The 72,089-nt window shown below is 38.3% G+C and overlaps 1 long non-coding RNA gene across 1 annotated transcript; it reads right to left on the bottom strand.

Moving 5' to 3' along the window:
- Nucleotides 1–22,725: 22,725 nt before the first annotated feature.
- LOC138849792 (uncharacterized) lies at nucleotides 22,726–53,894 on the bottom strand. The gene is made up of 3 exons (XR_011388965.1): nucleotides 53,761–53,894; nucleotides 36,048–36,141; nucleotides 22,726–23,549 (listed from the first exon to the last, which is right to left on the bottom strand). It is a non-coding gene; the product is annotated as an uncharacterized lncRNA (long non-coding RNA).
- Nucleotides 53,895–72,089: the final 18,195 nt, after the last annotated feature.

Below are 72,089 nucleotides of genomic sequence, written 5' to 3'. Positions count from 1 at the left end.
CTATTGTGTGAATTTTCCATTTTCAACATATTTAGGAAAAAATTATATAACTGCTGTGTGTTCAAAGTTCTGTGATTATGCTTTTTTTTTTTTGTAAAACACCAAACTTCTGAAACTGCTATTTTTTAAAATAAAGCCACACAAATCTATTATGGTCACAGCAGATAAGACCATTTAAAAATGTATTCCTGACATGTTGTACAAATATCAGTTTAGCTTCCCAAATCCTACTTATGGTCATTATAGCCTTGGTGGTTTAATTAATAACAATCTTGTGAGATAGGACCTATTATAATCACCACTTTACAGAAGAGAAATCACAGACAGAGAGGTTAAATAAATTACTCAAGATCGGATAAGGAATAAGGTAACGTGTTGAGGCAAAATTGGAATCCAGGCACTCTACTATTAGTCTGAGAACATGATCTGATTATTACATTACCATGAAATTCAAGAAACTTAAAAATGTATTACTTAAAATAAAGTGCAAAATTGTTAAACTCTTTGAAATGTGAAGATTTCCTCTATTTTTGCATTTACTGGCTTATACCAAGCTCTCCTGATAATACAGACATTGCCCGAATAAAACGCTGGAGACCAAGTTCAGCCAAGACTTCTGTCCTTCTTCCCCCATCGTGAATTTGATCTATGCCTCAGTTTCTCCATCTGTAAACTGGGAATGATAATCACTGAACTTTGGTATGGCTATTGCGAGGAGTTCATGAAACAGTATATGCAAATCATTTGTCAGCGTGGCTTGCATGTTATTAAATAGTTATTAAATGTTTATAACTACACTCAAGCTTTAGAAAATAGTGGATCAACTTTGGATTCAAGTGACAATGTTTACTGATTTACCCATTAATGTACCTTTATTGTAATTAGCATAAAAAAGATGAGTAAAATTTAAAATTAAGAAAATAGAATTGCCACCTGTTAAAAAATCAGTTTAAATTCCAGCATTCACCAGATTAATGCCTCCAACTTAATTTTAGTAAATATGTTGCTAATCATAATTAGGATTGGTGATTAGTGTAAAGGATGGCAAGTTAATCAGAATACTAACATGTTGGCAGTGATGACTGTAGCAGTGACCAAAGAAGGGCAACACTGTTTGATTAGTTCAGCTCCTACATATTGCATAAAGGCATTATAAAAGCAAATGCAATTATAGTAGGTGCATTTATAAGTCAAAATGCTCAGTGAATAATGAATATAAATGTTATGCATAAATGTATCTTACATATAAAAATTATATCTATGAAGGGAATGCTTAAACTTGTAGGTATTAAATAAAATTTTCATATAAATATTCCTCCAATGAAATTCAGGTCATTTAGTAGAATTTGATTAGTTCTGATAGAGATGTTGCTCATTTTTAAACAGCCAATTCAGGAAAAAATCATCCAGAAATTCTGAATCTCATTTATTTTTCTTTTCAGCAGCCATCTTGTTCTTTAATCATCATAGAAATTCTTTGGAGACTATTAATCTGATTCATCATTTTCCTTCTTGCTATCCAATTGTGGAGCTATTTCCAATTTCTCTCTATTATGTATAGACTTTTTTTTATCTAGCAATGATCCAGTCTTTCCTTAAACACTCCCCTTGGTTTCATTAATAACAATTTGGGATCTTTTCTAGACTTATGTTCATTTTTCATTCTTCTCTTTGGTATCATACCCAACTTTGTTTCTGTAATAATTAAGGACAGTACTTTCAGAAATACAATAGTGTGATGAAGATTGCCACATGACTAAATTAAACGTAATTAATTAAAGTTTAAAAGAACAAAACTTAAAGATAACACTTTGTTACAACTGCTGCTTTCATGGTCTGTTCACCTTGTGATCATCATCTTGAATTCCATGTAGAGCAGACACAAACAAGATACAACTCTGTACATAACAAGGCTTAAAAGAGTACTACAACCTGAGAGTTTTTAAAAGACAGTAAAAGATTAGTTAGAACTCACATTATGTAATAGGTATTATTTATACTTTGTAATGCGGTTAACACAAGTAACAGTTATATCCAACAAACATACCTGTTTCACCAGTGTTTCTTCACTAAATAATAGTGAAAACCTTGAGCTGAAGAGATAGTGGATCACAAGAAGTTGTTCAGCATGACCTCCTTGGATATGCCACTTGTAATCAAAATCAGCTTCCTAATTTATAAGGTGTGAATAAAAGCAACCTCCTCAAAGAAATACAGTGAGCTACTGCCCAGATAGTTCAGGAATAACATTTAGTATATGATCTGGCATTGTGATGATTCCAAAAGGATTTGGCTCCCCAAACTCATGCAGAAGCTTAAACTTCAAAGCCTTATGTTAGCAGTTAATTGGCTCATATCAATACATTATTAGTAAATATCTGATATAACTATGGTACCTAAAAGGTGGGCATAATTTGGGGGAGTTTTTAGGTCCTTGAAGCAAACCCTCAGCAGGTAGTTTTGAAAGAGTGTTCATTATATAAGCAAAGAGTGCATGTGATTACAATTCACCAGATACCTGAACCAATGGGGCCACCCAGTATAATTATAAACCTGCAACCTGTAAGCTGAAATAAATCTCTGTATGTCCTAAGAAAGTATTTCTTAGGAGTTATAAAGCATATATACTCATTAGTAAATACATTCTAAATGCTGCCTTTTTTTTTTTTTAATTTTTGACAGGCAAAGTGGACAGTGAGAGAGAGAGAGAGACAGAGAGAAAGGTCTTCCTTTTGCCGTTGGTTCACCCTCCAATGGCCACCGCGGCCAGCGCGCTGCAGCCAGTACATGGCGCTGATCCGAAGCTAGGAGCCAGGTGCTTCTCCTGGTCTCCCATGCGGGTGCAGGGCCCAAGCACTTGGGCCATCCTCCATTGTGTTCTCGGGCCATAGCAGAGGACTGGCCTGGAAGAGGGGCAACCGGGACAGAATCCGGTGCCCCGACCGGGACTAGAACCCAGTCTGCCAGCGCCGCAAGGTGGAGGATTAGCCTATTGAGCCATGGCGCCGGCCCAAATGCTGCCATTTGTAATATTGTCTATGCAGATATAATCTGAATTTGTCATATTCCATACTTGCTTATTACCTTCTGATCTCACACTGAAATATTCATTTTATTTGGATATCTGTTCCTCTTATTAATTTCACTGGATCTCCAATCTCTATTTGCACTTGTTGAAAGTTCACATTTTCTAATAATTATTAACTGTTGTCTAAGAGCTTTTCTTTCCTCTGAAAAACACCCTCCAATCTCTTTTATTTAGCAACAATCTTCGGAGTCCATTGTGTGAGGTCCTAGAAGTCCGTCCATGTCTCTGTCCACCTCCATCACAGTTCAGGAATCCTGCTCTAGAGTCTTTGGCTCTTGCTCTCAGTCATTTCTTCAGTTTGTTGATAGAATGTGGGATGTGGTTCCTACTGTCTGTTCTTTATTTTTTATTTTCATTGTTAAGGCCATGTTTCCTTATTGAATGACAATTTTTACAAAAAAAGGTTTTCAAAAACATATCCATAATGTTTCTTGTGAATTTTTACTGGAACTCTTTATTATCTGGCTATAGTCAATCACATGGCTCTACCATTTTTTATAAAACTAGAGGCATTAAGAGAACTATAAAATTCCACTGTCAATACTTATCAATACCAAGTTTTTCTAGTAGATTGACTATTATAATATAATCATGTTATTTTGCAAAACCTTATCCTGTATTCATCTTGATAGAACAAAAAGTATCCTGTGGTTTAACATTTTAGCAAAGATTCTACTATCAAGTTCAAAGCATTTTATATTAAATATATACAAAGTATTTATTCACAATTATGTAACATCAACATTTAGAGATAAGGACAACAGACTTAACCAATCACAGCATGAAGTTAAAATTTGACTATCTTATGGGGTTGGAGAGAAGAATGCCTAAGTAATTAAAATAAAAGTAGAAAGAATAATGATTTTGTAACATAGTTGGTAAACATATTATTTAAGAATAAAATACAGAAAAGATAATGTTTTAGCTAATATTGAATTAATTACTTAAATTTCAGAATGATTTGGTTTTTAAAAATTGATGCATTTATTTGAAAAGCAGAGTGCCAGAGTAACAGATAGAGAGACAGACAGAGAGATCTTTCCCAATGACCATAACAGCCAAGACTGCACCAGGAATAATCCATGAGCTTGAAAATCCATGTATGTTTCCTAAATAGGTGGCAACAACTCAAGTACTTAGATTTGTCTTGGTTTTTTTTTTGTGTGTGTGTGTACTTTTAAGATTTATTTATTTATTTGAAAGGCAGAGAGAGACAGAGAGACAGAAGGAGAAATCCTCCATCCACTGGCCCACTCCCCAAAATGGTCACAAACGCCAGAGCTGTGTGGTCCAAAGCCAGGAGCCAGGGCCCTCACCCTCGTCTCCCATGTGGATGCAGGGGCCCAAGCACTTGAGCCATCTTCAGCTGCTTTCCCAGGAGCATCATCAGGAAGCTGGAATAGAAATGGAGCAGCAGAGAATCAAAGGAATACCAACGTGGGATGACAGTGCCTTCACCTTCCCATTTTTTTTTAAGATTTAGTACTTAAAGTTTTCACCCTCTGCCTTCACATGCACTTTAACAGGAAGCTGGATCAGAAGCAGAGGAGCCAGGACTTGAACCCTGCTCTGATATATGATACAGGTTCCCACTCGGTAGCTCGGTAGCTTAATCACCTGCACCACAATACCAACCACTCAGAATGATTCAAGGATGCAAATTTTCCAGTTCCTGTTAGGAAAAATACATGCATTACAAATTTTGGACAACCACTGTATTAAGTGAGAAACAATGTTTAAAATTATCTGTTCACATAATTTAAGTGAACCGTCAGTTTTAAACATTTTATTTTATTTTTATAATGATTCAAAAGTTGAAAATTGATCTTTCATAGTCATGGAAATTTTTGGAAGTTATACAATAAAATGTTCCATCAAATTATTCTTGGTGAATATGTCTTACCTGTTGTGGTAGTTATTGCTAAGTGGATAGTAAGAGAATATTGAGGCCGGCACCGCGGCTCTATAGGTTAATCCTCCGCCTTGCGGCGCCGGCACACCGGGTTCTAGTCCCGGTCGGGGTGCCGGATTCTGTCCTAGTTGCCCCTCTTCCAGCCCAGCTCTCTGCTGTGGCCCGGGAGTGCAGTGGAGGATGGCCCAAGTGCTTGGGCCGTGCACCCTCATGGGAGACCAGGAGAAGCACCTGGCTCCTGGCTTCAGATCAGTGTGATGCGCCGGCCGCAGTGCGCTGGCTGCGGCAGCCATTGGAGGATGAACCAATGACAAAAGGAAGACCTTTCTCTCTGTCTCTCTCTCTCTCACTGTCCACTCTGCCTGTCAAAAAATAAATAAATAAATAAATAATAAAAAAGAGAATATTGAAGGGATTGAATCTTTATGCAATATTATGTAAAACATTTTTGAGAATAAAACAGTTATTCAAAAATATTATATGAACTGCCCTAGTAAATATGATGTGCATTGACCAAAGTGCTGCCTAATAAACATCAATTTTTGTTCTCTGTGATCACTCTTTGTTGTGCTGAAATGGATGAGTAAATCCTAGCTCCAGGAGATAGGTAGAGATTACTTTACTAAGAAAGTCTCTGATATTAAGTTTTTGTTTCCATTTACTTCTTTCTTATTGAGCTAGAATGAAGAATGTTCAGCTCCATGACCTCCTGGGCTCTGTGACACTTCTGTCTTTTTCAAAAATTAATTAGTGAATCAAAGGCTGAATCAGCCTTCTTCCAAGTAATTTTCGTGCTCTTCAGAAAGTTAACTCCTTTACTTTCATTGTCAATGTCCTTTGCCTTGTCAGCAGCATTTAAAACATTATCTATTATTTCTGCACCACTGGTACAATGTCAATGGGAGGGGATCAGATCCTTTTTGAGAAGCTGAGTCTGATGGCGGGGTTAATCAGGGTGTCAGGATCAGGGTGTAAGACAATCAAGAGGGGAGACAACTAGGAATCTGGGTTGAGTTATTAGCTCCTGCTGGTAACGAGAAAATGAAGAACTGCCTGTAGTAGCTGCAGCAAGCAGTGAACAGAATCAAGATGCAGGATATCGGAACCTGTCCACAAAACAGGATACAAAAATGTCTCCACCAGAAACAGAGTGTCCAGTAAATTTGTTAGGACTAGGAAAAAAAATGGAAGCCTCTATCAAGATCAAGATTCTGGTCAAGCCCCTTAGTTCAGGTTCACAGAATAGACTGAGTTAGGGTCAGGTTATCTGTTGGGAAAGGGAAGTCCGGAAGTCTTTGAAATCCAGCCTGTCTTACTGGGGATTATGCTACATGTGTGCTCCTCTGACAGAATCATCCACCTTGCCCAGTTCCCTTTTCCTGCTAAATAACACATGCCTGTTTTGTGCTACACAAGGCTGCATTTCCTTCTAATTCAACACTGTTGCTATTATGCGATCTTTCTATCAACCTCACATTTTAAAATGCTTTTTCTTCTATTGCAAGATACTTCAAAGCTTTGTCATTTGTCATTGACATCATTGATCCAAGATATTGTAGAAATTTACTAACAAGCGACAATAGTTTATATAATCAACTTTGAAAAGAATTTTTAAGGGGCTGGAGCTGTAGCATAGCGGTTAAAGGGGTTACCTGTGGCCCCAGCATCCCATATGGGTGGGTGCCTGTTCAACTGCTGGTTGCTTCACTTCCTATCCAGCCTCCTGCTTATGGTCTGGAAAAGCAGCAGAGGATGGCCCAAGTGGTTGGGCCCCTGCACTCACATTGGAGATCCAGAAGAAGCTCCTCTTCTGGCTTCAGACCATCCCATCTCTAGCCATAGCACCCATCTGGGGAGTGAACTAGTGGATGGAAGATCTCTCTCTGTGTATCTCCCTCTCTCTCTCTCTCTCCCCCTCTCTCTCTTCCTCTCTCTATCTTTCTCTCTCTCTATCTCTGTAACTGCCTTTCAAATGAATAAATACATCTTAAAAAAGAATGCTTAATACAAATAATTAAAAATGAATAAATATTTAAAATATTGTCATATTTAACAAATACATTAGAAACTGTAAGAAATTATCTGAATTCATTAAAATAAAAAAATGGAAATTATGATTCCCTTAAGGGAGGCGGAGATATAGAAGTATGAACCTGGGATGTAAAACAACAGTCATTGGCTTTATAGCAATTTCAAGAAGAAAATCCCTGAGACAAATATGAGAAAATATCACTCTATTTTTAAATTTCCTTTGGCAGATAAGTGTGTTTTGTTGTTGTTGTTGTTGTTTTTCATTGCAACTTGCCTATGAGAGAGAGAGAGAGAGAGAAAGAGAGAGGATGGGGGAGCAAAAGAAATAGTAATGCCTTCCTCTTCTGATGTGTATTTTCTTAATCACTGTATTCTGTCTGATAATTTCATTTGAGTTTTCCATGTGTCCTAACTCTTGCCATCTGCCCCCAAACTGATGTTTGGCTTCATTCTGCCATACTTCTACATCTTTTTTTTTAAATAAGCTTTTTTAAGGATTTTATTTATTTATTTATTTGAGAGATAGAATTACATGCAGAGAGGGAGATACAGAGAGAAAGTTGTCCATCTGCTGTTTCACTCCCCAAATGGCTGCAAAGACCTAAGCCAAGCAATCTGAAGTTTGGAGCCAGGAGCTTCCTATGGGTCTCCTGCACAGGTACAGGGGCCCAAGCACTTGGATTTTCTTTTTTTTTTAAAGGGAAAGGGTTTATTGGGGGAAACCCAACAGACTGGAGGGGAAGGGGCAAAAAAAGGAAAAAGGGAGAAGGAGAGCATAAGAGAGAGATCAAGAGACGGAGAGAAATAGACAAGACATCAGGAGATGGAGAGAAAGAGAACCACGTGTTCAGGAACAGATTCTTTTAAAACTTTGCTGGGGGTGGGCAGGGAAGTAGGAACTAGGAACATAGAATCTCATTAGGATGGGGATGGAGCTGACACTGGTGGTTGGGCCATGTGTCCACCTGGTTTCCAGCAATGGTGGAATGGGCTAGAGCCTAGGACGGTGTCAGGACTGTGCCATTTTACTAACATTCCCCTCTTTTGATTTTTATAAAGCAGGAGTTATATGGGTTTACATTAGTCCCAAAAGTCCAGGAGGGTAGAAGGATGTTGATCTGTCTTTCCACTTCCCCCCTGGGCCATAAGCAGAGAGCTGGATCCAAAGAGGAGCAGCTGACATCCATATGGGATTCCGGTGCCGCAGGCAGAGCCTTAGCCTACTGTACCACAGAGCCAGCCCCTCTGCCACACTTCTTAAAGTTTGTCTCAACCTAGTCATGTAAATTATGTAAGGGTATGTCGCTCCCCCTCTTCGTGGAGGAGCGACACTAAACCCTGCCTAGGCTTCATATCCGAGTCACGGCACCATTATGTCGCTCCCCCTCTTCATGGAGGAACGACACAGGACCCTGCGCTGTTCTTTTGTCTGCTCGGCCCTCCTCGGGTTTGCTGCTGGTTCTTCCCAGGTTGGCTACCGACCCTTCCACCTCCGTGGAAGGGCGGTTCCCCCTAGCCACTTTCCCCACTTCCGCGGGGGAGCGGCACACCGCCGGCCGGCTCTCTCGGGGGCTGCACAGGTGTTCCTTCAGATAGATGTTCCCCTTAGATGTTCCTGGTGCATGTTGTCTCTCTCCTCCTTTATAGTCCTCTTCCACCAATCCCAACTCGGCTGCCCACACGCCGAGTACGCTGCTCTCCTCCAATCAGGAGCAGGTCCTGCAGCTTGTCAAGTTGGTGAGAGGCAGCTGTGTAGAAGCTGTTTGCTCCTCTCCCAGCGCCATATTGTGGGAGAGCAGATGCATAGAACAAGTCTTAATTCCAGTAACTTAGTCTAGTCGGGTTGCTCCCCACAAGGGTACTTCACAAAATTCGTGGAAAATGGAATTTAAAAGTATGCAAATTTTGGTGGAACAAAATTTAAAATCCACAAGTAGCTTTTCCGAACATTCATTTTCTGTGAATACTATGAATATCCCTTGTATGCATGGATTCCCAGGGTTTTTTTTTTTTTTTTTTTTACAAAAACATCTAATTCCATTTTAAGAGAAATTTTTGAAATAGCCTCCAAGATAGCAAGGGGACTAAGAACAAGAATACACACAACATCATGTTCTCAAGTACAGGAGCACAGAGAGAAGAGGAGGTAGGTGCAGGATTAGGCTGAAAGACAATGACCCTGGTCTTCCATACCAAACTATTTGAGAGACAGCATATAATGATATAATAAGAAGTCCATTGATTGCCTGGGAGTATGATTTTCTACTTGAGTAAGAGTGATATTGGAGAAGAGTTATGATTATTTGTTGCAAATGTACATGGGAGATTTGGAGAGAAATTACAGACAAATGGTTTACTAATTTCTACTTCGGTATGGAGAAATGGAAAGAGGCATAAGTGCATATAGATCAATAGATCAATGAAGATATAGATAAACTGATGCATTTCCATGTATATAAATTATATTTAAATGAACAAATAAATGACTCTCATTAAATTCATATGAAAGCATTCTCAACTAGATAAATCAAGTGAGAGCTGAACTGAGCAAGACAAATCAAATTTCAAAGTGTGTGAGTGTTATTAAATAAGGAAAATTTGAATCACTCTCTGCAATATCCCACACTATGTTAGAGACAGGAGACAGCTGAGGCCTGAGGTAGACAGTCAGGAGAACAAGGAACCCAAGATTAAGAGACTGAAACATGATGTGCCAAAGGAGAATCATGCCTGACAGCAAGCCTGGCCTGCAGAGGGATATGATGGAACAAGTGCCTCTCTCCTACTCCATAACAAGAGGAAATGGAAACAGAACAGGATGTGGTTAGAGCTGGACCCATCTAGCTCAAGATACTAACTCCCAGCAACAACAAGGTCATTGATGACTAACTGACAGGTTTGCAAAACCCTGTACTAACTCCCTCAGAGCCCAGAGGGTATACACCCCTAGATAATATACCCTCAGTAGTGTTCCTGCTCAGAAACTCCTTCCACTTTGGGGACTTTACTTTGCTTCAGTAAAACTTTGCTTCTTGATTTGCCCTTCTTTTCCGTGTTCCTCATTCTTTGTGGTCGTGAGGCACAAACTCTAATGTCTAGAACTACAGACTCCTGCACCTGCTTGGGGGCTCTTCTGGGACCGTTGGAAGACTGAGCAAAGAAGACTGCTTCTACTTCTCTTTTTCTTTCAAAGAGCTGTGCCTTCCCCCGTAGCCCTCTACCACTTAAAAACACCAGGCTTTTGTCAGCCAGTTAAAAACAGTTAGCACAGCTGATAGTCTTGAAGACTCAGAGGTTAGGGGGGCTGGCACTCTGGCGTAGTGGGTAAAGCTGCTGCCTGCAGCACCAGCATCCCATATGGTCACCATTTCAAGTCCCAGCTGCTCTACGTCCGATCCAGTTCTCTGCTCTGGCCTGGGAAAGCAGTAGAAGATGGCCCAAGTCCTTGGGTCCCCATCTGGGAGACCCAGAAGAAGCTCCTGGCTCCTGGCTTTGGATCTACGCAGCTCCAGCCATTGTGGCCAATTGGGGAGTGAACCAGCGGTTGGAAGACCTCTCTTTCTCTCTCTCTCTCTCTCTGCCTTTCCTCTCTCTGTGTAACTCTGAGTTTCAAATAAATAAATAAATCTTTAAAAAAAATAACAAGTTAGGCTGGTGCAGTGGCTCAATAGGCTAATCCTCTGCCTGCGGCACCGGCACACCAGGTTCTAGTCCCGGTCGGGGCATCGGATTCTGTCCCGGTTGCCCCTCTTCCAGGCCAGCTCTCTGCTGTGGCCCGGGTAGGCAGTGGAGGATGGCCCAAGTGCTTGGGCCCTGCACCCGCATGGGAGACCAGGAGAAGCACCTGGATCCTAGCTTCGGATCAGCGCGATGCGCCGGCCACAGTGCGCTGGCCACGGTGGCCATTGGAGGGTGAACCAATGACAAAAGGAAGACCTTTCTCTCTGTCTCTCTCTCTCTCTCTCACTGTCCACTCTGCCTGTCCAAAAAAAAAAAAAAAAAGTCAGAGGTTAGGCTTGCTGAGGGTGGGGGATGTAGATAAATCTCCCTTTACTTTCCTGGCACTGACAGCTTTGGTCTAGCTCTGCTTCAGTTTCTTTTCATGGGGATCAATCCAGTGCATGAAACTTGAACACAATCTGGGAGTAACTGAAAGTCGCTGGCTGGGGTAATTCCCCAGCATCAACCAACAGCTCTTATCCTGGAATCAGATTCCAACATCCTATCAGGGTGTTGGACAAAGATTTGCACTCTATTCTTTTGCTCATCTTTTCTCATCTACCCAAGAGGCTGATCTGACAGCCTTACTCTGATCATCACAACGCACTCTCCCAACACTTCTGGGTGTTCCCAGTGCCCAATTTCTTTCATGATAACTCTGTCATCCTACATCACTACCGGTGGAAAGCCCCTCCTTTATAGATTGATCTGAACTACCAGAATGGGACAAAATCTGAGATGGAAAGAAAAATCCTGCAATTGTTATATAAGGACCTATCTCTGCAGGCAACTGCTCTTTGTACTTCAATTAGCCTAAATCCTGGAGCGATCTCTTCAATTCCAGGAGGAATTGCTCCCACGCTGATTTTCTCTTTTTAAGACTCAAAGGAGGCTAATTCTCTTCCCTTTCCATTCTCTAACATTGGTTGAAGGGGCACCTTTTATAAGCACTCCTACTGTGTAGACCCCACATCATCCCTATGGGGTCATGGATATTGATATCAATCCCAACAAAGTAGGTGGGCATACAGGCTAAAATTGATTAGGATTAGGTTTGTGAACTGGAAGACCACACCTTCGCCATGCCCCTGTGTGACCTCATCCTCCTACCTGGCCACACCTTGGTACCCACCAGCCAATCAGGTAAATTAACTATTCCCCTTTGGAAGTAGGTTAAAAGCGTGGGACACAGTGTGTCTGGCCCTTCTCTTCTTCCCTGGCCTCTTGCCAGGAGGGGTTTGCTGCAGCCCTGCTCCTCCAGGGTACGTAGCCTTCGGGTCATGTGCTCTAGGCTTCCTGGCCTAGATGCTCATCCACGTGGCTGGTTCCTGGTGCTTGGTATGAACCCCTATTCACCTCTCTCTCTTAAATAAAGCTCTCACTCTCCTATGCATCTTTCTCACTAAATAAAAGCCTAAAACGTACTATGCTGCCTCGTTTACCTGAGCTGGTATTTAGAATTCTCTAAATATTAGGCAAGAACCCTCTTGGGCTTATTAATACTGGGGATTTAGTAATACCCATGATGAAATCATATGGCACCCCAAATTCTGGTAGCACATGTGGCACCCTGGATAGTATTTCTAGGGAACTTTAAGGGGCCACATTTTGGTATAAATTTTAGGGGGTCATGTCCGATTTTACCACTATTGTCAACCTTAGTTTTTAGGAGCCTATTATAAACTATGACTAGGGAAGCTGTGATTCAGATACAGGAGTACCATATGTGGGAAAGACTTGGAGCTCAATAGTGTAAGGTCAGGACCCTAGAGAAGCAGGAGCAGAGATGGAGGTGCAGATATATAAATACTTCTGTTCTCCAATCTCTGCCAAGCCCAGAAGTGTATAAATTCTCATGGATACAGGCAAGGGGTAGCTGAGCCTGCATGCCTTCTTCTACCTACTGAACTCTCCCTTACTCTTAGCTCTTTGACATAATGCTCCTTCAACCAAGAGACTTGAGGGATGACTCAAGTGGCAGAGGTAGAAACTTATGCATGTCTATTTCTTGTCCTCTTATTTCAGATGGGCTGTAAGCCATCCCCAGCATACATTCCCTTGGAGTGTCTCCTCAGGCACTGGGTTTCCTTTGATTCCCAAACATTAAGGAAAAAAAAAAAAAAAAAGCCTGGTATTTTTCTGCACCATGGTATGGTCAGGATGCAACCTAGAGGAAAAAGAGACTTGGCCCCCAGACAGAAGTATTAACTATAACACCATCCTCCACCTAGCCCTCTTCTGTTGCAGGCAGGAAAATGGTCTGAGACCCTCATGTCCAAACACTTTTTACCCTGTGAGATGTCAAACCTTAGACAACTCTATAAGGTAGATCTGTTGCTTTTAACAACAGTTGCCCTCAAGACCCCAATTGCCCTTGTGTCTCAGTCTGCCACAGAACCTGCTGCAGGGTCAGTACAAATCCCATCACCTAGTGCTCCTCATCTCTCATACTCCTCTATATCCAGGACTAATTGTTAGTGTGCAGGACACCAGACCATCTACTTCTATTTTACTCCTTTAAGAAATTCCCAGAGGGCTCTGTGGCCCCACATGTGTCCAGGTCTCCTTTTTGTTGTAGGACTTCAGACAGATAAAAGGAGACTTGAGCAGATTTTCATATGTAACCAATAATTACATAGAGGCTTTCCAGTCTTTAACTCAAGTTTATACCATCTCTTCTGGAAAGATGCATTGTCACTCCAAAATCAGAACCTAACAGGGGGAGAAAAGCAGGCTGCTCCCCAGGCTATAGAATCTGTGGGGATGAACTCTGTATGGTTTGTGTAGCCTGATTAGGGAGACCAGGGGCCATATATCCTACAGGAAAGGAGGCTGTCACTAAGAAGGAGCCTTACCCTAAATGATCCTGCAGATGAATGGAAAGAAACTTCTCATTACTTGTGTCTTGGAGGAACTGAGGCGGATCAAGACCAATCCTGAAATTACTATCCAAGACAGACCTAGATCCTAAGAAGAATCCCTCAACTTTTCTAAAAAGACTGAGAAAGGCTTTGTTTAAACATACCTACAATCTCCTGATTCTGTGTAGGGACAGGCAATCTGAAAGGTTAAGTTCATTACTCAGGCTCAGAGATTAGGAGAAAGCTTAAAAGAAAAGAAAAAAAAAAACAGTCTATTGGTCCTGAGACCACATTAGAAAACCTCTTGAATGTCTTCACTTCAATTCGTTTTTGTTTTTACAATCAGGACCAGGGGAAGCCCAACAGTGAGACAAAAGGGATAAGAAAAAGGTCACAGCTCTGGTTCTGAAGGTCCCTCAGGGCTCTCAAAAGTGCTATAGTAGTCGCCAGATGGGATATTTCAAAACAAAATGTCCACATACCCATAACCATAGAGAAATCCCAAGACCCTGGAGATCAGCGGAGGGCTGACTGCCCCTGGATACTAAGGCCTCTGAGTCAGCTGCCCCCCCTCCTCAGGTGACCCAACAGGATGGAAAGGACCTGAGGCTTATCCTGAGGGCTCCTACCATGGGTTCATCAACACTCAGGAGCCCCAGGTGGTCCCAGCTGTCAAGGGAAACAGAATTGATTTCCTCCTGGGTACTCTCTGTTCTCTCAAACTTGGGCCTCTCCTATTTCCTTAGCATTACTGTAAAAGGTGTCTCAGGAAAGCCTCTCATAGGATATTTCATCCAGGCCCTAAATTGTAACTGTTATATCAAAATTAGAAATTACTATAAAGTAACTACGTGAGTTAAAATGCTATTAAAAGATTTTTTTTATTCATTCAGATGTATTATAGGACTGTTTCCAAACAGTAATTAAAGAAACAAGTAAGTAGAAAAAAAGTTGTGGAGAGAGCTATGAGAATGTATTCTTAATGAGAAAGGCTAAGAAAGAAAATTCACTGGGCTGGCATTGTACAGTGGATAAGATTCCCCCTGCAGTGCCAGCATCCCATATGGGTTCTGGTTGAGTCCTGGCTGCTCCACTGCTCCACTCCTGAACCAGCTCCCTGCTAATGTGCCTGGAAAAAAGCAGAAGATGGCCCAAGTACTTGGGCCCCTGCACCCACATGGGAGACCCAGCAGAAGCTCCTGAGTCCTGGCTTTGGATTTGTGCAGCTCCAGCCATTGTGGCCATTTGGGGAGTGAACCAGCCAGTGGAAGATTCTCTCTCTCTCTCTCTCTTTCTCTCTCTCTCTCTCTCTCTGTGTGTGTGTGTATGTGTGTTTGTGTGTGTTTCTCCCTCTCTCTATATATATATCTGCCTTTCAAATAAATACATGAATCTTTAGAAAAAAATAAAATTCATGAAATAATGAAAAAGTATGTTGTGGAAGGTTTGTGCCAATTAAATGCAATGATGAAAGTTAAAGGAAATTACTATAAAGTTAGCTCCCATATCTGAAAAGTCCAGAAAACAAGACTGTCTGATTCTCTACCTTTGTTCCATGATGCATTTAATTGTCATATATAATGGAAGCATATGCTGATGTCATGTGCTAACTTAGTCTTAATGTAGTCGATATTATCTGCCTATGTTAAAATGTTTGAGTGATCAATTTAAGTAGATGCAGATTACAAGTTGGCTTAAAGCACTCAGATAAAATAAATTCTTACTTTTGTTTTGACCAAGTGGTTTAAAGCCTTGACAATGGGATGATGCCCAATTTATGTTGTGAGTATATAAAGGTCTGAATTTTTAAGTTCCAGGGTCAGTCATAGTTAATAGGACATAATTTCAGTGTTGGCCCATCCCCCAAGGCTTTGCACATGTCTTTGAAGTCTCATTGACTTAAAGAAAAAAAAAAAAAGGCTTAATGGGCATTTTTGTCCTGCCCAAACCACCAGCTGCTTCCCTTGTTCAGGAAACCATTCCTCAGCCCCAAATGTAAATGCCATTAAAATGTATTCCCTATATGAGACAGTGGGACTAAACAGACCCAAGATATGTTTACTTTTTCTCATCAAGATAATTCTTGGATGGGAGGAAACTGGCCTTGGGAAATTAGCCCCAAGAGGCATGTCATTTTAAGGAATACCACCATCTGACACCAATATAAAAGGGCCGCTGGTGTTTTCATAGCCTGGGCTACATCAGCCAGGACTGCTCTCAACCCTGGGGAGCATTCATGTGACTCTGAACTTCTGATCTAGTCACAAGAATGGACTTTCTAAAGCACCGTAGATATCCTCACTGGGCTTTCTCCATCACAAGATTCTTCGGCCAGAGTGGTCATGGACAACCGCCTTGCCTTCAACTACCTGCTAGCAGAGCCGGGAGGGGTTGCCACTTACGATTAATCAACCCTGTTGTAGTTACATCAACAATTCAGGACAGATTGAGACCAACACCAGACAGATGTAAATAGGCCACCTGGCTATATAATCTCAATAAAAAAAAGGAAACAACATCTCCTGGTCCCTGTATTGCCTGAGTTTTCCTGGATGTTCAACCTCTAGGGCCAGTTGGTGTCATCTTCATACTTCTGCTGTTTGTTCCTCTCATAATCAATGGGCTCAACTGTTTGAGATCCTCTTAACATACATGCAATTCATTTGTAATTGATTCTTCACCCTGATCCACAAGAAAGCAGTTCCTCTACTAAGGATCTCTGGACACTCCAAGGGGTGTCACACTGCTGATTCCCCTTATCACCCCTCTCCAGCAGGACGCAACTAGAGCAGTTGTCACCCCTGTTCCCTAATGGCAGTTAGAATTACCTCTTCAGAGAAGGGATTAATGGAGACAGGAGACAGCTGAGGCCTGAGGTAGTCAGTCAAGGACACAGGGGGGCCAAGAGAGAACAGACTCAAAATTGTATACAAAAAGAAACTAGAGCCTGGCATGCCTTCTTGACACTCAGAGGGTTATGCCTGGAACAAAATAACCCTAGTACTCAACAACAAGATAGAGAACATGAAAAATAAGCAGGATGTGCTTTCAAGTAGACCCATCCGTCTCCAGACAGTGACTCCCCAGCATCCAAATTCATCAGTGACTAACTGACATATATGCAAAGCCCTGTACAAACAGCACAGAGGGTACACAGCCCTAGACAACCTCCCCCAACAGAGTTCCTACTTAGGAACCCCTCCCACTGTAGGAACTTTCCTTAGCTGGGATTAAATGTTCTCTACTTGCCCTTCTTTATCCATGGTCCTCATTCTTCATGGTCATAGGACTTAAATGCAAATGACCAGAACTATAGATTTCACCAACAACTCCAACACACGCACACACACACACACACACACACTGGTGTATTTTAAAGTCTAAATATGTTCTTTGGTGGTCTTGAGAGTCCCCAAAAGGCTCATATTTTATGTCTCAATCTTCTGAATTTTATGTTAATAAGGATGGAAATAAGATGAACTATGCTGGCTGAAGGTGGAGTTCTGAAAGTAATTAGACTGGACGAGGCTTTTAGGGTGGAGTCCCCATGATGAAATCCTTTGTCTAGGTAAAGAGAGATATGAAGGAAGAGTGCTCCCTGCCCTCTGCTTCCTTACTTCCCCTGTGACCCTTCCTTTGCGTCCTTTAAGCCTCCAACAGGCTCTATATAAATTGGGCTACCTGACCTTGGTGTGTGGACCTTCAAAAGTGTGAACCCAAATAAGTCTTCTTCCTTCCTAAGAAACTCAGATATTTTAGTTAAAGTGACAGAACACTGACAAATACTCCGTGGGTATATTCTTTTGTTTTCACCATGGAGAATCACTGCCCTTATGATTATTTACACCTGCAAGTTTCTAAATTTTATCTGATGGAATATTGCAAGAGAGAGTAGTCCAACATAACTTAGTACCTTAAAAAATTGGAAGGCAATGCACAATGAATTTCTAGTTAGAATGTGATAAGCATCATAAATACATGATTACTTGTACTCTGGGACTACTCAAGATGTAGACTGCATTCAGAAATGAGTTTTCTTTAAAGGGCACAAAATTTTATTGAAGCATTATGGTTTATGCATTTTTTTCATAAACCATAGTAACTTTCTAATGTTGTATACATATTTAAAGTGACAAAATTGTACTTGGGAAAAGACATTTCTTATGCACTTGCATTTGCTCATTGAAATATTGTAATTAAGATTGGAGATTGGGGCAGATACATTTTATAAAGCTATTTCAAATGAGTTTCACATAGAGTATCACATTCATAAGCAATTTTCAATCATTACATTTTAAAATATTTTACAGGATAAGTTGTGAGCACATGGGAATTCAATATTGATAATCTTTAGTAGTCTTATTTTCACTAATTTCAATCCATTGTGTGATTATCTCAAAATTGCACTCTAAAGGTTATATTTTTCTTTCTGGTTTCTCTTTACCAATGACTGGCAGATATTTTGAAAAACATAGGTGCTATTTCTCAAATGCTTATATGTCCTTCTACATAGTACAACCCCTGAATCTTAGCTGGGAATATGGCACCTGGGGAAAATTGTTAGCTTATCTAACCCTCATTGCAGGGAGGTGATTATGTTTTGGCCAATGGCTTGTATAAACAGGCAACGTATGCAACTTCCAGAAATCACTTCTTAAAAGAGTGATTACATCCAATTTTCCCTCCTTTCCTTCTTGCTAATTGCAATTAGACACATTGACTGGAGTTGAAATCCAAGTTTTCTTTTTTTAAAGACTTATTTATTTATTTATTTGGAAGGCAGAGGGACATACAGGGAGAGTGAAAAGAGGAGGTGGGGAGAGAGAGAGAGAGAGAATCTTTCATCAGCTGGTCCTGTCTGCAAATGGCTATAGCAGCCAGGACTGAGCCAGGCCAAAACCAAGAAAGGAACTCCATCCCAGTTTCCCACATGAGTGACAAAAGCCCAAGCACTTCAGCTGTTACACCCTGCCTTTCCAGGCACGTTAGCAGGAAGCTGGATTGAAAGCAGAGCAGTCAAGATTCAAACTGACACTTCAGTCCTCTGACACAGAATGCTGGTGTCACATGTCCTGGCTTAACCTGTTACAAGAAACACGAGCTCCTTGAATCCAAATTTTGAAAATGGGGAATAAAATGGTGAAAGGTGCTAGGATCTCTAATAATAATGTGCTTTTCAAACTAATTATGAAATGCCAATCAGGACCTTTACATGAGAAAAAAAGAAATTTTCATCTCAATTAAGCCAGTTCCTTCTACTTGAAATTTTACATAATCCTAAACAGGTCTTTTAAAGATACATTATGTATGATAGCTATCTCTATTATTTTGGTTTAGAAGATAGAATACAAAATAAAGGACTGGATACATATTTGATGTGTAGTCATTGGCTATCTTATAGCAAAATTTGAACATTTAAAAATGCTCAATAGAAAACTAAAGTATTGAATTTGACTTCTAGTCTACTTACTTACTTCTACTTAATTTAGGATACCATCATATTGTTTTTTAATTGCCATTTTTCTTCTAGTTAGGATGCTTTTTAAAAATTTTACTCAAGGAGAGAGCGCCATGGCTCACTTGGTTAAGCCTCCGCCTGCAGTGCCGGCATCCCATGTGGGCGCAGGGTTCTGGTCCCGGCTGCCCCTCTTCCGGTCCAGCTCTTCGCTGTGGCCCGGGAGGGCAGTGGAGGATGGCCCGAGTGCTTGGGCCCTGCACCCCATGGGAGACCAGGAAGAAGCACCTGGCTCCTGGCAGTGCTGGTTGTAGCGGTCTTTGGGGAGTGAACCAATGGAAGGAAGACCTTTCTCTCTCTCTCTCTCACTGTCTATAACTCTACCTGCCAAAAAAAAATTTTTTTTAGTCAAGAAAGGGACTAATAGTATCTCAGCATCTCCAATAATTTTTTCTTGATTTATTACCAAATCTATATATAGTGACTGAAACTTGAATTTTTCTTTAAACTTGAATGCTAAACATCTGAAATCAAATGTGTACATTTAAAATAGTTCAAGGTATTTCAAAAACTATTGAGGATTCTTTTAAATAATATTTATTATGCTCTTTCAAACAAACCTTTTTTTAAGATTTATTTATTTGTTTATTTGAAATATAGGGTGACAGAGAGCAGAAAGATACAGAAAGAGATATCTCCATTCACTAGGTCATTCCTCAGATGCCTGCAACAGCGTTGGCTGGGCCAAATCAAAGCCAGGAAGGAATCCAGAACTCTATCCAGGTCTACCATGATGGTGGCAGGGACCTAAGTACCTGCATTGTCATCCACTATCTTCCCATATCCAGAAGCAAGAAACTGAATAGAAGGCACAGTTGCCAGGACACAATCCAGCACTCTGATATGGGATGCAAGTGTCCCAGGGAGTAGCTTAATCAGTTGTGTCACAACACCCTTCCCAGTGCTTCTTAATTTAATAGTATAAAATGCAATGAACATTATTGGCTTATATCTGCAAATAAGACGATTGATGATGCTTATACAAATGAATCACAGGCCAGTAGGAGAGGATCGATAAGTATAAGTAGATGTAGATTTCAAGATTGTTGCAACAATCTTGAACATTGTCAAATGTTTGAGTGTGGTTTAGAAAAAAAAAAAAAAACACTGGCTTTTATAATACTGTTTGTGTAGATTATCATATGTATTTTATGACTATATAACTGAATGACATTTTTAAAACACAGATTAATTTTAATTGCACTTTAAAGATGACTTGAATTAAAAATATCAGTTAAACAATCAATTATTTGAAATTCAACGTGTTTCATAGCCTATGTGAAACAGGCCTTAAATAAAACACCATACTTTGATATTGCCAGTCATGAAGCCAAAATCAAAATATGAGGATTGCTGCTGCCAGCTAAGTTCTTAACACAAGATCCTCTTTTCTTCATTTAGTGTATTTTTTTCATGATAATTCTTCTAATTCTCATGAGAAAAATTGAGTTCAGTCATCCTCAGAAAAGTGAGTCATAGTATCCAAACACACAGGAGTGCCATTCTGTGCATGAATAAATGAGAACAGTTCTATTTCAAACATGCCAGATGCCGCACATTCTCTGGAATGGGTCAGGATCTCAGGTCTTTAGTGAGACTTCCCGCGGAGCTGAACATCTGTTCATAATATATTGTACACTTGCTAGTAAACCTAAGAATGCTGAGGTGATTAGAACATCTTGATTGTGTTTTCCAATATAATACAGACAAAAAAAAAATGTTGGAGCACTGAACAATCAACAAATCTACACTCAGCCACCATGCAAATATGCACCACCTGTGTCCCCACTACCGTCATTTATCAATTTCTACAAATTGTCATAAAAATATAATTGACATATACTTTAAGAAAATTCTGAGTCGCTGTCCCTGAAATGAATGAGTAGCTAACAATTGGGATGGATGAAAATAATTTCTACGTATGAGAAAGCAGATCTACCCTTTAAAGTATTTTAAATTCTCCTGTTTTTTAAAAAATGTATTGTTTGTCTGATACCCCTGAAATTGGAGAAATGAATAAGGAGTATAAGACAAAAGAAATGGGTTGCTTAGTGAAATTGAACTTCAGTGTAAACCTTCCTCTTCTTCCATTAGTTTATATCTGGTCATTTACCAAATCACTGATGACTTTTTCTTGACCAATAAACTTGTATCTCTAAATACTGCTAAAAAAATTGTATTTTCTTTGAATACTGAGAACAATCAAACAATTACAATAATGACATGAAAAGCAATCATGTAAATGTAGAAAATTTGCAAGATAAAAAGTAAGTTTTTTCTACAGACATAGTTCTCTTCTTAAACTCTTTAATTTACCAGTGATAAAGATTCAGAAGAACAGTAAGAATACAATTCTTCCCTTTGGCAGTCTCTATTTAAGCAAATTTGATTCAATTAATTGAATCTATATGTGGGGAAATTTAAAAACATGAGAATCCTCAAATGTATAGCATTCTTTCATTTTTAAAGAAAAAGATGGTTAAAATTATAGTTGGAGGAAAGGTAACAAGAACATTTTTACTAAAAATTCATGATCATTTTTAGGTTATTATTACTTCATTTTCTCCACTGTCTTTAAAAATGTGCTTCAAACATATATTTTGAATTTAATTCAGATAAAGTGCATGAGAGCTAAAATTAAATGCTGGTAGGAATCAAAATTAATACAACACGAAACTAAGAAACAAACTTGCCAAAAACTTGTTGAAATTTAGTGTCTTGGGCTTAGAGAACGCAGAGTTCTTTGACCTGGTTAGGTGAATACAGCTTTTATCATAGCTTTTTTATATATATTTATAATACCTTGCTTAAGGGACAGAAGTGATGTTGTTAGTGAAATCCTATCTTACATCTCAACATTCAACATAATTAATTATTCTATTCACCTATGAATGACATGAAAACAAACAAAAAGCTATCTTAGAAAAAATAATATTCTGGGACATCTTATTTAAACTTCTGATTCTCGTGAGGTAAATTTAAAAAACCATAGCATCTGTGCCAAATCACATGAATTGGTAAATTGTGTGTGTTTTGCATATAGTTCCTCGGCCAAATTTAGAGACGTCTTCAGTAATTAGCAGTAACCAAGAGGGAACTATCCAGAATGGATTCCTGAAACTGTGTTTTCAATAGGGTGTTTTGTAACAAGATTGGTGTCTTCTATAACCCAAGGTAGTGTTGACAAGATTCTATAAGATTCATTCTATTTATGTAATTTCAGTTTCTCAAAGCTGACATGACTTTTTACTAGCATTCTTATTTATTTCTAATATATCAATAGCTTTATTGAAAAATATCAACTCCAAAAACTTGCACGTTTTAAATATGTAGCAATAAGTGCTCATAGTTCTGAATTTTTAATTCACTTTCACCTTTTTAAAAGAAGTTTTCTTTGTTACACTTCCTTCTATAAGTGTTTGGCTTCATATCATATACAAATTAAAGCATGGTTCATTTATTCTCTGGGTGTTTATTTTAGATTTAACTGTGAAAAGAAGTAAGATTTAGGTCATTGTTAGTGCAGAGGTGATTGCAACTTAGCTTCTGTAAGCGAATCCATGTCTATTTCTTTCTGAATGATCCTGTAAGAGAACACAGATAATCCTGTTGACTTGCACCTATGTTGAATAGAGAAGACATGAAGGACGAAAAACTAGTCAGAAGGCTGGAAACAGAAACACCCTGACTTGAAAATAAGAGGTTACACAAGAAATCACTGGTATCAGACCTCATTATCCTTTTATTGGTGCTGTTAGGATGTGAGAAGTCATTTCCAGGCATTTCTAGATATCTTTTACAATGCATTTTTCAAAGCCTTTCATACTAAATTTGTGAAAAGACTGGTGATTGTGAGGTGTGAAGAAGATACTCTTAAGTAAATTGATGATGGATAAAATTTCCAGGCTCATGAAATATCAGTGCTATTTGGACAAAAATCCATTTTTATCAAAGACTTGGCTAAGACACTGGTGATTTCCTCATATTCAAGTTGATAAGAGGCTGGGGGGGGGTAAACTGATATTCACATAAACAGTCACATGGTTGCATAACAACAAATGAAATACGGGAGTTATGACAGTGGTCCCATAAGATTATTTTGTATAAATAATAACATCATGTAAATGCACTTCATTGTCTCAAAGCAAAATCCCATGACGACACACTTTTCGGAATATATCTCAGTAAGTAATGTGTCACTGTAAAAGCACACAAAAGGATATTTTACAGTAGGGCTGATGGAATGTATGTAACAACAGCTTTGTTAAAGATAGGCAGTGATTCCTTCTTAGATCTCCCATCCACTGAAACACTGGAGGAGAGGGGAAGTGCAGTTCCAGCTCCGCAAGGTGATCCAAAAGACTTCAGCTTCAGATGGGAGAACGCAGTAAAATATTTTTCTTGTTTCTTCTACCTCTTAAGCTAAACAAACATATGATATGTTTATTAAACCACAGAAAATTGAAAATTATTTTGAAAGAAAATATGAATAAAGGTCTTTGTATCTTTCTAGGCAGTTGTAATCTCAGTTGTCTAAAAGAAGATTATGTGCATGATGTATTTAAGTTCAGGAAAAAAAAGTAGTTTTTCAAATTCTCCTGAAATTAGAGCACTTCATCTATTGTAAGTACTCAATTCATTTTAATGTTGGAGAAAGAATGTGTCTGTTTTACTTTTGTAGGAACTGGTTCTAATTCAGACATTATTGTAGAAGAGGTATTGTGCTCCTTTTACAGAAATGGACAGAATAATTGGAATAATAATTTTAAATGCATATCAAATGTAGGGGTATGGTCATAATTTGGGGACAAGAGATCCTTTTCAGGTGTTTTTTAAAAGTTAATTTTTAATAACGTGAGTTTTATGTTGGCATAAGGTCAGTTGGAAATGGATTTATTATAAGTTATATTTTTCAAATAAAACTGGTGCTAACTTGGGTGTGAAAAATCAAAAGAAATATGACATGACAATTGTATTGATCTTTAAGAACATTCCTCCTACTGAGGTACTAAGTTTAAAGTTCTTAAATAACCCAATTAGGGACCTTTAAGGGAGAGAAACTGAAGAAAAAAAAAAAAAAAGAAACCTGACCAAATGATGACTAATTAGAATGACAGGAGTTCTTCTGACTCATGGGGGAGTCACAGTACCCAGGCAGTAAAAATAGTGTCTCATTAGTCTTTTAAACATTATTCCCAGGTTTCCGTGAAATTGATATTTAATCACTTTCCCAGTGTACAGCAGGCACTTATTACACAGGGAAGACATGGGGAGTGAAAAGTTTATAAAATTTCTGTCAATCTCTTCTCAATTTGAAGAATGATTCATTATAATGGGCCACCAGTGACAGGGGGAGGCTGACTAGGAGCCTGTAATTAATTTCACTTCCTGCGTTATTGATGGCATTCACTGGGTTCTGAGATTACAGGTATATCGTGGGGGATGCACCCTGTGGAACATGTTGTACAATTTTCCAAACTGCTTCTACATCATATCTACAGCTGTATCAGTCTCCGCTCTAGATGTTGTTTTTTGGAAATTTAGGGCTACTTTAAAATACTTAGAGATGTAGTTTGCTACTCAAAATTAAGTGTGTAGACAGAGTTAGTAACTAAAAGAGCAATGTGCATATCTGCATATCTAAAGTTAGGAGCAAGCCTGTAAAGAACAAAAACTGACCTTAGGATCACATTTAAATGATTTCCTTTTACATTTTTCAATTCATTTAACCTCTGATTTGTTCTCATGATGTATGACAATTCTTTTGGAAATGGTGAATGATTTTTTTTTAATTTTCTTTAATTTTTTTTTTTTATTTTTTGACAGGCAGAGTGGACAGTGAGAGAGAGAGACAGAGAGAAAGGTCTTCCTTTGCCTTTGGTTCACCCTCCAATGGCGGCCTCAGCTGATGCACTGCGGCCGGCACACCGCGCTGATCCGAAGGCAGGAGCCAGGTGCTTCTCCTGGTTTCCCACGTGGGTGCAGGGCCCAAGCACTTGGGTCATCCTCCACTGCCTTCCCGGGCCACAGCAGAGAGCTGGCCTGGAAGAGGGGCAACCGGGACAGAATCCGGTGCCCCGACCGGGACTAGAACCTGGTGTGCCGGCGCCGCAAGGCCGAGGATTAGCCTATTGAGCCACGGCGCCGGCTGTGAATGATATTTTAATTGCTGTGAAATGTTAAAAACAAAAATATGATTATAAGGAGTTGTACAAGCTGCTTAATTTTATCACTAGGCCCCAAAATTTAGCTTATATGCACTTAAAAAATGATGCTGTAACATGAAAGCACACTAACCATGTCTTCCTTCTCTTACTTTCCCATATTCACTGAAGGGGACAGAAATCCTTTCATTTCATTACTCATTTACTAGACAGGCTTTCTTTCATGTACCAGCATAACAAATCGTGTGGCTTGTCACCCGGTGAAATGGATGGACATATTCACCATCTTTATGGTGGCAAGTTTTTCTTCTGTTTCTTTGTTTCCCATTCTTTGTCCAGTCTAGGGAAAACAGGATGCTCTATTCGGTTAGTAGATTGCCAGGAAGCCCTGTGGCATTTCCCTCTACACTGTGCATAAGATCATCCTATGGAACACATAGTCTCTGGAAATAAGGACATTTAAAGTTTCATAAAACAACACAAGAAATATTTTTCTAGAACCTGTTGCAACTTCTTTAGTAAGTGTTAAGAAGAGCATTCAGAGTTAATCTTCATCTAAGGTTCCTAACAGAGCAGTATCAATAAATATTTTAAAGTCAATCAAGAATCTTTAAACTATTGTGATCACATGCTTCAGAATGCATGATTCTGTAAATCAGGAAACTGGTTCTGCTATATTCCCACCAAGCAAAATTGGGTAAATAATGACACTGCATTTTAATTTAATTTAATGAAGTGGAAAATAAAAATGAATTTTTGCCTTGTTTGAAAAGATTTTATAAAAGTCCTTGTGAAAACTGCAATACTACTTGACATCCTTCAGAAATACTTTAAGTTTATCTTTTATACAAATCAATATTTAAAAGAAAACCAAATTTTCAATGTATAACCATTCTAATATGTGTGGGAGAACTATGGGACTGGAAAATCTTCTTTATACTGTCATGCTGCCTTTACAAATCAGGTGCTGAAAGGTAGACCTAAATTTTACAATGTGCATTCCAATTTTCTATTAAGTGAGAAACCTCTAAAGACCACAAAGGGGCCAAATTATCTAAAATATTAAGGGCTTATTATATTTCTACTAAATTATCAATTTTGTAAAACAATTAAACAGGGAAAGCCAATTAGTGTAAAAGTGGTCTTCAGAGTATAATCATTAGTTAGAAGCTCGTTTGATAAGGTTAGGTCCAAATCTAATAAGTTAAACCCCCAGCAGAACTGTAATAGAGCCACAGTGGCAGTTTCTAACTGTACCAGTCTCTAAATAGAAACCACCAGAAATTAAGGAAATTAAAAAAGAAGTTATTTTTTGCCACAATCAACAAAATCTCTATAGGGCTACGGCAAGTAAGAATTAGGATAGTTTCTTAATTATAATCACCAGGAATTTATTTGTACTATGAATCAAAATTATTCTTAATTCTAGTTTCTTCCAATAGAGTATTAAAGACTACCAGTTAAAGAATTAGGATCTCACACACACACACAAACACATACACGAATAAAATAAAAGAAGCAGGCTTTTAGTTGCAGCAGTTAAGTTGCTGAATTGGAGTGCCTGGGTGTGGAATCAGGCCCTATTCTCCTAGTTCAGCTTCTTGCTAATGTGTACCCAGAAAGCAGCAGGTGCTGGCTCAGGTACTTGGCTTCCTGCCACCCACAAAGAGAACCTGGATGGATTTCCAGGCTCCTAGCTTAAGTCCTGGTTATTGCCAGAATTTGGGGAGCGAATCAGCAGATGAGAGTGCTTGTTTCTTTATTTCTCTTTCTCTCTCTCTCCACCTTTCAAATAAATAAAATAATTTTTAAATTTTTAAACTTCTTTTAAAATTAGGAACAGAACTGGAAAACTAAAAAATAAAGCAAATACTTTGTAACTTTGGGAAAGATAAAATACCATTACTTTAGCAAAGGAACACAAATCTGATATACATGGCCATCATTGTACTGTAACACTCTTAGCCAGTGTTAACTGTGCCTCATTTATGTTCAGTCAATGTTCTTTAAGAAAAAAATAAAAGGAGAAAGAGAATGCTTTCTGTGAATATATCTGTTTTTATAACTATGAGCTCACTTAAATGTTGGACCAAAATTTCTGCGTTACCAAATTGTTTTGCATAAAGAAATCAACAATTTTCAGAAAAACAGGATGCAGCATAATAGATAGTGACTTGTTGGCCTATTTGAAGAAGGTAAAAGTTATTCATTTTAGAATAGGTTTTCTATATTTTTTTCTTGGCTTCTTTGTTTCTGTCTTTCTTTGCTTCTTTCTTTTTTTCCATACAAATCTTAAAATAAGGTCACCATAATTTTTCTCTAATTTTTTGCCGCAGCTACAGATATTCCACTTAAATATTACATGAGTGGACATAAATAAATATGCTCTATGTTCACCATTTCCATTCATCTTTATAAACTCAATATTTTGCCTGGTGCCACAGCTCAATAGGCTAATCCTCCGCCTGTGGCGCCCGCACCCCAGGTTCTAGTCCTGGTCGGGGTGCCGGATTCTGTCCTGGTTGCTCCTCTTCCAGGCCAGCTCTCTGCTGTGGCCCCGGGAAGGCAGTGGAGGATGGCCCAAGTGCTTGGGTCCTTCAGCCGTATGAGAGACCAGGAGGAAGCTCCTGGCTCCTGGCTTCAGATCGGCGCAGCACGCCAGCCGTAGCAGCCATTTGGGGGGTGAACCAATGGAAAGGAAGACCTTTCTCTCTGTCTCTTTCTCTTTCACTGTCTAACTCTGCCTGTCAAACAAACAAAAAGACTCAATATTTTGGATTCTGAAAGAAATGAATGTCTGCTATGATCAGATCATCAACCCATTAATGTATCCACATTCAGAAAAGGACAAATAGATCACTAGGGAACATTTGGCTGATTGCAATGTCTCCTACACTGCACTGCAAAAATATGCCCTTCAAGTGGTTATATATGCCTCATAAACTGTTACTTGCTTCTTACTATTCTCTTTATTATTATATCACTTTATGATTCAATTTTAAATACTGATGTAATTTAATGCTCAATTTTGATAGATACATCTTGAAGTATCAGTCTTTGTTATTTTAAAATATTGAAGGGATATTTTATGTTTTTCAGCAAAATGTTCTGAGGCTACATCTTGTTAATATGGTCGCATACATATTCATTGTCAGACCCACTCAGGTAATTAAAAAATAAAATAAAATGAGCATCTGTTTGTACAAATTAATAATGTGTGTGATAATATGCAGGTTAAAGGTTAACACAGAAAAAATTGGACATGGTGCATGAACACGAAATGAATTATTGCATGGCTATGTAATTTTATTGCTACCACTTAGTTAATTATGCTGTATATCAAACTAATTATTAAAGAAGCAAACTCTTGCTTTAGTGTCCCATGCATATAACTATAAATTACTCTACACATCTAAAATTGTGACCTCCCCTAAATCTCACAACAAGGTATATTAACAAAATATGATGCGCCTCACTGTTTGAGAACTCACGAATACACTTTCAAAATACATTTCAAAGGAATGTAGTAGTTATTGCATAAAAAAAATTACCTCAGTTAAGAAAAAAATCGGTTCCCTAATAGTGTATATATAACAAATTACCTTAATATTTAGTGCTTTAAACTACATCCTTTAATTTGGTTCCTTGAAATTCTGCAATCTAGGCAGCAACAACTGGTGTGGGTCCCACACAGCACCAGCGGGGTGGCATTACCGAGGCTGAATGATTCACTGCTATGATACCCTCTTCACATTGCTGGGAAGCCAGGCAGGCTGCTATGTAAGGCCCTTGCTTATCTCTCAAGTGGTCTCTCCACCTCAGTAAGCTGTATTCCCCACAATCCCCTTAGCTTGGGGTGGGGGAAGTGGGAGGGGACTCTGGGTAGACAGACTCTTATTATGGTATCTGTTGGTCCCAAGTGCAAAATCACAACCTGTGAGACATTCTGAAGGCTGATGTCATAAAGGCATATGCATTTAATGATTCTGTGATCTCTTAAAGCAAGCAGTATGACAGCTGAGATTTCCTGAGCTACAACTGTACAGGTGCATGAATACTAGGTGCCCCTAAAGTATTAATTTAAATTATGTTAAATAAACAATTTTCTATCCTATTTTTTAAAAAATATAATCAAATACATTTCTAGTTAACATAAATGGTGTTTCAATTTAATCAAAATACATATATATAACTGAATTTTCACAAGTAGCTAATCTGAGATATCTTTCATTAAATCAACGAAAAGTCTAGGGAAGAATTCTATGTCTTTAATGCATATTACACTAGTACTTAAAACTGCTGTTTAGCTAAACTCATTACTGTGTAGATTCAGATAAATTGATAAAAGAAGAAAACAGGCCGGTGCCGTGGCTCACTAGGCTAATCCTCCGCCTGCGGCGCCGGTGCTCTGGGTTCTAGTCCTGGTTGGGGCGCCAATTCTGTCCCAGTTGCTCCTCTTCCAGTCCAGCTCTCTGCTGTGGCCGAGGAAGGCAGTGGAGGATGGCCCAAGTGCTTGGGCCCTGCACCCACATGGGAGACCAGGAGGAAGCACCTGGCTCCTGGTTTCGGATCAGTGCAGTGCGCCGGCGGTAGCAGCAATTTGGGGGGTGAACTAATGGAAAAGGAAGACCTTTCTCTCTGTCTCTCCCTCTCACTGTCTAACTCTGCCTGTCAATCCGTCCTTAATGTGCTGCACATTGTGATTTAATGCTATAACTAGTACTCAAACATTATTTTCCACTTTGTTTTTCTATGTGGGTGCAAACTGTTGGAATCTTTACTTAATATATGCTAAACTGATCTTCTGTATATAAAGAAAATTGAAAATGAATCTTGATGTGAATGGAAGGGGGGAGGGAGAGGGAAAGGGGAGGGTTGCGGGTGGGAGGGAAGTTATGGGGGGGGGAGCCATTGTAATCCATAAGCTGTACTTTGGAAATTTATGTTCATTAAATAAAAGTTAAAAAAAAGAAAGAAAAAAAAAACAGATGTAGTCACTGGAACCATGCTAATTGAAGAGATGTAGTATATACTCCTTGTCAGATTACAATTAGTGGCCATGTTTCTGACTTCCAGTACTGTAGTTTATAATACTTTATGATCCATCAACATAATGGTTATGTGGATATAAGTCCTTTAAAATGTAATGTTTTAGAATTTAACGTAGTAGAAGGTGATAAAATCTTAATAATGCAAATCTGAATAATTCAGTTAAAATCTAAAGGCACAATTTGCCAATATCTTACTTTTAGATTAATATTGAAAATTCAATTATTCAGCAAGTAGCTTGTGCTGTTTACACCAGGAGTGGCAACATAACCAGCAGTTTAGATCCCCATGTCCAAAATCCTAGATTCCTGACTCCTGCTCCTGGCACCGGCCATCAGCCTCTTCCTAATGCAGACTCAGAAGTAGGGGTCATGGCCCAAGCAGATGACTTCCTGTATTACATTTCCAGCTCCCATTTTAGCCCAGTCCATCTACGGCTATTTCAGAAATCTGCAGAAAGTTGTGGAATGAGCCAAATGACAGAAAATCTCTCCCTCTCTCTCTCTCTTGCTCTCTCTCTGTCTCTCTTGGGCCATCCTCCACTGCCCTCCCAGGCCACAGCAGACAGCTGGACTGGAAGAAAAGCAACCAGGACTGGAACCAGCGCCCATATGGGATGCCGGCGCCGCAGGCAGAGGGTTAGTCAAGAGAGCCACAGCACCAGCCCCATGTCTTGAGGTTTTAAGACTGAACCATGATTAATGACAAATGCTCTTCAGTATAAAAATCTGTAACAAACTGATATAACTAGTCTCAAATACATGAAAAAAAAATGAATATGACTAACTCAAACATCCTTTCATTGCCCCAGGGTGTGTATACAAAATGCAGTTAATAAATTGGACCCTGCCCTGTAAGAACTTGGGATATAGAAGAAATATTTTACATATATGCATAAAGCAATTCAATCTTATGATGCAGTTTGATATGAAATGTCAAGAGCATTGTAATAAGGAAGAGAATGCTAAAATATAAGCTGAAAGTATCAGTGGGAGTTGTCATAAAGAATTCAACATCAAAATACAGATAGCATAGAGCTACGTGGAAAGGCTTGAGAAGCAAGATGGACAAATGACAAAGGAGGAACAAAGTCTGTTTCAAGAGTTGTGGGTTATTCTTCATTGCTGGTGAGCAAAAACTCTCCTACTTCTTCTGAATAAGAACACTATTCATTTTAAGGGACCCTTTCCTTTGTTATAGGTAGTTTGAGTCAAGAACGCAGTCTTCCCTCTCACTATGAAAACTTAGAAGGTTCATTGGTAGCTATTTCATACAGTTCTTTGCAGTCTCTAACCCATTTAAAATGAGGGATAAGTAAGTGACTTGATAATTGAAACTGTCTTCTGGAAGTTGAATCTCCATGGAGTGATACTGGTTGAGATTCCTCCATTCCTGCATGCACAAGGGAAGCTTGATGAACCATTACTGTTATCAAGATTTGAAAAAGCCTCAGAAATCTGAATATAGACCTACTATATGACCCAGCCATCCCACTCCTGGGAAATTATCCAAACAAAATGAAATCAGCATATGAAAGTGTGATCTGTAACCCCTTGTTTATTGCAGCTCAATTCACAATAGTTAAGATATGCAATCAACCCAAATGTCCATCAAATGATGGCTGATAAAAAATTAGGTAAATATACACCATGAAATACTACTCATGGGTTAAAAAAAAAGTGAAATCCTGTCTTTCACAATAAAATGGATGTAACTGCAAACCCTTATACTTAGTAAAATAAGCCAGACTCAAAAAGACAGATAGCATATGTTTTCCCTGTTCTGTTATAGCTAATAGAGTACCTAAAATGTAATGTATCAGACTGAAATTGACATTTTGAGGTTCCATGATTGTGTACAGTCCTTGTCTCTACTGTTGAGGAACAATTTTTTTCTTCATACTATTTTTAAACCCTTTATTCAGTGTAGGATTATTCTTATGAGTATAAAGTTAACTGAGAATAGATCTTTTTAAAAATTAAGAGTGAAACTAAGAGAGGGAAGAGGAAGCAGGGTAGGAGTGTGGGTAGGAGGAAAGGTTTATTTCTGAATCTGTATATATGAAATACATGAAATTTGTATACCTTGAATAAAATTTTGAAAAAAAGACTTTCAAAAGCACCAAGCTTTATTTAGTGTTCAACTGGCTATCCAGTTTCAACATGGATCCTGTAAGTTCCTCTATATCCTTCCTATAAATGCTTTTAGCATTTAAAGTGAAATACTTGGAACATCAATATTTAATAACTTATTCGATGGACTTAAAATGTTCTACCAGTTTTCAAGATTTAGAAAACTAGACAACCTCCGCACCTGGCAGTTGCTGGTCCAAACAATGCATGTCTTTTTGAAGCAATTGAATTGAAGGTGTTAACAAGACAAAAACAATGAAACATGAAGTTGCAAAGAAAATTGAGAAAAGTGAGAGGTGAACTGAGAATTAATAGACAAAAGAAGAACCATACAATTAATATCAAACAGTAGTAAACACATATGTGTACCTTGCATGTTATTCATACTTTACTAAATTACAGAAAGCTGCAGCACACCATTAGTTACAAAACTTACACAGGGGGGCTGGCAATGTGGCATAGTGGGTAAACCACTGCCTGTGGTGCCAACATCCCACATGGGTGCCAGTTCAAGTCCTGGCTCCTGCACTCCCTATCCAACTCTCTGCTATGGCCTGGGAAAGCAGCAGAAGATGACCCAAATTCTTAGGACCCTGCACCCACGTGGGAGACCCAGAAGAAGCTCTGGCTCCTGGCTTCATATTGGCACAGCTCCAGCTGTTGCAGCCATCTGGGAGTGAACCAGCAGATGGAAGACCTCTCTCTCTCCCTCCGCCTCTACCACTGCCTCTCTGTAACTCTGTCTTTCAAATAAATTTATAAATATTAAAAAACTTACAGTAATAAGGATAAAAAGATGGGAAAAGGATATATCTGTCCATCTAGAGAGAAGGAGCAAAGCCATAATAAACAGCGGAAAGGATCATTGCCCACAGCAGAAATCCAAGTTCTTCCAGAATCAGCATTGGATTAGAAAGAATCATTGGCAAAAGTGGAGAAAAGCCAAGAAGACAAGAGGTAATTTATAGGAAGAGATACAGGATTTGAATTAATATAGAATGGATTTAGTGTGACATAGTTGCTATTCAAAATAAACACTTCTGAAGTTGGGGTCCAAAGTAGATAAGATGTATATTAGAGGAAAAGAAGTAGAATGAAAATAGATGCTGGAGAGGATGTGGGGAAAAAGGGACACTAACCCACTGTTCGTGGGAATGCAAACTGGGTAAGCCACTATGGAAGTCAGTCTGGAGATTCCTCAGAAACCTGAATATAACCCTACCATACAACCCAGCCATCCCACTCCTTGGAATTTACCCAAAGGAAATGAAATTGGCAAACAAAAAAGCAGTCTGCACATTAATGTTTATTGCAGCTCTATTCACAATAGCTAAGACCTGGAATCAACCCAAATGCCCATCAACAGTAGACTGGATAAAGAAATTATGGGATATGCACTCTATATAATACTATACAGCAGTCAAAAAAAATGAAATCCGGTCATTTGCAACAAGATGGAGGAATCTGGAAAACATTATGCTGAGTGAATTAAGCCAGTCCCAAAGAGACAAATATCATATATTCTCCCTGATCAGCAGTAACTAACTGAGCATCAAAGGGGAAACCTGTTGAAGTGAAATGGACACTATGAGAAACAGTGACTTGATCAGCTCTTGTCCTGACTGTTGATGTACAATGTAATACTTTATCCATTTCAGTATTTTTTCTTTGTTTTGTTCTAGTACTATTGGTTGAACTCTGTAATTAACACACAATTATTCTTAGGTGTTTAAATTTTAACTGAAAAGTAATCCCTGTTAAATGTAAGAGTGCTAATAAGAGAGGGAGGAGATGTATAATTTGGGACATGCTCAATCAGACTTGCTCCAAATGGTGGAGTTAGAATCATGCCAGGGGATCCCAATACAATCCCATCAAGGTGGCATGTGCCAATGCCATCTCACTAGTCCAAGTGATCAATTTCAGTTCACAATTGATCACACTGATAGGTCTAAGAGTCAAAGGGATCACACAAACAAGACTAGTGTCTGCTAATACTAACTGATAGAATCAAAAAGGGAGAGAATGATCCATCATGGGAAGTGGGATACACAGTAGACTCTTAGAATGGCACATGTCCTAAATAGCACTCTGGCCTCAGAATCAGCCCTTAAGGCATTCAGATATGGCTGAAGAGCCCATGAGAGTATTTTAGGCATGGAAAGCCAAAACAATCTGGAAAAAAAAAGAAGACCTAAATGAAAGATCTCTGCGAGTGAGATCCCAGTGGAAAGAATGGGGCCATCAAAGAAGGTGGTACCTTTCTCTGAAGGGAGGAGAGAACTTCCACTTTGACTTTGACCCTGTCAGAATAAGATCAAAGTCAGCAAACTCAAAAGGCTTCCATAGCCTTGGCAACTCATGTTAGAGCCTAGGGAGATTACTGATGCCATTAACAAGAGTGTCAAATTGTTAAGTCAACAACAGGAGTCACTGTGTACTTACTTCTCATGTGGGATCTGTCCTTAATGTGTTGTCCAGTGTGAAGTAATGCTATAACTAGTACTGAAATAGTATTTTACACTTTGTGTTTCTGTGTGGGTACAAACTGATGAAATCTTTACTTAATATATACTAAATCAATCTTCTGTATATAAAGATAATTGAAAATGAATCTTGATGTGAATGGAAGGGGAGAGGGAGCGGGAGATGGGAGGGGTGAGAGTGGGAGGGAAATTATGGGGGGGAGCCATTGTAATCCATAAACTCTACTTTGGAAATTTATATTTACTAAATAAAAAAAATAAAAAAAATTAAAAAATTCAGGGTCAGCATTGGAAATGATTTAGTTTTAAAAGGGAAGAGAAATAAGAGGAAAGAATAAAAAGGAAGAAATCAGGCTTGGGCTTTTGACTAGTGGTTAAGATGTCTGTACCTAGGAACCACAAAAAGTTTCAGAACTAGAAAGTGTCAAGACAAGTGTTTCAAATTCAGGCTTAATTAAGTTACCAAACTCTTTGCACCTCAGTTTCTCCATCATTTTTATTTTTTGTAAGATATATTTTATTTATTTGAAAGGTGCAGTTTTGGACTGAGAGAGAGAGAGAGATATGTCTTCCATCCACTGGTTTCACTCTACAAATGGCCTCAATGGCCCACGCTGGGCCAAGCTGAAGCCAGGAACTCTGTCCAGGTCTGCCATGTAGGTGAAAGAGGCGCAAGTACTTTGGACCATCTTCCATTGCTTCACCAGGTGGTTTAACAAGTTGCTGGGTTAGAAGTGGAGCCAGCTGGGGCTTGAACCAGAACTCATAAAGATACTGACATCACAGGTGGCTCCTTAATGTGCTGTGATATCACATCAGCCCCCACATTCAGACTCTCTGTCAAGAATCTGGATTCTTCACCCTCCTACTAACAAAACATCTATGTCAAGGTAAACTGGCCTCCTAATTGTTCTGCCAGAAATTTAGGCTAAAAGGTGTTTACAAAGCACCTTGTTACAACCTTTCCAGAATTTGCTTAATACACATCAGGGAGTGCTCTTTAATATTTAACCGATCTCTTAAGGAATAGCAACAAGCCAAGGAAACTATTCATAGATCTGAGCTTCCACTGCCTCCCCAATCCCTTACCTGCAGACCAGAAACCTGTAATCCTGTGAAGCACCAGCACTTTCAGTCTGTTTGAACATTAACCTTGAGTACTTCTGATAAGCCTGAAGAATTCCTACAAGAACCAAAGAATAAATTGATAAAGTTCTCAGAAAATATTTATGGAAAACAATAAGCCCCAGATTTGCCTTGCACTGCCACAACTAACCTCTCCAGTTCTCTGGCTTCAGATGGCCTCGCCCAATCTCCATTCCTCTAAGTCATTCTTAGCAGTGTATTTCTTGAACCTGTGACCTACCTTGTTCTGACCTCAAGTATGCAAGAAAGATCTATAGTGAAATTATGAGTAAATTAAATGAGCAAATGCATAGTACCTAAAAGTATTAAATTATTTAAGTATCCATATTTTCAAAAATGGAAACTCACCTATTTCAACTTCTAATAAATTAGTATGTATTCACTGGAAATAAGTGTAGAAAGTTTAAAATACTCTCACAATCCTATTCTGTAAATTGTCTCTTTAATTCCCAAAACAAATTGATTTTCACATGTATTTTTGGCCTTACAAACACAGAAAAAACGCACAAAATCCATTGCTGCTTAACCGAAGGGATATACTGATAAAAATCTGAATTGATATAAATAATTTATATAAAATTGGAAATAAACCTAGAATTTTTTTCTAAAATGTAATCAACCTTATACTTTTATTTTAAAAATTAAAAATTATTGATTCAAAGGGGAGAAGAAGAGATGCATATCACTTTTCACTAATAATCATGTAACTACTATTTCATAACTCGCAGTCCCTTGGTCATTCAACAAATGGCAGATTTTTTGTGTGTGTGAAATTAAAAATCAAATTAAATCAATACCAGCAAAACAACTACATATTGTATACTTCATTAATTCATTTTCATAATATATGTATATATATATGCTATTTGTAATGGACAGAGAGAGAGAGAAAGAGATCTTCCATGATCTTGTTCACTCCCCAAATGCTTACAACAAATGGGGCTCAGTCAGGCTGACGACAGGAGTCTGGAACTCAATCTGGTCTCCCATGTATGTGGCAGGCACCTCTTTGCTCCACAAATCATCTACTGCCTCTCAGGGTGCACATTAGCAAGAAGCTTAATCAGAAACAGAGCTGGGATGCAAACCCAAGCACTGATATGGCATGCAGGTGTCTCAAGAGGCAATCTAACCACCAACTCTCACTATATCACACAGATATAAACTAAATATTATTAAGCTATAATTGTACATATAAAATATTCAGCTTCAGTGTTTGAAATAAGAAGTACTACATCTTTATACATATACATTTACCTTAGTAACCTTATGGTGTTCAAACAATTTTTATTAATGTTTTATGTTATCACTGTCATGCAAACAACTTTCAATGATCAAAAGCAGTTTGGCCATAGTCATGTGTGAGTCATGAAAAAATACAAGAAGAGGCATGTTTCTGCCTATTATTTGTTTGACATGCATTAATCTACCTTCTATTTTCATTTCTGTTAAAGATGATGTTAATTTTAGAGACCTAGAAAAATGAATTATGAACGAACTCAACTAATGAAAAATAGTAGTGGAAGAAGGGAAGGAGAACTACTGTTTGCGCACAACATTGCTCTTAACATATTAGCATATTTTGAAATGCCTTGCCTAGATCACTAAAGAAAAATTCATGCATAAATATTTTACTGATGTTTATTAAAATTTTAATATGTCTTTAGATGATTTCAAAATACTTATTACTGGTAATAAATATTTTAACATGGATTCAGAAAATGTTAGAGGCTTAATATCTTCAAACTAGTAAATTTTATTTCCCATCACTCTTATCTAATCCCACTGCCTTGGAATCTGGGTGAGGCAGGATGGACACAAAGAATATCAGGATTGTTGTAGTAACTGACTAGATATTATAGAGGAAGAAAGTGGGATGGTGGTCACATAGATGTACATATACCATAAGCACGTATATTCTGTCAAGATTTACTCTGTTAACAGTGCAAAATGAAGAAGATTCTGAATTTTTGCATACAATCATGCATTTGAAAAGGACAGGGCGGAGAGGAGTTGGAACATGGGAACAACTGCAGTAATTTTAATTATTGTCGTGGAAGATTGGACATGGATCCCAAACACAGTATGAAAAATTATTATATTACAATAAGTGTAATAGTAACACATTATACTCATTGCACCACTCAAAACATCAAGGGAAACTGCTATACATAAATAGTAACAAAGCAGTAACACAGTTATTACTGTTTCCCTGTTAACTTTATGTAGCATAATACTTATATAATGCTATGAAAAAGCCCACTTACAATGAAGGGTAATGGCTACAATAACACTTTATTCAGCATTTTAATTTGTCCCATGAATCACCTTGGCCAATGTAATTACTTTGTTAATATGACATTATTGTATAAACAGGTCATGCAAAAATGGAATGGGTCCTTCGTAACTGGGCCATGTTAAGCGCTTCTCTGAAAGGATTTGCAGCCACTGTTACCTGCGTGTACATTATCATCAGATTTTTCTAAGGTAATTTACAAATTTGTATACATACATCAGAAAAAAAACTGACTGCTCTTCAAAACTAAAAGGGTAAGGGGCATATTCTGAGTTTAAAGGTGCCATGTTAATGTGTATAAAACACTTATTCCTACCTTAGGAGTAGTTTTATGCTACCAACCATGGAGATTATAATTATTGCCCCATACATAAGGGAAGATATGAGATCTAATAATTAAATAATAAAAGATAACCTATATTTACTAATGTAACAAAAATGAGATTTCATGTAAATGAATTGCTATAAGGAAAGTTTTTGAAAGATCACTGGCATACATTCCAACAGGCATGGAATGAGACAATGCCAGTTTGCACTTTAGAGAAGGCAGTTATGAATAATAATGAATAAATCATGTTTTAAATTGTCTAAAAGGAATTTATTATCTTTAAAATTCAATGAGAGGACAGGGTAAATGTGCCATATCTGAGTTCTTGTAAAAAATTCAGAAAATTTTCTAAAATATATCTACAGAAACCAGATAAATGCAACTTTAATACATTCTCATAAGAAATTAAAGCAGAGACTTTTCTAATAGGAGGTAAATTTGTTTTGAATTTTTCTTACCTTTAAATGCTTGATTTTTTTTGGTTAAAGTTTATTTATTTTTATTTATTTGAAAGTCAGAGATGGAATAGGGATAGGTATAGGGATAGGGATAGGGATAGGGATAGGGATAGTGATATGGAGGGATAGATGAAGAGAGAGAGTGAGAGAAATCTTTGTTCTCCAGTGGTTCACTCCTCAAATGCTCACAACATTCAGGGTCAAGCTATGTTGAAGCTAGGAACTTGGAACACAATCTGGATCTCCAAAGTGGATGGCAGGAACTCAACTATTTCAGCTGTTATTTGCTCCTCCCCAGGATGCTCATTAGCAAGAAGCTGTATCAAAAGCAGCACTGGGATTCAAACCCAGGCACTCCAGTGTGGGCTTCAGGTGTCCCAGAGGGTGTCTTCACCTAAAGCAATGCAACACCAGCCTCTCAGCTCCCTGATCTCTCAGACCTGCAGATTACAAAAATGTCCACATGCATGCTAACAGCTCTAGCATGAGAATTAAAGATTGCTGCAGAACTAAAATCTCTCTGGGAAAACTATAAAGTCAAAATAAGGAAGTAACAGAATAAATCAAAGCCTATACATTTTATGCCATGATATACAGCCACATTAAAATTGAAGATGATTGCTCTAATTTACAAAGCCCCGTGCAGTAATGCCACATAAAGGAAGAAGCACAACATGAAGACAGGTGTCAAATGATAACTGAAATAGAGGAACTAGTGAAAGTGACTCATAAAGAAGTTAACAAAGAACGGTTTGGGGTCACCAGAGAAGAGAGGGATTTTTCTATACTAACAAATGTGTCCTGATTTAAAGATCTATATTTTATATTTTATACTAACATTTGTTAATGAAACTTCATAAAACGTGCTGGCTTCTTAGACTCATTACAAACATAAAAAAGGAATGGATATCAGCCTTGGAAAAAACAGATTAGAGTGAATCAGACTGAACCAGATGAAGAACTTACTAGACATGTCTAAGTCCCAAGCTGGAAAAAATTTATCCCATTAATATGCTGAAGGACCTTGGTTATTTTGCTGAAAGTTTCAATACTTAATAAGTTTCATACTTCTCTGGAAATTTGAGTTTTAAAGTGGTGCAAGGAAAATAAGAGAAAAAGTAGAAATAGAGCCAGGAGATAGGAATTAGAACGCCAGAGGACCACAGGCCTCAATGTGAGGATATTTGCTCAATGTGATATTTGAGCAAAGCTCTGAGAGAGGTGAGGGGGTTAGCCAAATGGATATGTGGAGGAAACGATTTGAAATAAACTGACATATTGCTTTCTTTTGGAAGCTTCTGGAATTCTAGTAACATTAATGAGAACAACTGCTTGACTTAGAACATTTATACAAATGACCTCGCCATTCTCATAATAAAAGTGAGTTTTTATTCTGAGTTGCTAGCTGAAATCATTATTCTACTAGGATTTCATTCTATATTATTATGTTATTAGCACTTTGGGAGCTACCAAGAGAAACTGCTCAGTGATAACATTTCTTTTAATGCCTCTAGTGAAACGTTTAAAAAGTTCATTATTGATCTTGGTTCCAGATATCTCAAAATGCTATATTACAGTTTTGTTGAACTATTCACCCTGTGGGCATTCTCTGGTGAATATCCCAGTTCAAAAGTCAGCATTTGTGAGCTCCAGATAGAATGAAGGAGTAGCAAACTTACCTAACTGGAAGATATACTTTAACTTTATTTAAGCTTTGTTTTTTAAGGTTTATTTTATTTATTTGAAAGGCAGAATTATAGAGAGAGTGAGATGGGGGGGGGGGGGGGAGAGGGAGAGAGAATCTCCCATCTGCTGATTCTTTCACCAAATGGCTGCAACAGCCATGGCTAGGCCAGGCCAAAGCCAGGAGCCCTGAGCTTCTTCTGGTTTTCCCACGTGAACCATCTTCAGCTGCTTTCCCACGCACATTAGCAGAGAACTGAATTAGAAGTGGAGCAGTTGAGACTCCATATGGGATGCTGGCACTACAGGTGGTAATTTAACCTGCTCCACCACAACACCAGCCACTACTCAAGGTTTTAAATGTTTTTTAAATGCTTTACTTCTATTTTCTAACCGATAAATGTGTACTGGGGTTAGGGGGAAGAGAGAAAGGAAACCTCAAAAATAAAAACTTCAATGAAATCAAAACTTACTGTATAATTGCCTTATCTCTCAGCCCTCTAATAAATGATAGTTCAATTCTAGAGTAAATGAATGATTTTCAGAACTAGCCCTCACATTTTGATTTAGTGATCTTGAATGAGTTTCATTCTCATACTAGCAAAGACCCATTTAAATCATACTGTTAGGTCATATTTGTATGCTTTCTCCTTGTGACTGAAATGCAGCCAAGCTGAATTTGACAACAATGACTCTATGTTTACATTGAGTTGTTGGCTCCGTTTTCAACACACATTGCTACTGAGTATGCTGTCTTGCTCAACTGCAGCCCGCTTTTGACAATGTCACTGGTGAGTGACATAAGGAGCATATAATAAGTCACTAACATAAGCATGTCATGAACAATTACTAAAATATCTTATTTCCATTCAAATAATTTTCTACCTCCAAGACCATTAAGATTGACAGCATATGGACTGAAGGTAGTTGGCATTAAATAATTGAGAGTCATGTTCATACCGAAAAATCTACAACATATTCATGCTTTCAAGACGTGAAGTCAGTGCAGTCACAGTGCATATGATTACATTAAATTTAAGCAAATATTTTTGCATGTTTTTTAAAGATTCATTTATTTACTATTTGAATGGCAGAGTTATAGGGAGACAGAGGCAGAGAGAGAAAGATTTTCTATCTGCTGGTTCACTCCCCAAATGGCTGCAATGGCTAGAGCTGGGCCATTCCAAAGCCAGGAGCCAGGAGATTCTTCCAGGTCTCACACATGGATGCAGGGGCACTGCTTTTTCAGGGAGCTGGATAGGAAGAAGGGCATCCAGGACCTGAAATGGTACCAGTATGGGATGCCAGCACTGCAGGTGATGGCTTTACCCACTGCACTGCAACGCTGGCCCCAGCAAATATTTTGAATCATTTGCTATTCAGTTAATTGGCTAAAAGTTCATTCATACTGAACTTAACTAAATTTTTCTTTTCTTTTTTTTTTTTAACCATAAATGTAGGCTCATACTCTATAGTGTCTCCTGTCTACTGTTGAATGAAGAGCAAAGAGTTTGGATGGAAGAAAGTGTTAACAATTTATATAAACACACAAAAAATTAAAACACCATACTACATGTTATTTTGAATGTCCAAAGGCATCATACAGTTTACTCTGAGGTTGTGACTAAGGTCATCCCATTATTCCTATTCCAACATGAAATAATCTATTGAGTAAAATAGGATTTAAGATATTAAAGTGAACATGTTAGACTTGGCTGAAAGATAGAGGACTTCAAATCTCTGGTGTTTGTGATTCTGAAGTGTATAACTATTAAAATCAGGGAAACATATAAAAACTCCAGATTTTTTTAAAAGTGTTATTTTCTTGTTACCTATGCAGTAAGATCTGCAATGTGTTCAACAGATTTTTCTCCTCTGCCTTTTATGCACAAAAAAAAAAAAAAACTTCCGTTTCAACCTTTATGCTTTGAAGGTTATTCCATTGACCCATCTAAAATTTTTGAGACGCTAATAGACTCATATATTTAAAAGCTAATTTCATTAACCAGGCTTTAATATTTTGGACCAATATTTATTTTGGAAAAAGTAAATAAACCTATTATATGCTGTTATGAATTAAATTGAAAAAAAAGCTAATTTTCTTTTAGAATCTGCTCTTCATCCTTTTAAAGTACCAATAAAATTAAATCGAAATTGTACTTTGGGAGGTAGAACTGGAGCCTGAAAAAAGAAGTGTTCGTGAACTCAGAGCATGCTTCTCATTTTAATTGATTACACTCAAGCTCATAAAAAATCTAAAGTAAATGAACTGCACATATTTCATTAGGTTGCTATAAAAGCGATTCATGGGAGATGACTTGATTCTTCATTATGAATTCTTAAATGTCATGGCAAAAGTTGGGAGATAAACTCTAAAGTACATATTTCCCAAAAATCTAGATTATAAAATAGTAAAATCCTTACTAACAACAGGGCAATTAAATGTTTAGCATATGCTCAGAACTCCTACATGCTTTCCAGTTTTCGTGCCGAACATTTACATTTCTAAAACTTCTTTAATTTTCTCTTCTATATGAAAACAAATTATTTTCCTATATAACTGGAGTTGAACAAAGCGTACATGTTTGCAATGTTGCGGCTTCTCTTGCAACTATCAAGATGATTTCTTCTTGTGAAATCACAAAGCCTGGTGCTCTGCTGGCCTCTATTGTTATAATCTCAGAATAACACTTTTGCACAGGAAATCCAATAGCTTTTATAGTTTGGTGAAAAAATAATATGCAGTCTAAATTTTAAAGATGCCAATCTAATTGCTCTCAGATTATGAAAATAAAACTAAGTATTTCTGCATGAAGTTAAATGTGGAAATATATAATTGCCTTACAACATGCATATATTTAAGTCAGAAAAATAAAACCTACCTTTTAAAATTTCCTTAGTTACTTTTTAATAATTGGCGCTTCTTGTTCCAGCTCACTTATATTCTTATTATCAAATTAAAATGGTCTGAAAAAATCATTTATGTAGAGGTAGGCGCTTTGGCATAGTAGGCTAAGCCTCTGCCTGCAGTGCTGGAGTCTCATATGGGCACTTGTTCATGTCCTGGCTGCTCCTCTTCTGATCTAGCTCTCTGCTATGGCCTGAGAAAGCTTGGACTTGGGCCCCTGTACCAAGTTGAGAGACCCAGAGGAAACTCTTAGCTCCTGGTTTTAGATGGGCCTAGGTCTGGCCATTGCTGTCATTTTGGGGGTGAACCAATGGATGGAAGAACTTTCAATCTCTCCTGCTCTCTGTCTGGAACTCTACCTCTCAAATAAATAAATAAAAGCTTTTAAAAAGTCATCAACATAGTTTTGCAAATACCATGTTGATGTTTACTCTGCAATGCTGAAGCAAGTGTGTAAAGCAATCAAAACATACTGCATTGAAAAACACACAGACCATAAGGAGTTTATGTAGACCACAGAGATCAAGTGTCTGTCTGCTCTGTGTAGAGATTTTAAAAAGTTATATATCAACTTCATGAAACTTTCATCAGAAAATGCAATTCAGTATATGGTCTGTTAAGTGTTTCCTCATGCATCATTTGCATAGACAGAGACAATAGAAATATCAAGAGTTCCTCTAGGGGATTAGAATAAAGGATGGGAGTGAATGGAGGAAATGTCTTTGCAATGTCATTAGGCATGAGCGGATCGTGTTGGCCATAATGTAAAGCCTCAGCCATCATCTTTGTGGACAGATTGAGCAGGAACTCTTCAAGTAGGCCTTTCCCTCCCAGCTATTGTGTAGATCAACTCTGTTCAAAACAGTGTGAAACATATATATATTTAAAAAAATGATTTATTTATTTGGAAGGCAGTGTTTTACAGAGAGGCAGAAAGAGAGAGAGAGGTAGAGACAGAAAGAGAGGTCTTCCATCCGTTGGTTCACTCCCCAAATGGCTGCAATGGCCGGAGCTGCGCTGATCTGAAGCCAGGAGCCAGGAGCTTCCTCTGGTCTTCCCACATGGGTGCAGGGGCCCAAGGACTTGGGCCATCTTCTACTGCTTTCCCAGGCCATAGCAGAGAGCTGGAATCTGAAGTGGAGCAGCCAGGACTCAAACCAGCACCCACATGGCATGCCCAGCACTGCAGGCAGAGGCTTTACCCACTATGCCACAGTCCAGCGCCCATATGGATGGTTTTAAGTGAAAAGAATAAACCAAAGAAACAAAAAGAAGGAAGAAAAGAAAGAAGCAGGGAAGGAAACAAAGGAAGGAAAGGAAAGGAAATAAAGGCAACGGGAGGGAAGGGAAGGGAAGGAAAATGAAAGAGAGCAGAGTATTCAGCCTAGTGGTTAAGATACCTACTTTCTACATCACAGGGCTTGTATTCAAGTGCTGATTCTGGCTCTGGTTTTGAATTCAGCTTCTTGCTATTGTGCAGCCTGGGAAAGATCAGGTGATGGCTCAAGGAGTTGGGTCTGTGCCATCCATGTGGGAGACTCAAGTTGAGTTTCAGGCTCCTAGCTTGGGTCTGACCTAGCTCAGGCCTTTATGGGCATTTGGGAATTTATCCAAGGATAGGAAGTCTCTCTCTCTCTCTCTGCCTGTAAAACAAGCAAAAACAATAAAATCTGAGGGGGGTGAGGGTAAATAAAAAAAAAAAGGGAGAGAATGATCCAACATGGGAAGTGAGATACACAGCAGACCCATAGAATGGCAGATGTCCTAAACAGCACTCTGGCCTCAGAATCAGCCCTTAAGGCATGCGGATATGGCTGAAAAGTCCATGAGAGTATTTCAGGCATGGAAAGCCAAGACACTCTGGGAAAAAAAAAAAAAAAAAACTAAATGAAAGATCTCTGGGAGTGAGATCCCAGTGGAAAGAACAGGTCATCAAAGAAGGAGGTACCTTTCTCTGAAGGGAGGAGAAAACTTCCACTTTGACCATGGCCTTGTCTAAATATGATCAGAGTCAGTGAACTCAGGGGGCTTCCATAGCCTTGGCAGCTCATGACAAGAGCCTAGGGTGATTACTGATGCCATAAACAAGAGTGTCAATTTGTTAAGTCAACAACAGAAGTCACTGTGCACTTACTCCTCATGTAGGATCTTTGTCCTTAGTGTGCTGTACATTGAGATTTAATGCTATAACTAGTACTCAAACAGTATTTTTCACTTTATGTTTCTGTGTGGGAGCAAACTGTTGAAATCTTTACTTACTGTATGCTAAACTGATCTTCTGTATATAAAGAGAATTGAAAATGAATCTTGATGTGAATGGAAGGGGAGAGGGAGTGGGAAAGGGGAGGGTAGCAGGTGGGAGGGACGTTACGGAGGGGAAGCCATTGTAATCCATAAGCTGTACTTTGGAAATTTATATTCATTAAATAAGAGTTAAAAACAAAGATGGATGGAAGGAAGGAGGTCAGGAAGGAACAGAAAAGAAAGATACTTTTTACGGATCAAATTTTTATGAGTTGGGAAAACATGATAAAAACAAATAAGCCAAATATTAAGTATGTCAGAGGATGTGAAATATAAGAGAAGAAAAGGAAAAGGAAAAATGGAAGGGGTGGATAAACCTGGAAATAGAGGAGCTCATTGCAAATTTAAAAGGGCGGTCTCCCTTTAAGAGAGAGACTCTTAGAGAGATACTGACATTTGAGCAACAACTTGAATGTGGCAAAGAAGTGAAACATCTAAAATAGGAGGAAGATTTTCCAGGTGAAAACAGTGAATGAAGAATCCCTAAATCAGACCTACATCTGTTACCAGGAAAAGAGCTTCGGAAGACGTATGAGACTCGGGCAAGGTGAGCCACTGTAAGAGCACAAGGAAATGTGGGCAGAGAGGGCACAGGTGGCCAAATTATGGAGGACCTTGTAGATACTTACAAAGACTGTAATTAGAAAGTCTATGAAGGATAATTGCTAACTGCTATACTGAGAATAAACTGTGCAAACATGGAGGAAGTGTGAAAATCAGGGAATGGTGCAATAGCTAGGCAAGAGATAATGATGTCTTCTTCCAGGCAGATGGTGTTGGTACTACAGTCACACTCTAGGTATAGCTTGAAACTGAGGCCAGCAAAATTTACAGACAGATTAAATATAGTGTACGGGAGAAAGAGGAATTGAGAATAACATAAAGATTTCCTCGACTAATTGGACGAATGAAGTTGACACAGTTCAGATGGGAAAGACTGTGGTAGGAGCAGATTGAAAAGCAATAGATCTGTTAAACTTCTGAAATTTAAGATGTCTATTTAAAAGTTTTGAGAATTAGAGGCCTGAGAGGTAAAGGTAAATATAAAAATCCACTTGGTTCCATACAAGATGAAAGACGTACTCCAAGATGGAAGAAGTAAACAATATTACTAAATGTTACTGATGGTTCAAATAAAATGAAGATGGGATTTGACTACTGAATCTATTGAATTTAATACTTGAATCAAAAGAAATTTTCTTTTAGAATTGGATAAGTAAAAGTAGATATGAAAACTTCAGAAGGATGAAAAAATGTGGAATGATGGAATTAAAAATGTAACATAGGAGGGATTCTAGTACTCAAGTGTAAGGATGATTTTGTCAGGAAACAAATGGAGTAACAGGCAAGGATGGGAACTTGTACAATCATTTGACCAAACTGTGCTTTAATATGATTCATCTCATCAAAGAACAAAGAGTACAAACGTTACTAATAGCAATTAAAAATCTCTTCCATAGATTTCGATAGTACTCAAGTGCTTCAGAGCTCTGGAATGAAGATTTCTGATTTAGATAATGGAAATGCTAGCCAAATAGTTATAGACTAAGGTTAACTAAAACACAGAAAAACACATTGATTACAATATCTGGCTTAGTGGTGAATGATTGTTCCTCACTATTCAAAATGAGGGTCAAACAACATTTCACTGTATTTGAACCAGCATGTTCATGTTATTAATATATTTATGTGTAAATAATTTTTCATATACACACATAATATGTCTACTTTAATTTCCTCCTGGTCAATACACATGTAAAATAATACATTTCACAATTACTTACACTTTATTTGAATAAGGCACTTTTCATAAAGGCATTTTCCCTCCCTCATGCTTTCCTTCCTTTTTTATAATTTTCAATAACATTAAAAAATTAAAGTAAAAAAATAAGCAAAGGTCATGAGATTCACTTGATTCTGTTTTCAGAGATTTTGTTATAGGATTAAGAGATTTTTGTGTAATGGAATTACAAGAAAGGAAGCAATGTAATTAACCTTTTTAAAATTATGCACTTGTTAGAATACTAAGTGGAAATGACATGAAAAATTTGAAAACAATCTAAAGGAGTTTGCACTTAGAAAAGGTGAATTTCTTTTATCTTTATTGTTTATTTAGGTAAACATATTCTTCAGTATTAAAATTATTATGTTTCAGAATAGCATAAATATTGGAAAATCTGACAACTGTTCACTAGAATGACTGTCAATGCAGAATAAAACAGATGTGGAATTGTCAAAAATGAAAATAACTGATTTCACTTACTTTATTTTTTAATATTAATGAAAATTTTAAAAAATGAAGCAAGGCATGAGGAAGGAAAGTATCCTTATGTTTTGTAGAATTGTATTTATGGGGGCTGGTGTTGTGTTGTAGGAGGGAAAGATGCCAGCTCTGGTTCATGATCCAACCGGATCAATAATAATAATTAGTTAGCCTCTGAAAAAACTAAATAAAAACACATTTATTTCACAAAAGCCACAATGGTAAAATATGATAAAGCATATACAAAATGAAGAGGAAAAGCGAACAGATAATGGTGTGGGTAGGGAGTTGTGGGACAGTTGAAAGATGCAGAAAAATAACAGAAAAGGTGAAAAGACGTAGTAAAAAAGAGGTAGAGAAAAATGTGAGATTACACTCCAAAATTGAATTTTTTCTAAAACTTTAAAATCCAAAAAATAGAAAAATAGATCCAATATTAAGAATAGAAACAATAGTAGGAATAAGAAAAAAATCTGGCTGAAACAACTTAAGGTGGTTTATATCAGACAGTATTTCTCCTCAATTCCTAATATCTGCAAGCCTGAACTTTTTTCATCTGTTAACTTTATCTCATCTACATCAAGAAAATTAAAGCAAAGAAAGATTTTTATAGGTGCTACTTACTATCTACTGATATTCTGTATTTGTCTTCACTCTGTCTTTCTTCTTCTTTCAAATAAATGAGCTGATCAAAGAAGGAGGTTCCTTTCTCTTAAGGGAGGAGAGAACTTCCACTTTGACTATGGCCTTGTCTAAATAAGGTCGGAGTTTGTGAACTAAAGAGGCTTCCATAGCCTTGGGAGCTAATAACAAGAGCCTCAGGAGATTACTGATGTCATAAACAAGAGGTGTCAGTTGTTAAATCAACAGCAGGAGTCACTGTGCACTTGCTCCCCATGTAGAACCTCTGTCTTTAATGTGTTGTACTATGCAAATTAACAGTAAAACTAATCTTCAAACAGTACTTTATACTTTGTGTGTCTGTGTGAGTGCAAACTGTTGAAATCTTTACTTAGTATAGAGTTGATCTTCTGTATATAAAAATAATTAAAAATGATTCTTAATGAAGAACGGGATGGGAGAGGGAGTAGGAGATGGGATGGCTTGCGGGTGGGAGGGTGGTTATGGGGGAAAGAACCGCTATAATCCAAAAGTTGTACTTTCGAAATTTATAGTTATTAAATAAAAGCTCTCTATTAAAAAAAAATCAAATGCATGAGCTGAATACACTGCTGGCCCAGGCTATTTCTTCACTAACATCATAGGCCACTGCCCGCTTGCCTATTCACCTACACTGCCCTAGCAATTCTTGTCTCATTCTCCTGGTTGTAAAACTTTGCCTTTATAGTTGATGATTTATCACAGAATGTTGTTATTTCTCTCATTGATAAACAATGAATTATTAAGGTAGGTGTTCGGCATAGCCACTAGAGGCACTTGCATTCCACATCAGAATGCTTGAAATTAACAGCCTACTTCTTCCAATTCCAGCTTCCTCCTTATGCACACACTGGGAGACAGCAGGTGATGGGTTAAGTAGTTGAATATCTGCCACCCATGAGGGAGACTTAGATTGTGTTCCTGTCTCCTGGCTACAGGCCAGCCTGGTTCTGACTTTTTTAAGCATTTTGGGAATGAAACAATGGATAGGAAATTTCTATCGGTTTCTATCTGTTGTCTTCTTTTAAAGTGAATTATATAAGTAAATGCAAATTTAAAATTTATAAACAAACAATTTTTGGCCTTGGTTTTTTGTCTTGTGACAGCTTCAGTTCTCTTTTCATGTTACAATGAAATGCCTCTGATAGATTTCCCTGAACTTGCAACTTCCTTTCTTCTCCTTTTTCTCATAAATCCACAATGATAGGCTTTCGTAGAGCCACTCCCCCCAACTCTTATCAGCACCAGTGACTGTTTCTCTAGAATCTTGAGGACACTGTAATAGTTTGGGGCATTCTCCTGTTTTTCGGGACCCTCCCTCTCTGCCTCATTTACAGGTCTTGTGGTTGACATCTCTCAGGGCTCAATCTTTGGGTGTCTAATTTTTATTTGTCTATTCTCTCTGCAGCTATTCTACTCTAACAACATTTGTGTATGCCCAAAAATCTATTTCCAGCCAGACATTTCTCCTGAACACCAGATTTATGTATCTGTAATAGTATGCTGTTACTGCTGTACCAGATGTAAGTGCTTAAAAACACAAACTTGTTCTTCTACAATGCTGAAGGTCACAAGGCTAATGTTAAGGTGTCAGTAGTCTGCGTTCCTCCCGGAGGCTTGAAGAACAAATGGATTTATTCCCTTATCTTTTCAGTTTCAGTAGGTTGCCTTGCAATCTAGCTCATGGCCATGTATTTATACCACTCTCTCCTATGACTGATTCTAAAGTCTCGCCAAATCTTACAAGGACCCTGGTGGTTACAGAGCACTTACATGGCAACTTAAAGGTTGCTACCTTATCTCCAGAATCTTAGCCCTTTTTGCTACATAAGGTACTATTCATGGATTCTAAAGGCTGGAACATGGATATCTTTGTAGGGCCATTATTTGACTTCTCTTCATCTTCTAAATCTGACCTAATCACATGGGCCCATGTGCTGCTTCCCAGACTTGCCAGACATGATTCTTCCTCACACTTCCACAACAGCCCTTTCCCCTATGGAAATGTTCTTGCTGACAATATATTCATAATGTATTCCATTACTCTCTTCAGGGCTTTTTACAAATGTCATTTCTCAGTAAGTCCTTCTCTGGCTTGCTTGACATACGAACACTATTCGTATCCAACATTCTCACTTTATTTTTTTTTCTCTTTAGCACTTATTACTATTAGTGCACATGTATTTCAGTTATATTATTTTTTTTTTTTTGACAGGCAGAGTGGACAGTGAGAGAGAGAGACAGAGAGAAAGGTCTTCCTTTGCTGTTGGTTCACCCTCCAATGGCCGCCGCGGCCGGCGCGCTGCGGCCGGCGCACCGCGCTGATCCGATGGCAGGAGCCAGGAGCCAGGTGCTTTTCCTGGTCTCCCATGGGGTGCAGGGCCCAAGCACCTGGGCCATCCTCCACTGCACTCCCTGGCCACAGCAGAGGGCTGGCCTGGAAGAGGGGCAACCGGGACAGAATCCGGCGCCCCGACCGGGACTAGAACCCGGTGTGCCGGCGCCGCTAGGCGGAGGATTAGCCTAGTGAGCCGCGGCGCCGGCCAGTTATATTATTGTTATTTACACCTCCCACCTCCATAAGAACACAAGGTCCTTGAGAACAGAAGTTCTATATAGATGGTCCAAAAAAAAAGTTAGCCCGGTGCTGAAACAATGCAAGGGTCCGAAGAGCTCAGTTACTTTTTCATTAAATTAATGAGCCACACATATTCATTATACTGAACTTACTCAAATTCAAAATATAACCAAATCACCTAAAATCAAATGGTAGATTTAGTAGATTTAGTAGTGTAATTGTTATTTCAAGAGATAGAATGGAATGTGAGATGCTTGGAGTAGTTATTGGTTTTTCATTTCACTTCAGGTTCCAATAGGGCTAATACTGTATATCCATATATAAAATTTAGATATTTTATTCTTCAATTTTATACTATTTTTATTTTATAAAAATTTTACTAAAATATTATTAAACCTTGATCTTTGTGTTGTTTTGTAACTTCTTAACTTTAAGTTAGGTTCCTCAATTTCCTCACCATCATCGAAAGAGTGACCGCAAGGAAATAGATAAAAGTAAAGAATACCTCTGATGTACCTTTTCTTTCTTTTTTTTTTTTTTTTTTTTTTTTTTTTTTTTGACAGGCAGATTTAGACAGTGAGACAGAGAGACAGAGAGAAAGGTCTTCCTTTTTCCGTTGGTTCACCCCCGCAAATGGCTGCTACGGCCGGCATGCTGCACCATCCAAAGCCAGGAGCCAGGCGCTTCCTCCTGGTCTCCCATGCGGGTGCAGGGCCCAAGCACTTGGGCCATCCTCCACTGCCTTCCCGGGCCACAGCAGAGAGCTGGACAGGAAGAGGAACAACTAGGACAGAATCCGGCGCCCCGACCGGGACTAGAACCCCGCGGTGCCGGCGCAGCAGGCAGAGGATTAGCCTAGTGAGCCGCGGCACCGGCCCTATGTACATTTTTTTTCTTGTTATACTTCACCAAGTATAACCAGAACAATCTAGTTTATTGGCCAGGATGTGTTCTTTGCTCACCATAAACTTTGGACCCCTACCTAACACAGATATGGAAAGGTAGACTCTTGAGATCATGGGCAAGTAATTCAGAATTAAAATCAAAACAGTATTTTAGAAAATCTATTTCAGACTTGAGTCTAATTAAGGATAAAATGTGTGTACGGAGTGAACATTTAATATAAGGTTGCATATCAAAATAAGATGACTACTAGCCAAGAGAATAATTTGACAGCTAGTAGAATCGTTAAGATGACCCAGGATACTGGCTGTATATATTACAAAAAAAAAATGTTTTCCTTCAGACTAGCATAAACTAATTGGATAATATAACAATAAACAAAATAGTAAAATCTATTTAATAGATGAATAAAAAATGAGGCAACATTATGAACTTTAATTTGAAAAAAAAAACACAACACTTTTTGCATTATTTCATGAGTTTGGGACAATGCCAAATAAAGATCAACTAATAGCACTTTTGAAATTTAAAGATTTGGCTGGTGTTGTAGTGTAGCCGATAAAGCCTCTGCCTGCAGTGCCAGCATGCTATACAGGCGTCGGTTCAAGTCCCGGCTACTCCACTTCTGATCCAGCTCTCTGCTGTGGCCTGGGAAACAGTAGAAGATGCCCAAGTCCTTGGGTCCCTGCACCTGTGTGGGGGAACCAGAAGAAGCTCCTGGCTCCTGGCTTTGGATCGGTGCAGCTCTGGCCATTGAGACCAACTGGCAAGTGAACCAGTGGATGGAAGATCTCCCTCTCTCTCTGCCTCTCCTTCTCTCTCTGTGTAACTCTGACTTTCAAATAAAAAGTAAATCTTTAAAAATAAATAAAATTTGAAGAATTTTACTTCCATAATGGCAATGTAAAAACTCCAAAAATCTATTGCTTCATAAAAGCAATAATAATGGTGAAAATTATCAAAATAAGCTAAGCGCTAATTAAAGGATTCTAGAAGATACAAGGATCCTGAAAATACATGAAAAATGGCTCATTTTCTCTATTTGAATTTTTGGCATTTTAACTTTCCTTAATCTCATCCTCTTCCTCTCAACTCCAGGATAATCTTAAAATCAAGGCTTCCAAGCAGCATCTCATACCAGCTGTTTGACAGCTACTACAAAGGGCAGAATGAGTTAAGAGATACACAAAAGCCCTATCTTTAGAAACTATGACAATTTTACTGGTTTGACAGCTTTCTGAAAAACACCATTCTCAGGGTTTATTCGTGTCTGACCTTAGCTGAGCAGATTTGAAACCAGGAGCCAGGCACTTCTTCCAGGTCTCCCCCATGGGTGCAGATGCCTAAGCACTTGGGCCATCTTCCCCTGTTTTCCCTGGATGTAGCAGAGAGCTGGATCTGAAGAGGAGCAGGAGGACATGAACTGGGGCCCATATGGAATTCCTGCGCTGCAAGAAGAGGCTTAGCCTACTAAGCCACAGAGCCAGAGTGAAGGCCCCAACCTCTAATCTCTTCTGACCTTGAGGCTCTCAGCAAGCAAGAAGTAAAGGCAATTCAGAGTGCTTTATCACTTAACCTTGGCATGCTGTGATTTTGTTTTAATTTATCCAATAACAATTTCTATTTTTCCTTGTAAATTTTCTTTGACCAAACTATTACTTAGGAGTGTATTGCTGAGTATCCACATATTGATTGATTTCCTAAATGTACTTCCATTATTGATTTCTAACATAATCCCATGTGGTTAGAAAATATACTTTGCTAACTCTAATTATTAAATTTGTTCAGGCTTATTTTTAAAGCATGACAAACTGGCTATCCCATAGAATGTTTCATGTGCACTTGAAATAAATATGTATTATATTGTGGTTGGCTTGAATGTAGAATAAATATTTGTTTAGATTTAATTGGTTTATAGAGATTTTAAATGTAGTAGCAAAAACTAGTAGAATTGCATGGAGAAACAGACACAAATCCATAGATATAATCAAAGTACTAAGAGGGTGGTAATCAATATAAGGGAAATTATCTAATAAACAGTAAAAGAAATTCAACAAGGCCGAAAGTTGATTCTTTATAAAGGTTAATAATGTTGATAACCATTGAGCTGCTGATCAAGGAATAAAAAAGACCAGAATTTACTAATACATGAATGAGGGATAATCACATCAGATCCTACAAATTTTAAAAGAATGAAAGATACATTACGAATAATTGTACGTCAAAATATAATTTAATTGAAATAAATTAATTTTTCCAATGAAGATATAGAGCTAACTATGAAACATATGAAAATGGTATCAGCATCGTTAGTCACGAAAACACAAAGGAAAGCACACATCAGTGTGGCTACAATTAAAGAGTGGCAGTGGCATAGGTTGGCTAGAATGTGGAACCACAAAGCTGCTGTTGAAACAAATAGTGATTGCTTTAAAATTACACCTAAACCCAACTTACCACCCATGTTTTTCATTCTTGGGTATCAACCAGGAAGAAAAAAAAAAAGCCACTTTGGAATTCTGAGTCCTCTGAGCTGACTGACTTCGGAAGGGCCTCAGAAGCAGCCTAGCAGCGGTCTCTGTGGGACCTCCTCTTGTCCTCTTGTTTCCTGCCCTCCTTCTCCCCCAAGACAGACCATTGAAACAAAGAGTTCCTCTTTCCCAACTGGGATCATGGAAATGAGAATCGCTTTTCCCAGACAGCAAACCTGGAAGTAAGACTCTAACCTTTCTTTGCCTTCCTGGGTGAAGAGTTGGGCCTAATGATATTCCTTGACTTACCTCCTTTAATAGGGCATAAGACCTACACTCCAGAAGGGTTTTGTCCTAAACCAAAGAGAACACCACTCCACACAGAGAGGCCAGGAAGAATCTGGGCAGTTCTTGTGTATTTCTCTTCTGAATCTATCACCATCAGGTCAAAGCTTTTTCATGCATCACATTTGTATACATCCATCCTTGAATCGAAACACAAAAATGGAAAGTTTTCCCTGAGTCTTTGGGTTTTGATTTGTGAATGTATGCATGTCATGTAAAACTTTAAGTATATTGGTTATGCTTTCTCTTGTTAATCTGTCTTTTGTTATAGGAGTGTTGACCACAAACACTATAATGGATGAGGAAAAGGTATCACGTTCCTCTATCCTTGCAATGAAGTTTATTTATTATTTATAAATAATAAATTTGATTAGAAGAAAATGTAAAGGAAAGACACAAAATTACTTATATTAATACCTGCATATTAAACTCAGCTAATTTGTTTAGCTTCTATTCTAAATCACTTTTTAAACTCCATTATGATCAAGTTTTTTATTTATTATTTTGTGATTGGTTACATAACCCTGAAGAAAATACTGGCTTATTAACCAATAGCAATAACATAAATGCAAGATAAGGAAAAGGAGAGTAGATTGCTAAAATATTATTTAAATATGTTTCAACATGGTAAATGAACATGAACATTTTGCAAAACTCCTATGAGTATAATTTTTGACGTAAACTAAACCTATAATGTATATCTCTAAACAAACATGTAAAGCAAATCAATACACTTAATTTTACCCAGAGCCTCAAAATACCACTAGACTTTTGAAATCTCCGCTGTGAAATTGACAGATAAATGAGACCTCCATTTTTCAAACATCTTTTGAAATTGCTTAAGAATTAGCAAATTTAAATTTCACTCTCCACCACAGTGAATGACACTATTTTAAAAAGCCAAATACATTAAAATAAATTAAGCCTTTTCATTGTTCGTTTAACACAAACTTTTTCCAGCAGATATTTATCCATAATTACAAATTTAATTACTTTATATAGGCAATTTAAAGATGAATCTGATGGTGTAAGCCAAAATAAGCTAATAAAATTAATTCAATCTTATAAAAATATTTCTTAGTCACTTTGACCCAGCAATGGGCTGCATGTGTCACTATCAATGACTTCCTATCCACTGTTAATAATCACGATATTGGTGGAATTTTTGGCCAGTAAAACAGGAAATGAAGTCAGGAATTTCCTATTTTAACTTAACTTTTTAAAGTATTCCATGTTTACTTAGAATGTTTTGTTTTGGGATAGGTGTTTGGCTCAGGGGTTAAGACGTCACTTGAGATCCACATCTCGTATCCTAGTAGCTGGGTTGGAGCTCTGGCTCTGCTCCCCTTTCCTGCTTTCTGTTAAAGCACACCCTGAGAGGCAGCAGGCTATGGCTCAAGTAGTTGGGTCCACGCTGCTTGTATTGGAGACCTGAACTGAGTTTGGGTTTCTGACTTCAACCTGGTCCAGTGTTGGCAACAGTGGACACTTGTAGAGTGAATCAGCACATGGAAAACCTCTCTCTCTCTCTCCCTCTCTCTCCCTCCCTCCCTCCCTCTCTCTCTATTCTTTTCAAACTAAAATAAATAACAAGTAAATTTTTAAAAATATGTTTTGTCTTTAAAAATGTTTAGTGACCTCTAAAGTATACTTTTCTAATACTTATTTCAGAGGAACAGATATAAGTTTGTCTATGCTATTTGTGTTTTCAGCATGCCACTTATAAATGAAATTATAATTCCTTTTTTAAACAAATGTTTCATTAAATTGTTTCCCCTAAATTTTTGTTTAACCAGAAACCACTAGGGGGCAAGCTTTACATTGTAATGAAAGAAGAATTCAGTTACCAATCCATCCAATAGCACATTTCAAAATGTTTTTTAAAAAGACTAAAATTAAAGAAATCTGATATCAGTAAAACTTTTTTTTCCTGTGAGAAGAAATTAAGCCAACATTTAAGTACTGAATATTTAATTTTAAAATTTTGTCATGACAATTATTTTCTTTTTTTTTAAAAAAAGATCTATTTTATTTATTTGAAAGACAGTTACAGAGAGAGGCAGAGACAGAGAGGTCTTCTGTCCGCTGGTCCAATCTCCAGATGGCTGCAAAGGCTGGAGCTGTGCTGATCTGAAGCCAGGAGACAGGAGCTTCTTCCAGCTCTCCCACGTGGGTGTGGGGGCCCAAAGACTTGGGCCATCTTCTGCTGCTATCCCAGGCCATAGCAGAACTGGATTGGAAGAGGAGCAGCTGGGACTAGAACTGGCACCTACATGAGATTCCAGCATTTCAGGCCAGGGCTTTAACCCACTGAGCCACAGCGCCAGTCCCCATGACAATTATTTTCAAAGTCAGTGTTAGGTATATGGACCATATTCAATTTTATACCCTAAAATTACACTCAATTACAAACAAATCATGTTTTTATGTTGTTAGTTGAAAATAAGTTGCAAATGAATCTAATCAATGTTATCTCTGTGATTTGATACCAGGATAAGGTAAAAAGAATTCAGCCTAAAATTTAGCAGCTGGGATTAAGTAAAAATCTCAGTATATGACACAGTATTATATTGGTCATGATTCACTGATAGATTGCACACCATAATATGTGTACAATCATATATATATATAACACAAATTAACATAAGTGTTATATGTTGCATAAAATGCATACTTCCTTATGAAAATATTATCTTTAGCTGAATTAATAGTTAATAAAATCTTTGCCCAAGTATGTATATACTGGCCTACATTGACATATCCTATAGCTTCTTTGCAATTACTTGGATATGCACTTCCATTCAGGAAAAGTTGAATCATTAGGAAAGCATATTTAATTATTAGTAGCATATATTGAGTATATTAATATTTTAAATTCAGAAATTTTCTTGGAGTCATAATGTTGGCAAATGATTAATCTGGATAACTAATGATACTTGACATCTTGCAAATTACTAAAAAAAGTAGTAGATATTTAAATTTAAATTTAAATGGGATAAATGGGCAGTCAAGAATTACTTAACTGTTATCAAGTTACAGCTTGAACTCTTGAGTAACTACCACTTATAACCTGCTTGGTAACTTTAAAAGTTATCTGATATACCCAACTAACTCTCTATATATTGCAACTTAAAAATTCAATTATATTATATTGGTTAGAAAATTAAATTGAATCAAATTCAAGATCTTTAAATAATTTTGTGAAATCTTCATATATTTTTTGTTACACTTAAATACTTGTGACCCTGTGATAGATTGAATGCTTGGTTGGCCCTGATTAAGAACTTCCTTGGGGCCAGTGCTTATGGCATAGTAGGTAAATTTCCTGCCTGCAGCACCAGCATCCCTTAAGGGCACCAGTTCAAGTCTTAGCTGCTCTACTTCTGATCCAGCTTCCTGTTAATGCACTGGGAAAGCAGCATAATATGGCCCAAGTACTTGGGGCTCTGTACCCACATAGGAGATCTGAAAGAAGCTCCTGGCTTCTGGCTCCTGGCTTTCGATGGGTCCAGCTCTGGCCATTGTGGTTGTGGGCATTTGGGGAATGAACCAATGGGTCAAAGATCTTTTTCTCTCTATCTCTCTCTTTTTCTTTCTCTATATCTATCTCTACCTCCATCATCTCTATCTGTCTCTACCTCTATCTCTAGCTTTGTAACTCTGCCTTTCAAATAAATAAATAAATCTTTTTTTAAAAGGGCTTCCTTGAACCCCTGTCCTTGGAAATCTTGCTGTTCTGCTAATTTCATCAAGAGATATAGTCTCCTTTCCTGACCATAGGGTTGTGAATGGTTTGTGACTTACTTTGTTCAAAAATTGAAGCAGAAGTTACAGTGTGCTAGGGCTGATCTACCTGGAAGAAAGCCAGCAAAAATCTCACCAGCAGAACTGCCTAACTGGCCCTTAATTCACTGTAGAATAATGAGGGAATTTGGCTGTGTCCAACTGACTGAGGCAGAATAACAGTACCTCAAATATATTGACGTTCTAAACCCTGGCATCTTTGAGAGTGTTACCTTAAATGGAAAAGAGACATTGCAAATGTGGTTACATGAAGATTCTTATAACTGGGGAGATTAATGTGGATTATCTAAATGCTCATTATGCTTACAGGAACCCTATAGAAGGGAGACAAGAAGATCAGAAGAGATGACATGATACATGCAGAAAACAGGAAGAAAAATAGATTTAATGATACTTCATTGCTGGCTTTGAACAGAGAGAGGCATGGACAATGAGCCAAAGAATACAGATAGCCTCTCAAAGATGGAGAACAGAAGGGAGGTCACAAACATCCTTCAGAGCTGGCAAGAGGAAGATAAATCTGTTAACATCTCCATTTTAATCTTACAAGATCCATTGCAGACTTTGAACCTCTAAAAATTGTGAGATAATACAATTAGGTTGTTGTAGGTCACTAACATTTTGGTAACTTATTACAGTAAAAAGCTAGTACATCACTCTCCCTCAAGTCCTGTATATGATGAGTTAAATAACTAGTTGCTCTTTTCCTGTGACGTATCAAGAATGGGGACACTTGAATGCCCTACTTCTGATGTATTTTATGAAGTATACATTATGCCTTGTGCATTTAAAGAAACCAGCTATTTAAAAATATGAGTCATATGTGGTATCCAAATACTAACAAAGCATGTGCAGAATAAACCAATGAGTAATAAAAGATGAAAGGGGAGGAACAAAGTTTTGTTACTAGAATTTAACTTTCTCTTATTTATATCAAGAGTAATTTATTTTCTTTTTAATTGTATTTAAGACTTGAAAGTGTCATGTATTTTATATATCCACATACATACAGATTTAGGAGCATAGTGACAATTTCCCCCACCATCCCTTCTGCCCATGCCCCAGTGCTTCATCCTCCTCCCTCTCACATTCCCACTCTTAATTTTTACTAAGATCTATTTTCAGTTAACCCTACAATAAATAAAAGAGTTTTAAAAATAGTACGAAGAGAAAAAGCAAACAAACAAAAAACCCACTGTTCCCATATTTAAGAGACAAGGGCTGTGAACAACCATTGAATCTCAAAATAAATTATTACATTACACTCCAATAAATTACATTTCAGGTACTCTATTAGTTACCTCAGATCAGGGCAAACATATGCAGTAGGTATGAATGCTATTGACAATGAGGTTTAGACCTTTTACCTTTGTGGCATTTGGGTTGTGAACATCCCGTATCAGAGTACAAGTTTGAGCCCTGGTTGCTCTGCTTTGGATTCAACTTCCTGCTAATGAATCCTGAGATGCAGCAGAAAGATAGCAGAAGTACTTTGGTCCCTGCCACCCACATGGGGACTTGGATGGGATTCTTGACTTCTGGCTTTGGCCAGGCCCAGCCCTGGCTGCTGAAGGCATTTGATGCGTGAAAAAAAGGTGTAAAGTATGGAAAATCTTTCTCTCTCTCTCTCTCTCTCTCTCTGCTTCTCAACCCCCTTTCTGTCACTCTGCCTCTGGAGTAAATAAAAAATATTATAGTGGAGCTGAACATTCCTATAATTAAAGTATAGTAATCTGAAAATTAAATATAAAATGATTTTTTTAAATACCAAAACTCAGAATGTGCAAGTTTTTTTATTAAGTCTGTGTGTTAATAGAGGTTTATATGAAACTCTATGCTTCAGAAGAATGTGTTCTGAGATGAATTCTTGCCTCTACAAAAATGATGTAGTTATTATGCAATAGCAGAAACAGAAGAATATTGTATTAACTTGGATTTGAATGGCTATGCAAATAACATCAGGAGTTTTTCTAAAAAATTAATGTTATGAAATTCTGATTTTGAAAACTTTGTTAAGAACATTAGGGCTTGGTGGTGTTTCTTTCAGATCTTTTCAAAAGCTAATTTTGTCAAAACTGCTGCAGTTTATACTTCATCAGAACATTAATCCCAATCATGAAAGGAGAAATAAGAAAAAAAATCAGTATTTTGCTGTTTCATATATATATAAGGTCACAATTGGAATATTTACATTTCATAGGTGGGTATTAGAAAACACAGTTAATGGCATTTTCATATCTTCTCACAAAATATTCATCCCTTTAATGCGTCTTACAAAGAAAAAGCTCTTTTCTTATATTTGATTATATAGCTAAAATAGTGCTATCCAATAAAAAATAAAAATATCTGAAATTAATTTTAAGAATTTATTTATTTAATGCAATTTATATAATATATGGTTCCAAAAAGTAGCCAGTAAAAATTTGTTAAAGAAGGATTTGCATCCTTTTTCAATAGGAATCTTGCCGGCGCCGCGGCTCACTAGGCTAATCCTCCGCCTAGCCACGCCGGCACACCGGGTTCTAGTCCCGGTCGGGGCGCCGGATTCTGTCCCGGTTGCCCCTCTTCCAGGCCAGCCCTCTGCTGTGGCCTGGGAGTGCAGTGAGGATGGCCCAAGTGCTTGGGCCCTGCACCCCATGGGAGACCAGGATAAGCACCTGGCTCCTGCGTTTGGATCAGCGCAGTGCGCCAGCCGTGGCGGCCATTGGAGGGTGAACCAACGGCAAAGGAAGACCTTTCTCTCTGTCTCTCTCTCTCACTGTCCACTCTGCCTGTCCAAAAAAAAAAAAAAAAATTAAAAAAAACATCACAGGCACACCAGCGATATGGGCATCCCAAGTTGGCACATACATTTTGAGACTCTTCCAATTCTTTCTCAATTGTTTTGTTTAGAATGCAATGTCAATGATCCATTCTTCCCTCTGATCATTTCTCTTTAGAGCTATGCTTTTCAGTATGGTGGTAACTGGCAGCATGTAGTTGTTGAGCACCTATTTGCAGGTAGACTGAATTACATATGAAAAAGTATAAGATATACATTCAACTTGAAAGATTCGTATTTATTTATTTATTTATTTTTTTATTTTTTGACAGGCAGAGTGGACAGTGAGAGAGAGAGACAGAGAGAAAGGTCTTCCTTTGCCGTTGGTTCACCCTCCAATGGCCGCCGCAGCCGGCGCGCTGCGGCTGGCGCACCGCGCTGATCCGATGGCAGGAGCCAGGAGCCAGGTGCTTTTCCTCACATACATCTCCTATTGAGCTGTCTCTCTGAAGAAATCTTATTAATATAGGCTGCATCCCAAAGCTACTAACTTAAAAATGTTTGATAGGCCTTAGAAATTACAATTTTACAAAACTCTCCAGTGAACCTAGTCTTCAATATGGATTTTGGGAGCTGTTGATGATTATGTTACGGCAACTCTCAACTCTGACAGATGAACAGGACAGCGAAGACTTTAGTCGTAAAGCACTCAGGTCATAGAGTCACGGAGACTGATTTAAAATTAGACTGAACATGACCAAGTCGGCCACATTTCCTTATGAACCTTGAAACCTAATATACGCCTTGAAATTATTTATGGCATAAATTCATATATATATATAATATTGTAAAACACCAGGAAATTATGATTTTGCTAATTATTACATGACCCTAACGAACTCAAAGTGTAGAGCTTCATCCTCACACAGATCATGTTCCTGTAATCCATCCACGACTTTACATGATATTTCTAACTCCAGCTACTTCTTTTGAAATCCTGGCATTTATCCGTCAGCTCAGGCTGTCAGCAAAATGCTGAAGACTGGATGGTTTAAACTACAGAAATTTATTTTCCCACAGTCCTGGAAGCTAGCGTCTATGATGAAATGCTGTCAGGATAAGTTTCTGGTGGGGCCTTCCTTACTGGCTTAGGGCTGATCCCTCCGTGTTGTATCCTTACACGGCCGCTTCACAACGTTGCGGTGTGGGGGAAGAACTCACGGTAGTCTCTTACTGTTTTTATCATGAATTGGGGCCCTGGGTTGGAGCCCTAACCTTGTGATATGAATTAATCTATCCCAGTAAAGATCTGTGTTCAAATAAAGTTGCATGGAAGTATCAGTATCAACATAAGGAATTTTGGAAAGATGCAATTCAGTACATAACAATTCCAATTCAGTACATAACAGTTCCAATCAGTTTGCTCTGCTTTTGGCCTGTGTGTGTGTGTTGGTGACTGTTTTAGCTCCTTGTCATTTTGTAAACATTGGGCATATACTTCCACAGTTGCTCAGCAAAGCATTTCAACGCACTGTAAAGAAATAAAACCGACTCATCAAGAAGATATCGTTCCATGGGTAGCAACTCTGTTTCAGCTGGGTTATTTGGGTTGATAACCTTTTAGAAGAAACTTAGTGACTCATCAATCCATGACCAAGCACTATTCTGACAGTCACAGACAATCGTATTGCTCAATTTTATAGATAATATAAAAGTGCTAGTGAGGAATTGATAGAATTAAAGCTAAAGAGAGAAGTTATTTTGACCTTATCTCTAACCTTGCTCTTCCAATCTTCCATTACATTGATAGAGCTTAAAGCTTGCCGTTCAGTTTTCTCATACACATTTGGATGCTGAAGCCTATCCTTCGTGATTGTCTTCCCTGCTACGACTTACCTTCCTGTCAGGTTACAATGGTCCTTTCTTCGATAACTCAACAGCAGGCACCCCCAAACTTTTACATCTATGACTTGCCAAATGTCAGTATCTTTTCTAGTTCTTCAAGACCAAGAATCAGTTCTTTCAAATGAGCAATGTTGTGCTAATATTCCAGAACAAAATATGACCTAAAAATAAACCAAAGTGATATGCATCTATATTTTCCACTAAATGTTAGGTAGTGCCACACGGGTTTCTGTGTCAACTTAAATGAACATTTTTTAAAGCAGACTCCTTTGCCTTTATTAGATAGTTCAGTGGAGGGAGGAGCTCTTGGATCCTTTATAAATAACTCATTGCGGAGCAGTCTCAATGGCTAAATTTAATAGATGCCCCTAATTGCGTTAATGTTTTTGGTCAGATTTCATGCAGTTATTTCTTAGTTACTTTTGATATTAAATACCAAAGACAACATTTTAAGGGGTTTTTCTCAAAACTAAAATACATCACAAATTCTTTTTGTTCTGTGATGTAGAATATATCTATCTGAAAAGTATATAATTGATTGTACTTACTTGAAAGTTACATTTAGAAATAACATAATAATATGTTATTGTCATAATCATCTCAAGAAATATATCTTACATTTTAAGGAATTTTTTGATATTTTGGAATTTCTTGGAAAATATTTCCAATTTTGTCTGACCTTGGGATTCTCAGATGACAGTGCCAGAGGACATATACTTGGCTTTTTCTTCCAACTGCCCAAACTAGACTTGCCCCACAAGATGAAAAGATAAAAGCAAGAACCCACCATACTTCAATTTTTAGTGAGACTTTCTATTTCCTTCCAATTTTAACAATGCTTATCACCACTTCTGCCCTCTCACTGATAAAAGTCCTGGTGTGAATTTAAGGAAGGTTGAAGAAAAGAGCAAAATTCTCTTTTTGCTAAACAATTGGTGTAATGCTATCCCAGATACATTGCTGGCCATGATATTTTTAGAAATTTTCTTTGTTTTTGTACATTTGGTAAATGAACTGAACTATCTCTGATATACAGGAGTAGAATAACTTTTCATGGCAGTTTGATTAGGCATTTTATCACTGTATTTGATCATTTATTGATTATGTGTCTGTTCATTGAATTTCAGTGTTAAAGATTCACTGAAAACACAAGTCTTGTGAACAAATGAGAGCTCTGTCCTCATAGATCCCAGATGAGTAAGTAAGTCACTCTCTGAAGATAATTTTACTTGAATACATTTTCAAGAACAGAACCTCGCAAACTGTTTTTCACAGTAAGACAAAAAAATCCAGAAAGAAACTCAAAACTGTATCAGGTAAACAAATCAGGCATATTGAACTATTTTCTTCCTAACATTACATACCTTGAGGTACCTTATAGCTTGGATAAGATGGAGGACCTCAGCATTTTTAAATAACACACAACTGTTGACCATTACAGAGTATTATTTTTGGCTTAGCCTTTTATTTTTAATCTAAAACTAATAACTTGAGAATGTGGTAAAATTGTAGCTTGAAGAAAAACACATATAAATATCAATGACTAAGCTGTGGTAGTTTAAAATGAATATGATTTATCATGATGATTATTGTAGATTAACTGCAGCAAGATGAATGCAGTGAACATCATTTCATATCAGGAAATATTTCTCTAAGGGACTTGGAACAGCACATTGATAAACATCTGTTTTTGATGAATCTCTGAATTAAGCCTCCTCTGCCCTCAACTTAAAAAAATGATGGTGTTTCAGAGTGAATTAGAAAGATCATGGTTTTTAAAAAAATTACCATCAGAATACTTTGTAAAAACCGAGCTATTATTAACTTCTATTATTAAGGCAAACTAGAAAATTTGTGTGTGATTACATTAGTTAAATAGAATTGCTCAAATTATTAATCAATGTCCATTTCATGATTATTTCATCAAAATAAATTTTTTTCTTTAATTTTCATTAGCAGTTTTTATAGTGATGACTAGCCATCTCTTTACAACAAGGATTTATATAAAAATAACATGAAAAATTGACCCACTAGAATGGACTTATGCTTCCACTTCTGCATTGCTTTCAGATAAATGGCTAAAAGACTTAGAGGAATTAAAAAAAAAATGAAAAAGTCGGCCGGCACAGCGGCTTACTAGGCTAATCCTCCACCTGCGGCGCCAGCACACTGGGTTCTAGTCCCAGTCGAGGCACCGGGTTCTGTCCTGGTTGCCCCTCTTCCAGGCCAGCTCTCTGCTGTTGCCCAGGAGTGCAGTGGAGGATGGCCCAAGTGCTTGGGCCCTGCACTCGCATGGGAGACCAGGGGAAGCACCTGGCTCCGCCAGCCGCAGCGTGCCAGCAGCAGTGGCCATTGGGAGGTGAACCAACGGAAAGGAAGACCTTTCTCTCTGTCTCTCTCTCTGACTGCCCATTCTGCCTGTCAAAACAAACAAACAAAAAAGTCCTAATATATTGTCATGAAAAGGAATTGATTTCTAAAATAATATATTAATTTTACCCTTTATAGTAAAAGAAAACACAGAGCTAACCATAAAATCAAACTAGAGCTGTTACTGGTGTGAACTGGTGTATATATTGCAAAATAGTCTGTTGATAGGATGATTATCTTTGATTCATATTGCATATTATAATAATTATCTATATTGATCATCAGTAAATATTTTTCTTAATACATTTAAAAACCAATTCTTTTTGGAATTTGAAAACTTTTTTTTAAAAAAAGATTTATTTATTTATTAGAAAGCCAGAGTTAGAGTGGAAGACAGACCAAGAAAGAGCTTCCATCCACTGGTTCATTCCCCAGACGGCCTCAACTGCCAGCATTGGGACAGGCTGAAGCCAGGAGCCAGGAGCTTCCTCCAGGCTCCCGTGTGGGTGGTAGGGGCCCAAACACTTGGGCCATCTTCCACTGTTTTTCCCAATCTACTAGTAGGGAGCTGGATCACAAGTGGAGAAGCTGGGACATGAACCAACACCTATATGGGATGCTGGTGAGCAGGCAGTGGCCTTACCACTATGCCAAGTGCCAGCCCCAAAATAACGTCTGCAGTGGTCTTTCTACTTACTAATTGTCAAATTTTTTGTTTAGTGTAAAATTAAGCTTGTGATTACAAACTAAATAGAAAGTATGTCATTGTAAAAATTAAAAGAAAAACAAGAAAATGGGGGGAGGGTGGGAAATATAATTATACTCTTAAAACTTTACATATGAAATACGTGAAATCTGTTCTGCTTATACAAATAAACAGAAGTGACAAAAAGAAATATATCTGTAGTGTGTGTTTCCTTGTAGAATTCCTAGTCTTTTTGAGAAAATGGGGCAAATCCTAGAAATTTTATAGTCCCAGTATGCTATTTATGTTTTCCAAAAATATCTCATTCCTTTTATATACTTAGTGGATAAATTTCACTTACTATAAAAATGTTTATAGGACTATAAAACCAGATGAATCCTTTCTCCTTTAACATTCACTCAAAATTCAATGAATATTTATTGTCCCTTTCATTTATGGTATGAACTGTCCTTGGAAATTTTCTGTTACAAGGAAAAAAATATTGAATCACTTATATATCTCTTTTTTCCCCCTATAAACTCAGTTTTTAAGCTACTTAAAAGAGGTAAGGCTCATCCCAACTAAATAAATTTGTGAGCTCTGTGGTTCTTATATGATAATGGTGGATACCTAAAATCTAAATGTATTTAGATATGTTCCAAAAGAATATGCTTCACTCATATTAAAGTATACATCCAACCCATCTCAATGCATAAGTAGGGATCAGAGAATAACAACAAGCTGAATATTAGTATAGTATTAGCTACAGAGCAGAGGGTGAGTGGAAAAGACAGAGGGCAGTAGTACCTAATGGATGATTGAACATTTAGAAAAAAAAAAAAAAAAGAAGAAGCATAAAAGAAAAAATAAAACACACACACATCAAAAAAGAGAGTCACACTGCAAATGGAGAAATCCTAACAAAAAATGCGAGACTTGTAAGTCAATGCAGAAGTAATTAAAACAGTGGGTCTCCAAGTGCACAGAATCCAGAAGGAAATCTTGGGAACTTGTTAATGGTGTTAACACGGTGTGAATGCAAACAGTAAAATTTCAGAAAGCAAAAGAAAAGCAGTAGGACAAAACAAGAATTATGATAATAATTTTCCCATTGGTAAATGAATAAAGCATGCCTACACCAAATGTTTTCCAGGTAAGAAATATGGTAGGAAAGAGAAGCCCACCTAAGTGAAAGTTATCTCAGGACTTGCATCTGCGCCTTCTTCAGAACAAGTATCAACTGTTTTACTTCCTCCTCTTCCTCAAGAACAGATAGGTTAGGGCAAATAGCCTTCTCTTCCCATTCACCTACAACTCAAAAAAAGGACAATGGATTTCTCTCAATCTTCATGAACAAAGTGTTCTTAAAAGAATTTTTAACCAATCAATCCCATTTTTCGTTAGTTCCAATTTAGGTGTACTGTGAGTTCAGCTATTAATTGTCCCGTCCCGCGGGACAGCAACTGGGGCCGAGCACCTAGAAGGAGAAACGAAAGGGACAGGAGACACAAAGATGGCAGCAAGACAGGTGCCGATCAAGCTGCGACTTTATTTTTCAACCACACACTTATATATCATCGAGGCAGGGTATCGGGCGGGGGAAGGAGGGGGGGGGCTTATCTTGTAGCTGCAATGCTAGTGCAAGTAGGGGAAAGGTTACAAGGCCTTAAGGCACAAGGTCACACAAGGTTGCGTTATCAGTACTATCAGGTCTGGCCTGTCCAGCCCTGTCTCTCAACTAAGAGGTCATATGCTGCGTAGTCCCCGACATATCCCCCTTTCTTATCAATTAAACAGAAATGGCTACCGGTTAGGCCAAGCATGATGAGCGAGCAGTGCCTGTCTTAGGAATCGACCCGGAGCTCCAGCACCTCTTACCCGTCATTGGATATCCTTGCCAGTCCCCAAGGACTCCTGTCTTAGGTGGGTGAGGTTCCGGGAAGGTGCCCGTCATTGGCTTACTGCTCGTTTTATTGATAGGCCTGGGGCCCTTCCTGGGCTCCCAACTGGGGCAGCGGCAGACTGAAGGGGAGAGTCAGTTGTTGGAGGGACTGTGACCTCACTGGCCAGACATCACCGGCCGGAGAGAGAGATAACGTTTTCCATGGGATCTTCCATGGCCAGACTTTGGTAATGTATTTGAATTGGTCTGGCTGCTAAATTATCTACTTGTTGTCTGATAAAGGTCATCAGCCTATTGAGGAGACAAGGACCTATAGATAGCACAACAAGCAACCCAACAATGGGGCCTAAAAGCGGTAGCAAATAGGGAAGCAGTCCATTCCATCCAGTCCAAAAGGGATTTTCAGCCATGGCACGTCGACGAAGCTCCAGATCTTCTTGAAGTGTCTTGATTTTATCACGAACAATGCCAGACTTGTTAGCATAAAAACAGCATTTTTCCTGTAAAGCCAAGCAAATACCTCCCCGTTCAGCAGTAAGCAAGTCTAAGCCTCTACGATTTTGTAGAACCACTTCCGCTAGGGAATCAATTTGATCTTGAAGGTCCTGAATGGTGGTGGATAGGGTCTGCACATCATTAATAAGTTGTTGGGACAATTCTCTATATTTGTGGACCGCGATTCCTAGTCCTGTGGATCCTGTAACCATAGCTGAGGAAATTCCCAATGTGGCTAATAAAGGAATAAATTGAATAGCTCGTTTTTGTCTCCCTGCAATATAATCAAGGGAGGGGATAGGAACAGGGGTATCTCCATTGATAATCTCTATATCAGGAAAAAGTATAGCATGCATGCAATTACCGGTCCAATTTGTTGGTAAAATGGTATAAGCTAAATTATCCCTACATACAAAAATGGTGGAATTAGGGGCATAAAGAGGGTAGTTTACTGTTACATTATTTGTACAGAAAGGAGCAAGGCCTACATCGATATCGAAGGGATTGTTGTTGGGAGGTTTACAAAGGCAAGTGATATTTTCCGTTGGGACAGGAAGAACAGGAAAGGGCTGCATAGGGGGGTGGCCCAAGAAGCTATTGAACTCAAGGGTATTATTAAGCGGTAGAAAAATGGCAAGAGGAAGGGGGGGGTCCCTGGCGTAAACAGAGCCAGCAGTCTCTTGCAAGGTTTGGGGCAGAGAGATTAAGCAGTTTATGGGTGTTGGTAAGGATATCGATGGTATTGACATCCAAGTCTTTATTTCCTCTGGAATGAACTTTAGCCAGGGGGTGGTATTGGAGGGAAGGGTAAAGGCTTTCAAATACAGTTTCGAGTACCTTTTGTGTTTTTAATTTAGTAAGGGTATCCTGAGGGCCTCCACCATCAGACACTCCCACAGGGGCTATAGGGTACCAGCAGGCTACTTGTCCCTTAGTGGGGCAGGAGGGGGAGCTGAAGCGTGAAGAGGACAACTCTCCTCCGAACGTTCCCTCATAATCTCCTGACATAACAGCAAACAATAAACGCTGATTTCCCTTGTTACAGGTTTGATACTGTGTATAACAGGAGGAGTGCACGGAGTAATGGATAGTTTTATTGCACTCTGATGGGCACTGATCCCCAGTGCGGTAAGAGTCTAGCTTAGGTTTGGGAACACAGAACCATCGGGAACCCGGGACGGTCAGATAAGCAGTTTTATCTCCGCAGTCTTGTGTAAAATGCGGCCACGGCCACAGGTTCGTGGGAAGGATACTATTATGCCCCCTGAGCAGGTACAAGGGTGATGCTGTTGAAGGTATTTTTGAATGCCCTGAGGGTTGTCAAGCCCTGCAAAGACTGGTGGAGCCCAATGGATGGTGTAGATTGCCATCATCAGGAGAGCAAGGCTGAGGGCCATTGTATTAGGGCCCTTTGGAGGGGTTAATCAGTGAGCCCTCAGGAAATGTAGCAGGGGAGGAGAGAATAGAGAGAAGATAAGATACTCAAATAGCAACAATGGCAACAATTCCAGCAATAATAAGGAGTCCTGTAATGAGTCCCAGTAGCGTCCAGCCGGGTCTTTTCATTCCTGTGGGTATAAAGAAAAGGCGTTCTCAGGGCCAAGTACAGGCTCTGGAACAACATCATTATTTGTAGGAATTGGTGGATTAACTTGTTTAATTAATCTTTCAGGTAGCCATCTTGGTGCCGATTGTTTTTGGTCCAGGATGCAGGCTGAGCCACGTCCCCAAATGAGTACTGGATCTGGGCCGTGCCAGCTACTGGTGAGGGGGTCTCGCCACATTACCATAGGCGGAGCCGTATCAGGGGAAGGGTGCCAATGAAGGTCCGCAGCTGAATGATTATTATTATCCAAGGTCAGGAAGTTTAGCACAAAGAGCGCATGATTCAATCGGTCGCGGGGAGAGGCAAAAGACAAGGAAGTGGCTTCAAGCCGAGTGAGCCAAGTTTTTAGTGTTTGATGGGCTCTCTCAACGATTCCCTGTCCCTGTGGATTGTAGGGAATTCCTGTATTGTGGTTAATATGGAGCGCCTCACAAAATTGTTTAAACTTAGTGCTGACATAAGCAGGACCATTGTCTGTCTTAATCTTAACAGGTTTTCCCAGTACAGAAAGAGCTGTGATAAGGTGCGAGATAACATCCTTAGCAGCTTCTCCTGTGTGGGGGGAGGCAAAGACAAAGCCACTATAGGTGTCTATAGAGACATGGAGATACTTTAGTTTGCCAAATTTTGGGAAGTGTGTGACATCCATTTGCCACAGTTGATTAGGGAGAAGACCACGCGGATTGACTCCCAAATGCGGTACAGGTTGGCTTGTAACACATGAGGGGCATTTTTTGACTATTTCACGAGCCTGTTCTCGTGAAATTTTACAAAACAAACGGAGAGATTGAGCATTTAAGTGATGCAACCTATGCAAGTTTTGAGCTTCCTGTACTGATCCCACAATTATGGGGAAGGTAAGCCTTGTAGCAGCATCTGTCTGGGCATTACCTTCTGAGTTCTGAGCTTTCTGCACTGATCCCACAGTTGTGGGGAAGGTAAGCCTTGTAGCAGCATCTGCCTGGGCATTACCTTCTGAGAGTGATCCTGGTAGGCTTGTGTGTGCCCTAATATGTCCCAAATAGAAGGGCTGTTGTCTTTCTTGTATTAGCTTTTGAATTTGTATAAACAAGGGCATAGCGTTGGAAGTTGTTTTAAGAAAAGGAGAAGTCTCAAGCAACGGAATGGAGTGAGCTACATATGCACTATCGGTATAAATATTTACAGCCTGACTGGAAAACTGTGTAAAGACTTGAAGTATGGCATACAGCTCAACCAACTGGGCCGACTGATAAGATGTTTTAAAAACGTGGGAACGG

Source organism: Oryctolagus cuniculus, chromosome 5 (genome assembly GCF_964237555.1).
Source record: "Oryctolagus cuniculus chromosome 5, mOryCun1.1, whole genome shotgun sequence".
NCBI classification, from domain to species: domain Eukaryota; kingdom Metazoa; phylum Chordata; class Mammalia; order Lagomorpha; family Leporidae; genus Oryctolagus; species Oryctolagus cuniculus.
Note: the sequence above shows the minus strand (reverse complement) of the source record. Positions and strands in the feature narration are given on the sequence as shown.